Consider the following 72,089-nt stretch of genomic DNA (forward strand, 5'->3'; position numbering starts at 1 on the left):
TTCACGCACAATCCACAATAAAGCAACATTTGGATCGTAGATCCGCCATAAAGTTTCATCTTCTCCGCAATAAAGTATTAGTTTCATGGATTCAGTCAGTTTCAGATGAGACATAGCAGCAACAATGGGCTTCAACAAAATCAAATATTTCAACAGACTCAGACAACATATGGTTCAGTGCTATTTATCCTTTTTGTGAAAGTGAACATTGTGACCACAATCAAATAAGACTTATACAAGTGACAAGAGACACTAAACTTGAGGACTACAGTGGATGTTGGTGTCGAGTCTTGGTTTTCTTTTGATTTCATCTTTTTGGTGACATGTCTTTTAGCTTTTCCGGGATGTCTCTGACTAGAGAATCTATCTCCAGGATGTCTTTGACTAGAAAGGCGAGGATGGGGTATCATCACCTATTTGTATTTGCTGTCTGTGGATTGTCTCTTAGTAATGCTATGACTTGTCCAAGGATATGAGGACACTATGAGTCTAGTGTGAACTGGGGCATTCCTTGTTTGTGACTGTCTTATCTCCATGCAAACAAGTACAATGACTTTCTGGGTCGAACATATGCCTCGATTGTCATAACCTACTTGCCATAATAAAGCTCAATGATGATAACGCACAAGAAGCTCTTTCACGTTCATATCTTCTATCTTCCATCCCCCTTTCTTGATTGACTTCCATCATCCTTCTTGAGTCCGCATAGCCTGCTATCACATGACTGAGTATAATGACACACCAAAAACATTTGCATTTCATGTAGCTGCACTGACATTACCACATATAAGCATTTCACACATACATATAGATATCACAATTGCATCACATCCTGCACACAACACTTGTTAGCAAAATTTACATTTGCATTATCATATTCATCTGCATTACATACATTCACATTTGCGTCATGCATCACATATAAAACATAAAAGAACAAAAATATTGCATTGTATCATATACATATTTGCATCCATATCATAAGCATACATTCTAAGAACATCTCATCACATAGGTACACATGCATATAGCTACCGCAAAAATGAATCATCTCTCATATATAATCAAATGTGTCATGATACAATGATGTCAAAAGAATCATATGGCTACAAAATCACCCGCAGGTGTCTACAATACAACAAAATGGTACAAAACTGATACAGAGGAACTCACTGATCACTCCTGCCAACACTATTGGTAGTGCTAATCCTATCCATGTCATGGTATCCCATGCCACGTGTCCCACCCTCATCTCCAGGCTGGGATCCTGAAACACCCGTCTCAAAGCCTCTCTGTCTCCATCATGATCATATGGAATCAGCTCTCCATCGATCGGTATGTGCAGAATCCTATAAACATCCTCAAGGGTGACTGTCATCTCACCCATCGGCAAATGAAATGTACATGTCTCTGAATGCCATCTCTCACCCAGCGCAGTCAGCAAACCCATGTTTGCCCGAAACTCAGGCACATACAGCACGTGTCTCAATCCCATCTCCTCAATGGCAGCTCTATCCTGAAATGACAACTCTGGTCGCAACCTCTGTGTGGACGGGAATCTCTCCCGTGACTCCAACATAGGCAAATACTCCTGCAGTCAAGCAAATCAGTCATGTTAGTCAGGGTGGCATTCACTGTTCATCACAAAATGCTACTTGCTATCTAAATGCATATGGTTATCTATTCTAGCGACACTCACTGTTCATCACAAAGTGTTACTCACATTTTGCACTCCCTATTCATCACAAAGTGCTGCTCATACTTTGGGTACTCCCTGTTCATCACAAAGTACTCTATCTTGGTGCTCCCTGTTCATCACAAAGTGCCTTGATCTATCATAGTCTTCCTCGAGGACCTGCTTGAGTGTATCCTCTTAGCAGCTTATCCAATCGACAGCGTATGTTCATCACAGAACTGCCGATTTGACCTAGAAGACTAAAACCGTGCATTTTTTTGACATATACGCGCTTTTAACTCGCAAACGCGTTTCTACCTCACAAATGCGCCTATAGACTGCACAAGCGCGCCTAAACAACACAGACGCGCCTGTTTGACATAAACGTGCCTAAATCATTCACAAACGTGACTTTGGCACACAAATGCCCCTTCAGGACGTAGACGCGCCCGCATCAAGCACAAACGCGGCTCCAGCCATAGACGTGCTTGGCACCGACACAGACGCGCCTGTTGGACATAGACGCGCCTGGCACCGACGCAGACGCGGTTGCACGTTTTTGCACTTTTTTGTGCCCTATTCCTAAGCGCATTTATTGCTAACTAGCATGCATTAATGACAAAATTGAATGCATCAAAGTACGAGGAGGTTTGGTGGTACTTACCGGCTCTCCTACCTCTGCTGGCCTCTGAAATCGTCGAACGCGGTCGAATCTATGTACGAAGGCCATCGCTGCTGACTGCTGCTGCTCTTTTTCTTGCTTTGCACTGTGATCTCGTGAAGGTGTAGATGACAATGAGGATGTCTTTTGCCCGTGGTCTATCATATAGCCTACCCTAGCCCTCGCCTTCATTTCCCGAGTCAGTCTTCTTCATCCCGTGGCTCTGTCACTTTATCCGGTCTATCCATTCTAGCCTTTCTTTCTTATCGAGAGATTGTCTGCAATCTTTTCAGACATTTTCATCCAATCTCTCGAGGGGGCATATTATTCCCATCTTGGGGCAACTCTGTATCAGTTCATCTTATCTTCTTTGAAACAACACGACAAGCCGCATTGTCTCAAAGAGGGGCAAAATGTAGACACCCAAAATTGTCCAATCTAATTAAATAAATATTTTATTTATTTAATTATCTAAGCCTAATTCTTCTATTAATTAAATAAATCTTTATTTATTTAATTAATTCGTTTATCCTCTTCTAGCCTTATTTCTCATTTAAATAAATACATTTATTTATTTAAATTATCCCTTTCCTAAATTAAATAAATATTTTTATTTATTTAATTATCCTACTTCTTCTATTAATTAAATAAATATTTATTTATTTAATTAATTCATTAGCCTTTTATACGCATGACACATGTCATTCATCTCTTAATTCATACACTACCTACCTCTTTCATTATTTTGTTATTTCTTTTACCTACCCTCTAATCTTAGCCGACCTCTCTTTTTACACCTCTCAATCTTATCCCTCCATTTCATATTGTGTCTTCTATTTAAGAAGATGCCTCCTTCATTATCAAACCCTAGTCATTCTATGCATTCTAATCAATCATCCTAATGACCTAATCTTGAAGACTTGGCTACACTACGATCCTACTTGCAACCACATTCCGTTCTTTGTTGAGCTCTTGTGCATATAAAAAAATCTGAGAGCAAATATATCAAGCAAGATCAATGGAGATAGGAAGAATGGAGATCAAAACCCTATTGGGCATGTGATGGTATAATCTTTGTGATTTCATTTGATTTGCATTGTCTTAGGTAATCTTCATATGTTATGGTGGATCTTTGTTGATTGTTAGGCTAGGGTTTGGTGGTTGAATTCATTTAGCCTTTCAATATTGTTATTATTGTTATCCATTTTCACCGTACACAGTTATCATTGTTAAAGATAATCCACCTTCAAAGCCAATCAATGTTATTACGAGAAGCAAAGAAAAGGTTACCTTTCTAGGTATAACAAAAGACTCAACATCCACTTCACAACAATACAATTTAGTAGAGCAATTACAAAGAATACGTACTCAAATATAATTTCTGGAACTTCTCAAAGTTTCACCTATCCATAAGGAAATTTTGGAAAAATCTTTAGTGGAAACAATAGTTTCAAAAGACTTGGATATAGATCAGTTCCAAAACATGGTGGGACACCTTATCACTCCTCATTGCTTATCATTTTCTGAAAATGATGACGTGTCCTTACAACATCCTCAGAATGCTCCCTTACATGTTGATGTCACCATTAATCAAACACGTGTCAAACGCGTACTCATAGATGGTGGAGTCGGCTTAAACATTTGTGCATTAAGTTTGATAAAAGCTTTGGGATATTCAGCAAATGTAGTGGATCTAAAGAAGAAAATAACCATTAAGGCTTATGCTGAAGTAGAATGTTCTTCTAAAGGAACTGTGATGTTACCAATCAAAATAGGACCTATGGAAAGGAATACATTGTGTCAGGTTTTAGATTTGAACCTCTCTTACAACATTCTTCTGGGAAGGCCATGGATTCACAATATGGAAGCAGTTCCTTCTACGTATCATCAATGTGTAAAACTCCCTCATGAAGGAAAAGAGATCACTATAATTGCAGATTCTAGTTAATATTGCAATAATTTTAAGCCAGCCCAAGATACAAGAGTTCCACATAACAGAGAATCAGTAAATCCTACCAAAGAAATTCAAGAAAAGTTATGGGAAACCTTTGAGAAAAAGCTCAAATTAAATGATGAAGGAATGGGAAAATATTCTTTGCATAATTTTCCACTTTCCTCTATTTCATATGGAAAGCCCACAAATATCTGATCAAAGACCTCCAAGAGATCAAAAGATATGTTTAACAAAAAATTTCTTAGAGTTGGAACTCTTGATGAAGAAACCAAAGACAAAGACATTCTTGGTTGGTTATTTAAGGATGAAAATGAAACTATAGCAATAGCTGAAGAAGTTAATATTCCCATAAAATAATATAGCAAAGGTTATGAAATCATGCAAATAATGGGATATGAAGGAAAAGGACCAACTGGTAAACAACATCAAGGTATTTCAGAACCAATTTTTCCCAACTCACAATCTAAAGAAGATAGTTAGGACTTGGATATCTAAAGTCAAATCAAAAGCACCATAATTATCAACAATCAAAGTGGAGAAAGAAATCAGTCTCTAAAGAAGAAAATTGGCAAGAAAAGCTACATCAAGCAGCATAAATAGTAACCAATAAAAAAAAGAAACAAGAAGAACATAAAAAGTAAGAAGAAGAGATTACCATCAAAGGAAAAGAAGAATCTTGTCAACAAGTTCAAGAAATATGATCAAATGTAGAATCTGAACAAGATATTCCAGAAGCAGTAAAAATAGAGATGATAGAAATCAAGGAACTTTTTACACCATACAACATTCCTGTATGGTATAGTGGGGTAGTCCTAGACCATGGTTCAGAGACAGATTCAAATGAGTATGAATAGGGTCCAAATGTCTTATCTTGTACATCAACTAAAGAAAACAATGAAGAACAAACAACTATTAGAGAGGAAGACTTGTCTATTACAAAACAAAAGATGGAGTTAGAAAGAAGATGAGAAGAACTTAGAATTCAAAGAAAAGAGGCATATACAAAACAACAAACGAAAGGGAATGACAAAGACAAAGAAGTAACACCACAAGAAGTACAAAGAAAGACAGATCAAGCATCTGGAAATATCAGTTTTTTATCAAATAAGGAACAAGATGTATCAAGATGTGGCAGAACCATATAAGAATTAAGAAATAGTCAAGTAGGATTGACTATTAGTCCAGAAGAAGTTGAGTTTGAAAGAGGACAAAATCTAGCAAAAGAATCCTCTTTATCATGCACACAAGTATGTCAACTTCAAAATACAAAGGAAGTCATTGAAAATAATCAAGAAGGAATTTGCAGTATTAAAGACGTGTGTGTTGATACAATCCATTCGTTTAAGGGACAAACATCAGCTGAAGAACCATTTGAGTGTGAACTACAAAATACTAATACTGATTTTGTTAGAACTAATTGGAAGACACTTGGGAGAGACAATTCTCAAAATCATTCGATCTATGACATTACCTACTCTATACCAAATTATGATCATTATGTCATTAACTTTGAAGCACCTAACGATGACAATGATTATGACTTACCCCTTCTTCATCCTGAACTAATTGATTGGGATAATTTAAAAAACCCTGAATTAGATGTCTTTTCCAATGATCATGACTAAGACGTGTATCTTAATGCTATCGAACCCATAACACCTAAGATATCTTCTATTGCAGAATCAAGTAACCTTTCTTGTAGTTAGGAGAATGCCAAACTTTCCAGTTGCAAAATTTAAATAAAACAAGGAAAGAGACCTACTGTTGAAAACCATTTCATGGCAACACTAGATCAATCAAAAGGGAAAATAAAGGACGTATATGATGGTGAAAACCTCTTTGAGGTGCTAGAAGATGGAAAGTTTGACATTCTTCCTACATATTTTGAAGAGAGATCTGCTATCCTAATAGAACCAACAGAAGAGAGTAAATGATACATGGAATTCTTTAAACAAAGATAAATAAATTTTGCTTGGTCCTATGTAAACATGCCAAGACTAAATCCAGAACTTATCATGCATCATCTTAATGTGGATTTAAAAGAAAAAAAAGTTAATAAAAAGCTAGGAAAGATGCATCCACACATTTCTCTTCTTCTAAAAAACGATCTTAAGAAACTATTAGATGTGGGTTTCATAAGACCTGTTGCTTATCCAGAATGGATTTCAAGTATTGTACCAGTGTTAAAGCCAGATAAAAGCATAAGAGTCTATACAGATTTTAGAGATCTAAATAAAGCATGTCCCAAAGATGATTTCTTGCTACCAAATATTGATATAATTGTGGACTTATCAGTAGGACATGAGATGTTTTCATTAATGGATGGCTTTTCAGGATATAATCAAATAAGAATTTCACCTAAAGATCAAGAAAAGACAACATTCACCTGTGCATGGGGAACTTATTGTTGGAAGATTATGCCATTTGGGCTTAAGAATGCAGGACCAACTTATCAAAGGGCTATGATGACAATTTTCCATGATATGATACATACATTTATGGAAGATTATGTAGATGATATACTTGCAAAATCTCATACAAGACAAGAACATTTGAATATCGTAAGCAAGATTTTTGACAGGCTAGAAAGATATTAGTTGAGATTAAATCCAAAGAAATGTGCATTTGGAGTAACCTCTGCAAAACTTCTTGGGTACATTATATCAGCTCTTGGAATTGAAGTAGATCCTAAAAAGGTCAGAACCATCATTGAAATGGAGTCACCTAGGAACATAAGTCAATTGAGATATTTACAAGGAAGATTGCAATCAATCGAGAGATTTGTCTCTCAACTAGTAGATAGATGTTGTCCATTCACCCATCTTCTACATAAGAATATTCCATTCAAATAGGATCAGAAATGTGAAGAATCTTTTTTGCAAATCAAAGAATATCTCATGAAACCTCCAATACTGGTATCGCCAACCAAAGGGAGACCATTGTTGCTCTATATCTTAGCAACAAATGTATCATTAGGAGCTCTCCTAGCACAACATGATGAAGAAGGAAAATAAAGAGCAGTGTATTATATTAGTAGAACACTTGCTGGCTATGAACTGATTTATTCCTCAATAAAGAAGAAATGTCTAGCAGTTGTGTTTGCAACTCAGAAGCTGCGATATTATATATTGACTCATTCCATGAAACTAATAGCAAAGATAGATCCACTAAAGCATTTTTGAGAAAGTCAACCTTGAGAGGAAGACTAGCCAAATGGGTTATGATATTGAGTGAATTTGATATAGAGTATGTTGATCGAAAAGCTATCAAAGGATAGGTCATTGTTGATCAATTGACTGAAGCTCCTTTACAAAATAACATACCATTGCACATTGAATTTCCTGATGCAGACATTTTGATAGTAAGTACAAAATTTTGGGAATTGTACTTTGATGGTTCTTACACACAATATGGATCAAGCATAGGAATGTTTTTCATCAGACCTCATGGACACACAATTCCAAAATCATATAGACTGCGGTTTCCATGCACCAACAATACTGTAGAATATGAAGCATTGACTATTGGGCTTAAAATGGCCATTGAATGGAATGTCAAAGAGTTACATGTCTATGGTGACTCATAGCTTATCATCAACCAAATAAATGATGATTATCAAACTAAGGATGATAAGGTCATGCCATACAAATAGCTGGTAGAGGAGTTTAAAGAATACTTTAAAGAAATATCATTCACCCAAATTCCAAGAAATGAGAATAAAGCAGCAGATTCAATGGCTACAATAGCATCTCTCATGCAAAATTAGGAGAATCAACATCGTTACGAATTTATCATGGAAGATATCTTGACCCCTACCATTCAATCCTAGCATACCTACCAAATTTGTCATATATCAGGAACCAGTCAATCCTTATATAGTCAAACTTATCAGTACTTAAAAGAGAATATCCTTCCTCTTGACCTATCCTGCAATTAGAAAAGGAATTTTATCCATCAGTCCTCTCGCTATATTATTATTACAGATATCCTATATAGGCAAGGTCTAGATGGTACTTTATTGAGATTTCTTAAACAAGAAGAATCTGAGAAAGTTCTTAACAAAGTTCATGTAGGTATTTATGGCACACACTCAAGTTGCTTAACACTAGCTAAGAAAATTCTTCGTATGGGTTACTATTAGCCTACTATGGAGAGAGATTCATTCACATATGCTAAGAAATGCAAACAATGTCAGATCCATGGGAATCTCATTCATGCACCAACACAAGAATTATTTCCTATAACAGTATCATGGCCATTTTCTCAATGGGGCCTTGATTTGGTAGGAAAGATAAATCCCTCATCTTCTAATGGACATAAGTTCATTATGATTGCTACATAATATTTCACTAAATGCATTGAAGCAGTACCTCTAACAACAGTGACAGGAAAAAAAATTTCATCATTCATTTTGAATTATATAATCTGTCGCTATGGAGTTCCTATTATCATTGATAATGGAAGACCATTTAAGAATCAAGATGTGAAGGAGCTATGTGAACAATTTCATATCCAACATAGGTTTTCTACTCCATATTATCCATAGGGAAATGGTCAGTATGAGGCATCAAATAAAACTATCTTGAAAATTTTAAAGGAAACAATCAATGAAGCTTGAAAATATTGGCACATTTAGCTGAATCCTTCTCTTTGGGCATACCGAACCAACATCCACACTCCAATGGGGGGAACTCTGTGTTGTTTGGTCTATGGATTAGAAGCTATATTACCTATAGAAGTAGAGATACCTTCTCTACGAGTATCCTTGAAAGGTCTTATACCAGAAGAAGAGCAACGAGTCTCTTGACTCCGGGAACTTGAACCGATTCAGGAACGTTGCCAAAATGCAATAGACCAATTGAAAGTATATCAAAAAAGAATGGCAAGAAGTTATAACCACAGAGTCAAGCAACACATTTTTCAGATTGGAGATATAGTTCTAAGGGAGAATCCAATAAATCTGCAAGACCAAGAAAAGAAGGGAAAATTTGAACTAAATTGGCTAGGACCTTTTGTCATAGTAGCAACATATGGATCAGGAGCATACAAGTTATCTACCCTTGAAGGTGATTGGTTTGATTAACCTATCAATTCTATTCATCTCAATAAATTTTGTGCTTGAGATATCAAGTCCTGGAAAAAATCAATAAAAAGCATATAAAGCCCTAAAGAAATCAGTAAAAATCAGAAAAGTAGAAAATCCCTAAAAAGCATAAAACAATGAAAAAAAACAAAAAAAATCAAAATGTGCAATAAAAACAAGTGGTGAAAACCTGGTAAATAGGTGCTCTCTAAAAAGTGAGTTCTTCCATCTATGAGATCTCTTTGCACACTTATCCACTCCATCATATCCTAGCTTATTCATTTCATCTTTTGCATTCATTGCTCTGAACCATTAGAAAGAAATATGTATCTTACCAACAATTATCAATCTTTGAAATACTTGTCATAGTCACTGTCTTAGATTTTATCAGAATCAATCAATCTACATTTGTATCCCACCATGGTTTAGATCTTGATCAATTCATACATCCATAATAAATTTTTACTTCCACTGGGGGCAAAATCCTAATTCCTTTTGCTAAGGTGATCTTTTGAATCTTTGAAAATCCAAAACATTCGAAAAACTTAGAAAAACTAAAAACACCTAGGGTTTTGAAACAGATAACGAGTAACAAAGCAATGAAGATCAAGGCGTCTTATAAAAACTGAATCGTGAAACTCAGAAACTGAAGAATCAACCAGCAAGTAATAACAAATTATCAAAGATCATTCATCAAGATAATTATATCAGTTAATGACCATAAGAACATGTGAATGATATACAAGATTTAGTGTTTATATCTTGATTTTATTGCTAATCATGTACTCTATGCGACTCAAGGATGTCCATGACTAGAGAAGCTATGATGAGGCATGATTATTTTATTTTATTGTTGTTTGTTTTATATCTTATTAAGGTATGTACTTGCCTCAGGATATGGTTGGCAAAAGATCAAGGAGAACGTTCCAATACATGCATGAAAGGAGATAATCCTTGTCTATTCTGCAAGCAATACTCAAGTCATCTTCACTCATTATATCATGTTGCTTGTATTAACTTTCTATATCAAAATCCATGTAAGAAATACTCAAGTCATCTTGGATCATTATGTCAAGTTGCTTGTATTTTCTTACAACATTTTAAAGCTCAATGATGAAATCAAACATTGTTACAAGGCAAGCATATGAAGAATGGTAGTATAATTTTAGTTAGATCATTTTAGATTAGTTCATTATTTGTTTGTATTATAAGAATTCATTGTTAGCTGCATTAGAAGCATCTTATTTCATTCAAAAATCAACGATCAATGAATAAATATTGAGTATACTTGGACAAACAAAAAAATAATTTGCATTTGATCATTATAGGTGCATTCAATTTTAGTATCATTTAAAAAATTGCATTAGTTTGCATTCAATTAAGTACATTTCATTAATCATATAGTAATCATCATTATTATTTGCATTAAGATAATTCTCATTTTAGTTACATTTAAGATCATTTAGTTGCATCTTTGCACTTAGATTCATTCATCATTATTTTCATATAAAATAAAACATTTGCATTTTCACATCATTTTCATTTGTATCCATCAAAATAACAGATCAACAACATTTATCATTGCATCATCATATAGATCATAATCATAAGGATAAAATAAAAAAAGATCATAACATCATCCATCTAATCACTGCATCCATATAACATACATATATAGATCATCATCATATATAACATCATGCATAATAAAAGATCATCATATGGAGTCCATGTCTGCATATAGATCATCATAAAAACAATAAAAGTCCAAGTATACAATGATATCAGATAAAAAATATAAGTGCCTCAAAGTCAAGTCACAACTGTCCTATACCACTAACACCTTACTCTGTCTGCCTCTATGGCTGTGGACAAGAAGATCCTCCAGATGCCTGTCTCCCATGATCACAACTCCTATGAGGAGGCCCCATGACTCCACCACTGATAGTATCCATCAACATAGTGGTATGATAGCTACCTTCTCTCTATCTCTCTCCAAATAAATCCTCATACAGTCATCGCCAATGACAAGTGCTCTAATAGTATCAGCTGAGAGAGTGCCTGATCCAACCTATTGGATATGATCAAGAAGGCCTTAGTGCTCTAATAGTATCAGCTAAGAGAGTGCCTGATCCAACCTATTGGATAAGATCAATAAGGCCTTGAGTATCCTGCTGTCTCCTAGCAACTATGTCTCTCTCTGTCATGAGTGTCAGTACCCATTCTCTAAGATGATAAATCTGTTCTCTAAGACTATAAATGGTCTCCTACTCTAGCAAATCTTGTTGTGGCACATGAACCCCAATACCCTCATCTCCACTTCCCTATCCACCTACTAGGATCTCAGTCCAAGTAGCTCTTAGAACCCATCATCTAATAAGTGGAACATGATCCTCTAGATCCTCATCCTATCCACCATGAGCTGCAATAACCCTAGGGTCTTGCTAAATCTGACCAAAATCAATGCCTCTCCCGCAACCCCCATTTAGTCTAGTCATCCCGCCTCCTCTTGTCAATGGAAACCCTCTCGATGATCTTATCCCTGCCCTGCTAGTATCCCTCCCAATCCGTCCACCATCTCTCCTACCCATAGGAAGCGTTCTCCCAATCTTGCCAATTGCTCCAAATGGTCCTCCACATACTCTCAATCGACCTCCTCTCCATCCAGGTCTCCTACTGCCACCACCTCCATCTCCACCCTCATAACCACCTCCCCAAGCCTCTTGAGGAGCTCTAAGCTCTCGTGTCTATCTCCATCTCCTGAAAACTAGATCATCTGAATCATCATCCTCATCTCTTGAGCTGGGAGGAGGATCTACTAGATCAGTAATATGAGGAAATGGATGTGCTAGTATGTACTGAACATAATCTGCAGTAACCCCAGGATCAAGAATGCATAATCTCATATCCTAAGCCACCCTAGGAGTAGAAAGAAACTCTGTATGAGAAATATCAAATGAAAAAGAAGGTCCCCAATCTCACGTATCTCTGTACTATTAAGCATATATCGTGACACTAGTAGGCATAGGCTGAATGATATCAAAATGTCTAGGAATGCAACTCATCAACTGTCTCTCAACAATGTATGGAGTCTGACCAATGAGATATCTACTCTGCATAATAAATGGTAAAGTCTATGCATCATCCATCCATGACTCACAAATAACATATGGTCTCCAAGTAGCATTATCCACTGAATCAAGAACCCAATACCAATACTCCATCTTACCCAACTTATGCTGAGTAAGGATACCTGCATACAGATAAACATATGGCTGCCTATCTCCGAGAACTCTATGATGGATAGGTCGAGTGATAGCAATGTGCTCTGAGCACCAGATCTACAAAAGTGTACATCCTGTTGATAGCCTACCACTCTCATCATAAAAAAACCTGATGAAGATCATGATATAAATAAGCAAGCATACAAACACCCCATGCATATCGAGTCTAATGTTACATCATGCTCTAAAGAATCTCACCCCAACCAATAGAAAAACCTCGAGATCTTGTATCTGGACAAATAAATCCCCCAATCAAACCTACAAGAATCGCAGGGAGATTCTCGTAATACATAATCATATCCTCCCATTGGATCTCTCCTCTCAGGATGCTCGCATCGCCAAATATGGCTCTACAAGCCTCTGTCCCTACATGATCCTAAAAATAATACTAAACTAGCTCGCTAGTCACTAGGATATGAAGAATCATATACACATCCTCAAGGGTAACACTAATCTCACCCGTGGGTAGGTGGAAAGTGTTATCCCACCTCACCAAGGAAATTTTCTTCACAAGTTGACAAGGATGAAAATGAAATTAAAATTAACCTTGGTTAATTTTATATTTTCTATTTGAAAGGGTAATTAATGCTTTTCAATAGAGCAATTTAATTTGTTTTTTACAAATGAATTTAATTGACGGAACTTTTCAATTATCATGAGATCAATCGTTCAAACTAAATTTTTCAACAATTTCATGATCAATCTCCCGAGGGGGCACACAATCATGATTTTTATCTCCATCAAGCATAGTATAGAGACTTGATTTAATCTGTGAAACAATGTTGTCATGACTTCATTTCAAAGAGGGGCAAAATGTATACACATAAAAATAGCTATGAGTGATTAAATAAATATTTCATATTTATTTTTCAATTAAATAGTTAATTTGAAAAGATTGATTTATTTAATTCATTTTCATGTCTTTCTATTAATTCATTTAATTGAAATATTTTATTAATTAATTTATCTATCCTATTACTCTAATTAATTAAATATCAAAATGTATTCCACAAGTGTGTGATTGAAAGTGAGATTAGGGCATGTTTTCTTAGTGTCACTTTTTCCCCCACACAGTTGGAATGGTCACAACAAAGATACAACAACAACTTACAGCCAAAATTCTCACTACAACATGAAAGATTGAAATGAAAAGGATTGCATCTACAAACACATGTGATTGGTTCAAAGGTTAAGCACAAATCATTATTCACAAACCTTACCATAGATCTGATGAAGGAAAACTATAACATTGCAATACTATTTGCACTGATTCTATACCAACTATCTTCACTCTTCACAAGTCACACTTCACACTCTGCTTCTCTTCTATCTTCACTACTACTCACTTTCAAATGCACACACACCTTCTCTTATCTACCATCATCTATATTCTATATATCTCACAAATATATATACCGAAGGACACATACACTAAGATAATGTATCGGCCTAGCTCAACATGTTATTCAATAAGGATTTAAGCATAAATAACCATGTTGGCCTTCGCAATATCTTTACATGCTTCCATTTTCACAATTCATTTGCCAATGTAAATACCAAGATTACCAGAATGGGACAGGGTCATTCAGACCCATAGAAGCTAACCCATTATCACAAAATTCAAGTACAATATTTCTAAACTCTAAAGATATAGATTCCACGAATACCAAGAATAATGTAACATGAAACTTGAAGAGATACAACTCACATGACCAAAATAGTTGATAGCCGAACACGTGATTGATACTGAGGCCAATATGAACACACTCAAAATTCTGAAACACATAACTAACAAAGAACTTCATTAGATCGACCATACCTTGTTGCATCACATCCAATAGCTATACAATAATTCACATCACTTGATCATAACATAAAAATGCACATATCGATTGCATACAACATCCAAACCAAACTGGGTAATATTGAATTTCACATACTATTTAGTCCAAAACTAGATAACTGGTTTGACATTAATGACAACAATATTGAAACAATTCTAACAACAAAATACCAAAAAGAAATCCCAACACTTTGTATCATCTCCAAGTAGGAAACATAAGGCACATTTACAAACAATAGCACATGTACGACATAACATAGATAGGACACATAAAATAACTAATATAAAAAAAGAGGAATGTGACAATGGATTTAGTCTCTTTCTTACCTTGCATTAACAAAGAAATAAGGGTCATCAAAAGAGAACTTAACCAAATACAAAAATATATCAAGTAAAAAATTATGGGGGAAGCACATTAAAAGGAAGAAAACACAGAAAAGATAATCCAAGGCATGAATGAACCTAGTCAAACAAATCACTTGTGTTCCAATCTTGCTTAATATCATCTAGGGATGATGGACAAGATGCAAGAGGAGAAAAATTGAGCAAGGTATATGGAACTATTGAAAGTTATAGATAAGGACCATTCTCTAATGATGAATCATTTTGTTTGCTACTAAAAAATAGGGTTAATGCTTTTGAAAAATGTGAAGATAAATCATGATTAATTTCAATAATATAATATATATCTTTAGAATCATTCGCATCATCAAAATTAGAATGAACAAAATCATTATCATCATTCATATCATCATCTAAATAAGTTAAAATAGGTTTTTTAACACAAAAATAAGTTGAACCATCATATTTCTTCACCATTTTTAAATTTGGTGATTTAAGTTGAACTTAATCCTTAGGGTTAGGCGAAGGCTAGACAATGGGGACCAACTCAACATTTTGTGTCTTCAGGGATGAAATGGTTTAGGAAGGAATCTCATCAGACTTATCTCAATGTCTTCATCAATGTCCTCTTCCACAATGATTTTTTTTAGTTCTAGTCAAGGCTTATGAAGGTTGAGGATCAAGTGAAATAGGCTTCTTTTCTTCCCTTATAGGGGGAGGAACAAAATAAACTCTAATAGGTTGAGATACATGATGATGCCAAACACTTTCCTTTATAGGATGTAGGAGGTGGGATTGTAGCATATATAGGAGGAATAAAAGGAGTAGGAAGAATACCACGTTCATTATGAGGAGGAGGAATATCCATGGGTGTAGGGTCTCTAGGCTTACTCAAGGCCAGATCATCTCATTTTTCAATTTTTGATAGGTTAAGAAAAGGATGTTAGTTCAAGGTTTTAAAGGTTTAGGTTGTTTAGGCCAAAAGTGATCAAGTTTGAAATTTCCATGCTTCACTGTGGGTTGGTAAAGGATATAATTAATCATTATAATAGTGTCATTATGAGGTAATTTCAAACATTTATGCATTATAGAAGGTATAGTTGATTTGATTTATGGGAATTTAGAGGGAAATAGATGTTTTATTGCTTTAGATGATGTTTGGAGTAGTAGTGTAGAAGGTGACATTATACAATGGCTTGGTCTTCCAACTGGCAATAATAAGTAGTGTAAAATTGTAGTTACTACCATAAGTAGAGATGTTGTTGCATACATTAGAGCTCAAATCCATGAGATGCAAAATATATTAAAGGAGGGTAGTTGGAAGCTATTTTGCCTCTTTTCCTTCCCTCGTAGAAGGAAAATAGGTTGCCTGAGCACCCAAAGAGCCTAGATCATCACAATTATTGACAAATGTGTGGGGCTTCCACTGACTATTAAGAAAATTGTAGCATCCATGAAAAGTAATTTTGTCTTAGAGGAGTGGGAGTCAAAACTAAGGAAATTAAAAGATTTGGTAGGGGCAGAGGATTACATGATGAAAATTCTCAAATTGGGTTTCAATCTCTTCCTTCTCACCTCAAACCTTTTTTTTCTTATTTTTCCTTCTTTCCAGAGGACACAAAGATAGTTTTTAGAAAGAGTTATAACACCCATGATATATCCAATAATATTTTATATATTTTTGGACAGATAAAGATTTTATTCTACAATAAAAAGAGCAAGAATGATGGGACATTTGGTTGAATTACATACATCAACTTGTAAATCTATGTTTGATGGAAGTAGACACAATTAATATATGTTACATTGTGCATGAATAGTTGCATGATTTGGTTATTACTATATGTAAAGAACACATATGTCAATTTTATCTTCCCTTAAAAGAAGAAAGCTACCACGAGTTCCTATTAGTTAAGAAAGGTATAACTAATGATGCAGTTTCAGAGAGATCTCTTCATCATTAAGAATTTCTTTGCATTCTTTCACTATTTGAGAATTCAAATATTTATAGTATTCTAGAACACTTGTTTCATCATTTGAGACTACTCCAAGTTATAGACTTAAGTAAGACTACCATCGCTGCATTGCCAAAATATGTTGAGAAATTAAAGCTTTTGCAGGTTTTGAATTTGTCTGAAAAAAAGGTCATGAAGTTTCTATATTATCTTAGAAGACTCAAATCTCTTCAATTTCTTGATTTTTTTGGATGTAGAAGAATACAATGTGTACCTAAATGGATTGGTGAGCTTAAGTCTCTTTCCCATCTTGATGTAAGAGGCAACTTTAAAGAGATTTATAGTCCTATGCCCAAGGGGATATCAATGTTGTTGAATCTGAGGACACTGAGATCATATGAAATCCCACTCTTTACTAAAGAGAATAATTTCTTATGTGTTTGACATTGGCAACTTGATCAATCTCAAGGAAATAAATTTTTCTTTAGGAGATGTAGGTGGGTTGTGAAGTGCAAAAGATCGTATCCTTGAGAGACTAGTGAAAATGAGAATTCGTGGAGTAGCTAATAATATTTATCCATCAAGGGTGATATTCGTGCAACATTCCCAAAGAAAAAGAATGTCATGAAAAATCTTGAATAACTTACTCTTAAGAATTTCTTTGTTCCAGGTTAGATACGTGGTATGGTATAATAGTTGTATACAATATTATTTTCATTTATTGCAGTGCGTATAATAACTATTCGATACAATGTTGTCAATGATGCCAAATATGTAGTCAGTGTTTGAAAGATTGTAATTACCATCATGTTATATTAGAGAATTTGAGTTAAGGAGAGAAATAATAAATTATGCTTGATATCTAATTTTTTTTATCATTATATTTTGATTGTAGTTGTTCTTGACTCTCTAGAATATGTGCTATTGTATAGAAGTATCTATGGTAGGTTTGTGATGTTTGTTTCTCAGAAATAGTATGTTTTCTCAATTACACAATCATTATGCTTAGCTCTGCACTCTACAATAGTTGAGATTTATGGCTTGTTGCTTTGAAGTGAAATAAAAATAGTTATGAATTATCATATTTCAAAATTTAAGTAGATTTGGTCAAGTGGATAGAGAGTTAGAGATGATAGAGTGTTCACAATATTAGCTAGTTAACCATGCTAATGTTTTGAATGTATACACTAAAGGATTATAACTTGTGCTAGCTAGAGAAAGCGTATCAAGATAATTTTGAAACAATTCAGTCTATGTTGGGTAACACATAGTGTTTTCCCACTTCTAGTATAGCATGTTGGATTTTGAACTTAGTCAATAACATGTTTCATGAGGATTTAATTAAATAATGATTGATACAACCAGCTTATAGATATTTTAAAATGTGTTCTAGGTTAATAGGAAATGGTAATCATTAATGTGAAGCATATATATCATGGATTATATTTATTTCAATGTGTGTGTGGGTGTTTGAGAATGCATGACGAAATTTGATAGATGAAAAAAGTTGTACAAACTATCTATTAAATATGCTAACTCAATTGTAGGTCTAATGCATAGTGTGAGAGATTTATGAAGAAGCTCATGTATTAGAAAAATTTCAAGGGTTTAGTCTTGTAGGTTGGTGCCTATTGAAAATTGTAAGTTCCTATATTATATCTTCTTTTCGGCTATATTTGGGTAGTAGATCCAAGCAGTTACTCTCACTATGGTTTTTTCTTTCTTGGTTTCCACATAAATCTAGTGTTCTCTTGAATATATGTGTGTTTATTTTTATCATTTAGATAGTTTCTTTATTAAATTAAAATTTATAAATTTTTCTAATGACAAATTAAATTTGAAGCTATTTTTGTGAATACTAATTCACTCCTCCCTCTTAGTATGTCATGTGCCTAACATTTGGTATCGAAGCTAAGTTCCTTTGGAGGAGTTTTTGGGATCTCATAGCCATAAACCATTGATTTCTAGATATTAAACCCTAAAGCCATCTAATAATGTTCCATCTTAACTCTCCAAAATGATGTTATATCAAAAAATTTAGTTGGAAGAAGTAAAAATGAGAAATGATGTCATAACAAAAAATTTAAATGAAACCTCGTTATCCATATTCATAAAATCATGAGAGTGGAGGGGCAACGCTCATTGAAATCAAGAATTCCTAACTAAAAAAATGATTGTCAAGAGAAAGCTACACAAAAAAATTGAATAGATATAGCATAATTTTATATTTTTTAATATAAAACTAATTCACTTAAATATATTTTGTTATAATGACAAAAATTTTAATAAAGGAATTCATAATATTTTAAAATAATAAAAAATAAATCATAGTAAAGGTTTTTTTTCTCTCATGGCAATAATGTGTCGGAATAACCATAATAAAAATCACATGAAAACGTAGAATTGTGTATCCTAAATAGTTTAGCAATTCCTTTGGCTGCATGTTATGCCATTTATGGGTATCAAAGATTGCTATATTGACTCTAGACAAAAAAAATTAATTATTCAAATAGTTTCGAGAGTTACTTTGTAATGGCATTGAATGTGGCTTCAAAAAAGTATTTGTGAATAATAAATTATTTATTTATTTTAAATAAATATGTGATGCAAGAGCATCCTCGGTTCACAACAATCTTGCATCAACCAAAAATATTTTCCTTTCTGTTTTGTTTGCAGTTTTAGTTGTCTCTCTGTGTGTCTTGGTTTTGGCTCACCGGATCCTGTGGAGTTGGATTCTACTTGAAGACTTGATCATCTTTCTTGTTTGCAAACCACATATCACTTGGATCAAATTCTGACAAGATATCACTATCGGTTTCCATGACAATTTCTTGTTACCGATTGTTCCTTTCTTATCGATTGCCTAAGAGCTATTATGGTGATCTACTAGAACCCATTCTGAAGCTTGCAGAGCCTTGGACGTTGATCTCGATGTTTCTTCGCATGTGGCCAACCTTCTATGTTTCATCCTTTGGATTTTTTGAAGGAATCTCTTGGTGGAGGCCGACCTTGTTCATTTTGCATGTTAGGTCTTCTTCTTTGAGTTTTGATTCCTTTTGGGCTGATTGGATCCTTTAGATTGATATATATTTATAATCATGCTTTATAATGCAATCAATTAGAATCAATCAGAGTATCAGATAGATAGACTGTTCCTAGAAGATTGGTCTTTTATTCCAAGGTCCCAATCGTGACCTATCCTACCAGGCCTATGTATTGATATGTTGTAACTCAGTTATTACCAGTTAGATGTAATCAAATTGTATGCAATAAACTATCTATTTTGTATTGCCTCCATCATATCTGTGTGTTTCCGTTGTGTTTAGTCTTGTTGACCAGTCTGGACTAATCACCTTGAGGTCCCTCCTCACCGGTGACTGCTTCAAGTGGTATCAGAGCGAAGTTTCACTCTCGAGGTTGTGTGTCCTTAATTTTGTTGTAGGGTGGTAGATTACGGATCCAACCTACAATTGCAATTGCAGAGGACTAGTGTGAATCTATGGCGCAAAGAGGAACTAGGAATGGTGGAGTGCGTGGGAATGCAGACCCTATTGTGATGGACATTTTATGAGGAAGAGCAGCCCGGTTAGAAGCCGTGGAGATAGCCCAGAGAAGAGGCTGACATATTGAAGATGTAAGTTAAGATGAAGGAGAAGAAGCCTCGATAGAAAAAGTAAACCTACCAACAATTGATCTGGATGAAGAAAGGTTTTTAAGGGTTTTTGAGTAGGGCGAACGCTAAACCTCATTTTACCCCACCAGAATATGATGGGAAGTTAGATTCAGATTAATTGATGGATTGGATCTTGGAGATGGATAAGTATTTTGATTTTAAAAATATTGTAGAAGAGAGGAAGGTGAAGTATGCCTTTACCTGGTTGAAAGGTCATGCATCTCTTTGGTGGGAGCATTTACAAGTTGATAGACAAAGAAGAGGTAAAGAAAAGATTAAGACATGATATCAAATGATTTCTAAGTTAAAATCAAAGTTTGTCCTGACAAATTATCAAGTGGATTTGTTTCGAAAGTTGCAGAACCTGAGACAGAAGGAATCTAGTGTGAAGGAGTACATCGAAGCATTTTACAAATTGAACATTAGATCTAGATATGTTGATGATGAAGCTGAACAAATTGTAAGATATTTGAACAGATTGTGGATGTCTATACAAGATGAACTCATTATAATCATATTGGAGAGTGTTGAAGATTCTTACCAATATGCACTAAAGGTTGAAGAGAAATTGAATCAAAAACATGAGCACAAACTAAGAGGTAGAGGTGGAAGGTTTATCGGAGGAAGATTTCAAGGAGGAAGAGGATATATTGGAGGAAGAGGAACCAGTACATATCAAAACAAGGAAAAGGAAGTGAGAAAAGAAGGTAATTCATATCGGATGGATGATAGAAATTTCTACTGGAGGAGAGAACCGGATGGTTATAGGAATGAGAACTTTGGAAGATAAGACAAGAGGACATTTAGAGGAACCTTCTTTAAGTATGGAGGAGAAGGACACCATACATTCGAATGTAAGAAGACAAAGGATACTGGAAGAGTAGCAGTGGTGGAAGAAAACCCCACCAGATCAGATAATAAACCTAAAGATGGAGAATTGTTGATGATGAGGAGAGATTTATGTCATACCAGATGAGATGAACCCTTGCAGAGGAAGAACCTGTTCAAGACCAGATGTAAGGTATTCAGTAAGTGTTGTAAAGTTGTTATTGATAGTGGTAGTTCAGATAATCTTGTTTCAGAAGAGATGGTGAATAAGTTGAAATTGGAGTGGTTGAAACACCCCAAGCCTTATCAGATAGCATGGATTCAAGATGAAAATAAGATGTTAGTAAGTGATCAGTGTTTGGTAAAATTGAAAATTGGGAATTATCATGATGAAGTTTTGTGTGATATTATACCTATGGATATTTGTCATGTTTAATTGGGAAGACCTTGGCAGTTTGATAGATAGACAATACATGATGGGAGGAAGAACATACACTATTATAGCCAATGGGATGAAGCAAACCTTGTTACCTTTGGAGGAACCTTTGAAGAATGAAGTCTGTACAAATACCAGAATCTATTTAGTAAATGGAAGGAAATTCATGGATGGACTGAGACATGAGAATGTGTGTTTTGCCTTAACTCCTAAGAATACTGAGAGACAAGAACTAAAAGGAGAACACCCGACAGAGATAAGAGAGTTGCTAATAGAATATGAGGACAACATTTTAGATAATCTACCTACTGGATTGCCACATGTTAGAAGTATTAGTCATTGCATGGACTTGGTTCTCGGAGCTAGTTTGCCTAAGAAAGCTGCACACCAATTGACACTGACAGAGAATGAAGAACCGAATAAACAAGTGCAGGAGCTATTGAAGAAAGGTTTGATCAGGAGAGTCTGAGCCCTTGTGTAGTACCAGAAGTATTAGCACATAAGAAGAATGAAGAATGGAGGATGTGTATCGATTAAAGAGTAATAAACAAGATCATAGTGAAATATCAGTTTCCTTTGCCTAGGATGGATGACATAATCGACTATTTGAGTGGAGAAAAATACTTTACAAATATAGATTTAAAGAGTGGATATCATCATATTAGGATCACATAAGGTGATGAGTGGAAGAGAGAATTTATGACAAATGAAGGACTATATGAATGGTTGGTGATGCCTTTTCGATTGACTAATGCACCAAGTACTTTCATGTGGCTGATGAATGAGGTATTAAAGAAATTCTTGGGTAAGTTTTTAATTGTGTATTTGGATGATATTCTAATTTTTAGTACAACAAAAGAGGAGCATTTGTTGTAGTTATGACAAGTTTTACAGAGGTTGAGAGAAGAAAAGTTGTTGATCAATATCAATAAGTGTACTTTCATGAATGATGAGTTAGTCTATTTAGGATTTGTAATATCTAAGGATATTTTGAAGATGGACCCTAAGAAAGTGAATGCCATTGTTCAGTGTCCTACACCAAAAAGCATTGGAGAGGTAAGATCATTTCATGGATTGGCTAGTTTTTACCAGAAGTTTATCAGAAATTTTAGTTCATCTTGTAACCCTATGAGTGAGACCATGAAAGGAGATCCGAAGGAATTCAAGTGTACCACTGGAGAAAACAAATTTTTTGAATTGTTGAAGCAAAAAGTGACTGAGCAACCTTTGTTAGCTTTATCGGATTTCAATAAGGTATTTCAAGTGGATTGTGATGCAACTGGAACAACAATAGGAGTAGTTTTGAGTCAAGAAGGGCGAGAAGTAGCATATTTAAGTGAGAAATTGAATGATGACCAAAAGAGATATTCAGTGTATGATTAGAAATTTTATGCCATAATTAAAGACTTGAAGAAATGGAGACACTACTTGTTGCCTAAGGAGTTTGTGTTATATACATATCATCAAGACTTGCAATATTTGAATAGTCCGAGTAAGTTGAATCAAAGACATATGAGATGGGTAGAATTCTTGCAGAGTTACACCTTTTTGTTGAAGTATAGAAGTGGGAAATCTGACAAAGTTGTTGATGCATTGAGTAGGAGAAGGAATTTTCTCATAGAAATGAGAGTGACAGTATTAGGTTTTGAAGATTTGAAGACCTTGTATGATGAAGATGTGGATTTTGTAGAAACTTGGAAAGAATGTAGAGAACTGGTTATGGTTGATAGGAGCAAATGGTTGGATTATTTCATTCAGGATGGTATGTTATTTAGGGGAGTTCAATTGTGCATACCTAAGAGTTCTATGAGAGACAACCTAATAAAAGAGAAACATAGTGGAGGTTTAGCTGGACATTTTAGCATTGATAAAATAGTTGCATTGGTGAGTAAGAAGTACTTCTGGCCTCTGATTCATAAGGATGTTAAGATATATGTGCAGACTTGTATATTTTTTCAAGTTGCAAAAGGTAATAGTCAGAATGTGGGATTATATAAACCTTTGACAGTATCGGTAAGACCTTGGGAAGATATAAGCATGGATTTCCTAAGACACCAAGAGGGAATGATTCTATATTTGTGGTAGTGGATAGATTTTGAAAGATGGCTCATTTCACACCTTGTAAGAAGACATCAGATGCATTGCATGTAGCAGACCTATTTTTCAAGGAAATGGTGAGATTGCATGGATTACCTAAGAGCATAATTTCAGACATAGGCACTAAGTTTGTTGGCTATTTTTGGAGAACACTTTGGAAGAAGATGAAGACAAGTTTGATGTTCAATTCTACTTTGCATCCACAAACTCATGGACAGACATAAGTTGTTAACTAGAGTCTGGGATTTGATCCTTGCACAATTAGAGTTTGCCTATAGCAATTCAGTTAGTAGAATTATCAGAATTTTTTTTTTTGAGATTGTAATTGGAGTGCATCCTAGAGGAATAGCATAATTGAGAAAAATTAGCAGTGAAGACCGGAAGAGTTCAAAAGTAGAAGATTTTGCAGATCATGTGGCAGGATTGCATATTCAGGCTAAACAATATTTCGAAGACAAGAACAACAAATATAAAGAGAAGGCATATGAGAAGAGGAGACATAAGGAATTTGAATTTGGTGATGAAGTGATGGTATAGTTGAGAAAAGAGAGATTTCTGATTGGAACTTATAACAAGTTGCAGATGAAGATGTTTGGACCCTGTAAGATTTTGAGGAAGTTCAGTTTTGGAAATGCATATGAAGTGGAGCTGCTCGATAGTCTAAGTATTTCAACTATATTAAACATTGCAGATATTCATGAATACCATGAATAAGAATTAAGTGAGGATAGTGTTGCAGACCTTGAGAAACAATTGCCTTAGAAGGAACAAGATCAAATTGAAGAGATTTTGGATAGTAGGATTGGGCGTATTACTCGGAACATTCAGTATAAAGAATATCTTGTGAAGTGGAAGAGAAGACCAGTTGAAGATTCATCTTGGAATTCTCAAGCAGAGGTAGACTGCCTTGGTTTCCCTTTGACCCTAGCAAAGTGAGAGGCTCACTTGTTTCATTAACCTCGGATGTTTGATGTAGGATCATCCCCAATTCACAGCAATCTTGCATCAACCAAAAATATTTTCCTTTTTATTTGGTTTGCAGTTTTAGTTGTCTTTCTATGTGTTCCATTTTGGGCTCATCGGATCCTGTGGAGTTGGATTCTACTTGAAGACTTGATCATCTTTATTGCTTTCAAATTGCATCTCATTTGGATCACTTTCCGATGAGATATCGCTATCGGTTTCCATGACATTTTCTTTTACCAATTGCCTGAGACCTATTATGGTGATCTGCCAGAACCCATTCCAAAGCTTGTCAAGCCTTGGACATTGATCTCGATGTTTCTTGGTGTGTGGTTGACCTTCTATGTTTCATCCTTTGGATTTTTTGGAGGAATCTCTTGGTAGAGGCCGACCTTGATCATTTTGCACGTTAGGTCTTGTTCTTCGGGTTTTGATCCCTTTTGGGCCGACTGGATCCTTTGGATCGATATATATATATATATATATATATATATATGATCATGATTTAGAATGCAATCAATTAGAATCAACCAGAGTATTAGATAGATATATTTTTCCTAGAATGTAGATCTTTCATTTCAAGGTCCCGGTTGTGACTTATTCTACCAGGCTTGTGTGCTAGTATGTTGTAACCCGATTGTTACCAGTTGGATATAATCAAGTTTCATGCAATAAAACTATCTTTTTTGCATTGCCTCCATCACATATGTGTGCTTCCATTGTGTTTACTCTTGCTGATTAGATTGGACTGATCTCCTTGAGGTCCCTCCTCACCGATAACTACTTCAATATGATAAATTTAATCAAACATTTATTTTTTAAGGAAAATTAATTAGTTAATTATCAAATTGAATAATTTAGTTGATTTAAATATATTTAATTATATTTTGTATTTCATCTTTCATGTAGGGATAAATAAAATGAAAAATATTATTAGAGTGCATGATTTTTAAAATATTTTAATTAAGGATAAATGTAAAGAGAAATTTATAAAAATATCTGTAAGAGAGTAAAATTACAAGAATTATAATAATTATTTGAAAAAGAAGGAATGTAGTAAGATATATAGAAGACTTTAAATGTTGTAATAGTTAACAAGATACAAAAACTATTGCAATGGTAAAAAGTGGATTCCTTGATTTTATTAACAAGATATTGCATGAAGGTTTGAATTTATTACTAGGGTATGTGCAGGATCATGGTGTGCCAAAACAGGCCCTTAAGTGGCAATGAAATTTCAGAAAATCAGAGTTCTGCAACTTGAAATGAAAATTTGAATAAGTTGTGAACATTATTTTTAAAATATGTAAGAAGAGAATATATAGAAAATTGAATGTAGTTTCTAAGCTACTAGTTGTTTTTTGGAAAAAAAAAATCCTATTTGATGAAAATTTCAAATTTCAATGCAGTGGTACTAAAATTTCAGGAAACAAATAAGAAGTAGACGTATGCCTGACCACCCTAATCACAATCAAATCTTAATATTTTTTTATAATATTTATAATATAAGTATTAGACTCATGTCCGGATGTGAAACATATTTTTTTAAATTTATTATAAATTAAATAATTATTTATGAATTTTTTACTACAGCTTTTTAGAAATTTAGAAACTCCTACGTCTAACCACCTTAACTTGGTCAAAACCTTATGAAATTTAAATTTTTTTAATTTTTCCCTATAGTAGATGAAGCATAGGATATGATGCATGTTTCGGTTTCAAAAAATGTTATACCATTTGAAAGTTATGAGTGTTTTTCAGTTAGTATATCAATCACGACTATTGTCAAAATTCAATTAGAAAATAAATAATAATTATTTATTAAAGTCGAAATAAAACAAGCCTTATATTGTTGGAAAGCTGGTAACGTCCTTAAAAAACCCTTTTCATTTTATCAATTTTGGTTACAAAAAAAGTCATTAGCCACCAGTGTAAAGTCTGGAAAATCAAGGAATACTGAAAAACACGTTTTTTCAGTTGACTTTCAAGGCTTGTCACTTCCAAACCAAATACCAAATCATTCCTGAGCCAAAATTTGAAATTTGAAAATTTGACTACGAAAATCGGATATCGAGTTTTATCCGATATCCGATTTTAGTACAAAAATTTGTGGTCCCCAAACAATTTCCCATTGCCACCATTTATTTGGTAAACTCCCACATGGCAAAAATCCAATATCCGATTAAATCGGATATCGGATTTTATTAGTCATATTTTAGAGAGGGGGGGTGAGAAGTAGACGGATAGAGAGAGAGAGAGACACCATATTACCCCTAACAACACCATAGGACCCCTCAAGACACCAAATCATGTCGTTAGGGATCATATGGTGTCTTAAGGGGTCATATGGTGTCCGATGAACCCTTATGACCTCTTAGGACACCATATGACCCCTAATGACACCATATTGGGTTGCTTTGGGTCATATTGTGTCCTAAGGGGTCCTATGGTGTCCCAAGACACCATATGACCCCTAGGGGCACCGTATGACCCCTAACGACACCATAGGACCCCTTAAGACACCAAATCATGTTGTTAGGGGTCATATTGTGTCTAACGAGGTCATAGCACATAATATGACCCCTAACGACATGATTTAGTGTTTTAAGGGGTCCTATGGTGTCGTTAGGGGTCGTATGGTGTCCATAGGGGCCATATGGTGTCCCATGAACCCTTATGACCTCTTAGGACACCATATGACCCCTAATGACACCATATTGGGTCCCTTTGGGTCTTATTGTAGGGAAAAGTGGTCATATTGTGTCATAAGGGGTTCTATGGTGTCCCAAGGCACCATATGACCCCTAGGGACACCGTATGACCCCTAACAACACCATAGGACCCCTTAAGACACCAAATCATGTTGTTAGGGGTCATATTGTGTCTAACGAGGTCATAGCACATAATATGACCCCTAACGACATGATTTAGTGTTTTAAGGGGTCCTATGGTGTTGTTAGGGGTCGTATGGTGTCCATAGGGATCATATGGTGTCCCATGAAAACTTATGACCTCTTAGGACACCATATGACCCCTAATGACACCATATTGGGTCGCTTTGGGTCATATTATAGGGAAAAGGGGTCATATTGTGTCATAAGGGGTCCTATGGTGTCCCAAGACACCATATGATCCCTATGGACACCGTATGACCCCTAACGACACCATAGGACCCCTTAAGACACCAATTCATGTCATTAGGGGTCATATTGTGTCTTACGGGGTCGTAGGACACAATATGACTCCTAACAACATGATTTAGTGTCAAGGGGTCCTACGGTTTCGTTAGGGGTAGTATGGTGTCCATAGGGGTCATATGGTGTCCCATGAACCCTTATGACCTCTTCGGACACTATATGACCCCTAATGACACCATATTGGGTCACTTTGGCTCATATTGTAGGGAAAAGGGGTCATATTGTGTCATAAGGGATTCTATGGTGACCTAAGATACCATATCACACCTATGGACATCGTATGACCCCTAATGATACCATAGGACCCCTCAAGAAACCAAATCATATCATTAGGGGTCATATTGTGTCTTATGGGGTTGTAGGACACAATATGACCCCTAACAACATGATTTGGTGTCTTAAGGGATCCTATGGTGTTGTTAGGGGTCATAGGGTGTCTCAAGGGGTCATATTGTGTCCCATGAACCCTTATGACTTCTTAGGACACCATATGACCCCTAATGACACCATATTGGGTTGCTTTGGCTCATATTGTGTCCTAAGGGGTCCTATGGTGTCCCAAGACACCATATGACCCCTATGGACACCATATGACCCCTAATGACACAATAGGACACCTTAAGACACCAAAATCATCTAGTTAGGGGTCATATTGTGTCTTACAGGGTTGTAGGACATAATATGACCCCTAACGACATGATTTAGTGTCTTAAGGGGTCCTATGGTGTCGTTAGGGATCATATGGTGTCCATAGGGGTCATATGGTGTCCCATGAACCCTTATGACCTCTTAGGACACCATATGACCCCTAATGACACCATATTGGGTCACTTTGGGTCATATTGTGTCCTAAGGGGTCATATTGTGTCCTAAGGGGTCCTATGGTGTCCCAAGACACCATATGATCCCTATGGAAACCATATGACCCCTAACGACACCATAGGACCCCTTAAGACATCAAATCATGTCATTAGGGGTTATATTATGTCTTACAGGGTCGTAGGACACAATATGACCCCTAACGACATGATTTGGTGTCTTAAGGGGCCCTATAGTGTTGTTAGGGGTCATAGGGTGTCCATAGGGGTCATAAGGGGTCGTCTCTCCCTCTCATCCTCTCTCTCCTTCTCTCTCTCTCTCTCTCTCCCTCCCTCTCCCCCTCTCCCCCCCTCCTCTCTCTCTCTCTCACTTTCCTCCTCTCTCTCTTTCTCCCTCTCTCCCTCTCCTTCTCTCTCTCTCTCTCTAAAATATGACTAATAAAATCTAATATCTAATTTAATCAGATATCAGATTTCTATAATGTGCAGATTACTAAATAAATGGTGGCAACAAGAATTTTTTTGGGGACCACAAATTTTTGTATTAAAATCAGATATCTGATTTTTGTACAAAAAATAGAGAAAAAAAGGGTTTGTGGGTCATTCTGCAGATTCCAACGGCCCATTGTTTGCATATTCTATTTTTTATCAAGGATCATGGGTTTTCAGACAGCTAGAGACAAATTTGTTCTTTTGGGAGATTCTTATAGTGATAACTTACATTGTCAATCACGAAGGAGAATGTGTGGAGGGAAATGGAGAGTAGTAGTTGTCAGAAGTCTAAATACAAAAGAAAACTTTCAAATGACCAAATTGAAGTGTATAGAGAAAGAGATAGAGAATGTCATAGGAGGAGAAGGCAAGGTATGTTAAATATTGCTAATGTTACTTCAACTGAAGAGGAAATTGAATTTGAAAATGTGCCACAAGTTATTGAAAATGAAAATGTAGATTTTGAAATGGAAAATATTGAAAATTTTGAAAATGTTGAAAGTGATAATGAAAATGCTCAACATGTGGAAAATTTTGACATAGGAGGTGAAAATGTGGAAAAATTTAACGTTGAAGGTGGAATTGCTCAACCAAGTGAACCATATGTAACACCTAATTACTTTAGAAATGAAGACCCTCTCATGGATGAAAGACAAATTCCAAATCCAAGACCTTCAAGAACCCCAAAATGGTTATTTGAAATCGATGAGAATATTATTACGAATCTTGAAGGCAAGAGGTCAACAAGAACCGTTCGGTTGTAGGCTACACAAATTTTCAACCAAAATTTTAGCAATAAGACATTGACTGAGAAATGCCAACTCTTTGTTCATTTTCTAAAGATGATAAAGATGAGACCATTGCGAAACAAATTGAAGATTTGTATGAACAAGAAGATGGAGAGAAATTCTATTATTGCAAAATATCTATTTGATGCTCTCAATTCTATTTGAAAGAATACCAAAGAAATAGATAAGAGAGCTGCTCAAACAGTGATTACAACCTCCTTAGTAAGCTATCAATTGAGGAAGGCTCGTCAAACAAGACAAACTTGTGTTGATTTTTACATAAACCAGAAAACTTTGGATAGAGTACTTGCATGAAGACAAAGACTTGACGATCCACTTCAACAAGATACATGGGCATTTGGTGGGAGGCTTCCATGTGTTGATAGAAAGTTGATTGACAATGTGAAGGAAGAGACTCAACAATTTTAGCACTCTAATTCTAGAGTGTCACCCAATGTAAAGGACGTTTTGAAATTAAGAATCGACAACTGAGACTGCACACCGCATCCCAAACATTTCTTGGAATCAAGCCAAACAATGTTGTACAAATTTTTTTGTGAATTACATCCAACTTTGCAAATATCACAAAGGGCCTTTGAATCTTTGAAAGCATTTTATTGTGTTCCTCTTAAGATTCACAATACCTGTTGTTAGAAGTACCATGTGGAGTTTTCAATGTACCATGAACTTTTATGTCATATTCGGTCTATGATGCATACTAATGAGATGTTGCAGGAGTGTGGTGCAATGCTATTTCTGAGATCATCAAGAGACTTGCAAGATCTATTTTTATGCCCTAGAGATGATGGCTGCTATTTCTATAGAAATGATTGTTTGAATGAGAAGTGCTCAGAATGCGGTGTGTTGTCAAAGTTTGTTTCATGTTTTCAGGAGGGTAGTGAACATGAGTTTGGAAATAATTATGTTGAGAAAAAAAGATACAAGACAGTGAAATATACTTTGAAGAGTGGAGGTGAAGGTTCTAGATGCAAATTAGTCTCAAGAGAAGTGACTATTGCTGATTTTATTTTGGATTTTAAGGAAAATGTTTTCTACAAGTATGCAAGGCACACCCATAGGTCTCAGTGGTTGGATCAACAGTTCAGGATGTGTAAGAACTCCTTCCCGATTGCCACTATTATATCGGTGGTTGATTTTGCAGAGAACTATACATTGCAACCACAGAATGAGGTACAGTCTCAGTACTACAATTCAATCCAGATTGCTATTTTTGTTCACATTACATATAGACATGCTCCTGATAGGACAAAAGAGGATAGGAAGTTAACCAAGGAGTATCATTTTTATATGAGTGATGATAGATCACACTCCTCCGAGTATGTGCAACATTCTTTCGAGAATTTTTTTGAGTTCTTGCATGAGAAAGATATTGCAATTGACCGACATATAATATGGTCAGATAACCGTATGGGTCAATTCAAGAATGCCCATATGTTTTATTGGTTGAGTAGAATGCATGTGGAGAGGCGTATACCTCATATTTGGTGTTTTTTTGAGGCAAGGCATGGGAAGGGAGAGCATGATGGAGAAGGTGCATGTTTGAAGAGAGCTCTGGTTAAGGAGCAATTGAGGATTTCAGGTGCAAATTTCTCTGAGGCACATTCTATTGTTGATTGGTGTAGTTCATCATTGCCACATGTAGGTACTCTTGATTCAACAATGAGCATATTCTTTTGGTTGGTTGAGGAGGGAACAGTGGGAGATAGATTGGATTGTGAAACAATAAAAGATTCTTCGAAGATGCATTCATTTCTCATCTCAGATGCAAGTAAATGGACCATTTGGACATGAGCGTTGGCTTGTTTTTGTCAGAGTTATGTTCAATGTGATTGGGATCAGTGTGAGTCAAGTGAGTGGGTTGATACATGGGTTCCCCACTATCTAACTCCTTTATCTCAAACAATATCCTTGTCAAATGATGACATGGAAAGTTCACTTGAGTATGATCGTTTATCAGATCTTGTACAGCCAAGACATGTTTTTGCAGTTGTTGCACCGCAAGGGAATGAAGAGAGATCAAAATATTGGTTGGCACAATGTGTACAGGGAAAACAAAAGCTAACACAAGTAGTGACAGATGAGTGTGTGGCTTCAGGGTACAGTTTTGGACTTGAACCATATTGCATAAATCTCAAGGCTTCAACTTGATTATCATTAAAGGTTTCTGATTGTTTACAAAATATCCCTTCATATCCCTTCATGGATGTCACATGCACAGGGTATGACCCCAAGCATCAGATTGAGTGGGGGGGCAAAATAAGAGCATGCATAGGGTAATAATGCTTAACTGGACATGTTGGAGCCAACGTTTCAATATCACAACGAGAAGAACAAGAAATCAGCCACGCAACAACATTCCATTGAGTGAGACTGATGATTTTTTCACCAACCGAAAAATTTATGCCCGAATAAACCCATAGGGCAACTTGAAAAACCAAGATAGGATTTTGTAGGGACCCCTCTCATGACCCTGTAGGTTCAAACAGATTGTTTGCAGGTGCCATGGATTTTGAGTTAGGGCCCGCCAAAGTTTGAGAATTTTGAGCACTTAGGGCACTCAAGGGACGATGTCAGATCATGTGGGGGGTCAAATAGGAGCATGCGTAGGGTAATAATGCCTAACTGGACATGTCAGAGCCGACGGTTCATCATTGCGATGAGCAGAACAAGAAATTGGCCACACGACAACATTCCATTGAGTAAGACTGATGATTTTTTTGCCAACCAAAAAATTGCTTCCCTAATAAAACTGTAGGGAAACTTAAAAAACTAACATATACTTTTGTACGGACCCCTCTCATGGCCCCATAGGTTCAAATGGATCATTCGCAGGTGCCACGGATTCCGAGTTAGGGCCCGTCAAAGTTTGACAATTTTGAGCACTTAGGGCGCTCAAGGGATGACGTTAGTAGGGTATGACCTCGAGTGTCGGATCGAGTGGGGGGGGAAAATAGGAGCATGCATAGGGTAATAATGCCTAACTAGACATGTTAGAGCAGATGGTTTGTCATCACGATGAGCAGAACGAGAAATTGGCCATGCGACAACATTCGATTGAGTGAGACTGATGATTTTTTTGTCAACCGAAAAATTGCTGCCCTAATAAAACCGTAGGGCAACTTGAAAAAATGAGATAGGATTTTGTAGGGACCCCTCTGATGGCCCCATAGGTTCAAATAGATCATTTGTAGGTGCCACATATTCTGAGTTAGGGCCCATCAAAGTTTGACAATTTTGAGCACTTAGGGCGCTCAAGGGATGATGCCAATAGGGTATGACCCCGAGCATCAGATCGAGTGGGGCGACAAAATAGGAGCATGCATATGGTAATAATTCCTAACTGGACATGTCAAAGTCAACGTTCATCATCACGATGAGCAGAATGAGAAATCATCCATGCGACAACATTCGATTGAGTCAGATTGACGATTTTTTCACCAACAAAAAAATTGCTGCCCTAAAAAAACCATAGGGCAACTTAAAAAAATGAGATAGGCTTTTGTAGGGACCCCTCTCATGGCCTCGTAGGTTCAAATGGATCATTCATAAGTGGCATGGATTCTGAGTTAGGGCCCATCAAAGTTTGACAATTTTGAGCACTTAGGGCGCTCAAGGGATGACGCCGGTAGGGTATGGCCCCGAGCATCAGATCGAGTGGGGGGGTGGAAATAGGAGCATGTGTAGGGTAATAATGCCTAACTAGACATGTTAGAGCCAACGGTTTGTCATCGCAACAAGCAGAACGAGAAATCGGCCACACGACAACATTCGATTGAGTGAGACTGACGATTTTTTTGCCAACAGAAAAATTGCTGCCCTAATAAAACCCCAAGTGTTCGACCAAGGTGGGGGGAAAATAGGACCATGCATAGGGTAATAATGAATTGTATCAAGTATTGTTCATTAAATGAATTGTATTGTATTGTTCATTAAATGAATTGTATTGTTCATTGAATGAATTGTATTGTATTGTTCATTAAATGAATTGTATTGTATTGTTCATTAAATGAATTATATTGTTCATTATAAAAACAATAGTTATGATGAGATGAAATGAATTGTATTGTTCATTAAATAGCCATTATTAGCCATTGTTAATTATTGGAATGAAGATTAAAGATTTCCATGATAACACCATGCACAGATGAGAAACAATTTATATGATCGAATATCAACTTTTGTATATATAAAAAAGTCAAATGATTACAAATGTATGTCCATACACAAATATGGCATAAACGCCAACTAAATCAAAATGTATGTCTAAATACGTGAATGTATGTCCATATACAAAATATACACGCCAACTAGACATGTAAGCATCCCAAAACTATCTATAACAACCTAAGCTGTTGATGGATCATCAAAATCGATCCTCTTCGCTGCACTGCTCGGCTCTGAAGGATCCTCCACAAGAAAAACAAACCACGATTAATATTAGTTATATTTTAAAATTCACATTTGAAAAGTTAACATAAAAATGAACTATAATTGAACTATTCATGTTTACTTCATCTCCATGTTTTCTCTTCAGCTTTGCAGGACTCTTGATGTATGTCTTTGGTAGAGGAGGTATGTTTTGAATATTTTGATACACAACCTACATATGTTCAGAAACATGACATTGATACAAGTTAGCATTTAATTGTCACTGATAATAACAAATTATATCTACTAATCAAATAATAAAATAAACACTTATCTACTCGAGGCATCTCTTCTTCTTCTTCATGTATACTGGGTGTAGTCATCAAGGATGTGAAGCCAAGAGTTCTCTGTATATATACGCAACAAGTATATGAAACTATCAGTCTATGTCTAGACATGTATAATCACTATAAGTTATTTAAACTATTCACTTAATCATATTTGCATTCAATTACCTTTCCCTTGTCTCCAATTGCACTACCAGATCCTAAATCACACTGCACACGCACTCGTGTTGCTTGTGCCCTACAAGAGTAAAATAAGATATACATGAAAGCTACTACATAATCTAATTAATACAAATATAAATGATGAGCATGTATGTACAATAAAATACAAATGACTAGGTGCAATAATATATGTACCGTCAATCTATCAAGGCCAAATGAAATGACCAACAAGGTGCCCTCTTGAATCTGTCTCAACTCATCCTCGATCATCAACTGTTAAATAGACCATGTAAATAAAAATTAGTACTTAATATTATCTAATTTATAAATATTTAATTAAAATATAACATGAATTGTGAAAACACAAATCTTACCAATACATCATCAATGTATGATGACGATGCCTCCTCGACTCTAGCATGTGAGGACTCCCCAGGGTATCCTCCAGTCTGTGTAATAACATCTGGTGAATCATGCATCTCATGCACCTCATAATCTGCACTGCCCACAAGAGGATCAACGGCTTGTCCAACTGGACCCAAGCATACGTGGCCACACATGACACAACTATGGGGCACGCATATGTGTGGAGCCGAGGATGATGTATCACCGACACCTGATGCACCACTACCATCAAGAGTAGGATGAGCTACCGACGCAACTTAAGAAACCAAAAGGCTACTCAAAGAGTGAATAGCCGATATGGTCCGTGAAGCTGCCTCACAAATGATATCAAGATGTTGAATTGCAGGTGGGGGATCAACAATAGGAAGGGGAACGTATGGGCCCTCGACTAATCTGACTGCCCCAAGTCTATTTTGGGGCATACCTAAACCTACACCCTGGAAAGGTTGGATGTCAAAGTAGTTCACATGTTTGTGTAAAACAAACTCAGCATACAATTTTTTTATGAAATAGAAGGGGATATCAAGATTGTTGTTGGGTGGTTTGTCGAAAACCATCCACCAACGATCCCAAAAGTTTTTCACAATCCCATCATTTGTGCACCATTTGATAGAAAGTTTTGTTTTTTGGGGATCTATGGGCTGACTAGTACGGGGATTGACAAACAATGAGGCGATTTTGACTTTGGATATCTCAAGATCCTTGATATCCTTATACGACAAGCCATCTGCATATTTTTCCTTCATAGAATCTCACCACAAAAGGGCAGCATCGTGCTCCTCAGTCATGGTTTCCATACTTTTTATGATCGATGTGAGAGGATCAAACAATGGGTTTAGACGAGGGATCCTATGATATGCTTCTGCAATCCCCCTCAATTCATTCAAATTTTGTGCAATCAAATCTTGAATTGAGGGGGGGTTTGGCAAATGAGGGTTTGGTTGTTGCAATTGTGGTTGGTCAGTGTTTTCATTGTTATCCCCCATTTTTAACCTAATTGAATGTAAGTAATTAAATTTAGTTAACAAATTTAAACAATTAGGTATTTCATTTAAAAAACCTAGTTTTCATGAAAAAACCCATATTTTCAATGAAAACTCAAATAAACATTAACAAAAAATACAAAAAATGAATGAAAATGATTCAAAACGATAAAATTCTTACCTCTAAATCTTTTTTTTTGCAATTTTTTGTCAAAACACCAGATATCAGATGGAGCAGATATCGGATTTTGATGAATTCGCGTGACCCGTGAGTTAAAAATGACTCACAAGACTGTCACTGTCGAAATATAAAAGTCTTAGAAAATCAGATATTCAATTTTATCGGATATCCGATTTCTATACTTAAATTATTTTTAAATAACATATATAATATAATAATATATTATATAATACGTATTGTATTATATTATATATATTATAATATATAATATAATATAATATATAATATAATATAATATAATATTGTATTATATAATATATTATTATATTATAATATAATATAATATAATATAATAATATATTATATAATACGTATTATATAATATATATAGTGTAATATGTAACATATAATATATTTTTTAAATTAAAATTACAAATAAAAATCAGATATCCAATTTGCATAGGTAATTACCAGACCAAGGTGTACTGACACCCAGGCCAAGCAAAAAGTCAACATGGATTTTCGCATTTTTAGGCAAGTGAGGAAGGCTATTTTTTTCACATCGCCACTTTTTGGCCCCCCTTGATCCTGCACTAACCCATTAATGGAGCATTTTTAAAAATCTTTGGGGAAAGGCAAATCTGTGAAAGTGGGGGATTTTTTTTATTTGGAGGGAAATGGTTCCCCTTTCTCTGAGGGTAGTGGGTGGAATACAAATGACTCTGACAATTTCAATGGGGACTAGGAATAAGATAAAGGGAATAAATGTCATAAAAGAAACCCTTAAGGAAGAAAGGCCTCACCTATTTCAGCATTGCAATATAGTTTGTTTGAGGGTGGAGAGGGGACATGAAACAAGAAGAGGAAAGAGAATGATGGGAAAATCAAAGATCCTTCTTCGGACTCATTTCTTAAGGAGGGTAATCAATATTGTATGAGGGTTTCAGAGGAGTCTCACCCTGATCTAGGTAGAGAAGGGAGACCCCCTTTTCCTCGTGACCTTAACCATGAATCCACAATGATAAACCTAGAGAAAGAGAATTTGTCAGACATCCTTGTTGTGGCTAGAAATGTACCTATTGATAATTTCATATTGCATAATTTTTTATTTCATGAGATTAATGAGATAAATATTGCTATCCATGGGGTCAAGAATAATGTGGAAAATCCAAAGGACCCAAATTTGAATTGGTTGGAAAAGGAAGGAAGTAATATGGTGGGATCCCTGCAAAAAACAATTAAGGACATAGAGAACATGAAGGACGATTTTAATGGGATAATTATGAGGCTTGAGACAAACTACAAAAAGGATAAATGATAATTTAATAACACTGGTAAACTTCAACTACACGGTTATCAAGTCTAGTGCAGAGAGTGTAAGTGTTATGATGGAGAAATTTGAGAGGGATCAAGAGGAAAAATATTTCTTCATTGACATTGATGTCATTTATAATGGAAAGTAGGATACACAAGAAGATGGAAGAGGCCCTTGTACTCAAACTAGGGTGAGAAGTATGGAGATGGTGGATTAAACTATGTAAGATGTGAGAGATATGAAAAAGCTATCCATGAACCTTTCTTAACTTGAAGTGGAGGAAACAAAATATTTAAAGAATTTGAATTAGCTTCTTTTTCTTGTTCTTGTTGTGTTGTGTTTTTCTTTGGTTTTGTGTGGGATAAATGCCCATTTATTGATGGTTTATTGATGTATGTCTAATGGGAGCTTCTTGTAAATAGGATTCTAGGTCCATTCAAAACCTGCTTGACCCTTTAATAAAAAACAAGTGGATGCCTTGTATTTTCCTTCTTTTTGGGCCCACTTTAAATTAATTAATGTTTATACAATGAAAATATATATTATGAGATTCATAATAATAGCTGGTATACAATTTAAATCATGATTTTATTTACATTTAGTTTTCTTTGTTTTTTTAAAGAAAAAGGCATAGTGCCCAAAGTATATTAATATAATAAAAAGTTACATAGAATTTAAAAAATAGATGAGATAAATGTCATCCCTCAAAGATTGCAACCAAAAATAATGATTCTTCTTAGTTAGTAACACTATATAGATTGCAGGCTATCCACAAAATATGAAAATAACATATTTTCCACCATTACAACCAAAAAATAGTCCATGACCCAATAGAGAACACATAGAAAATTACCACAAGATGACAACAACCAAAAAAACCTCCTAAGTATTAGTAGTCAAGGGCTTGAAGAAGATTCTTCTAAAGTAGCCATGACAGACGAATTGTGGAAAGAGTTGGGATAGCCATGGGGATCCACCTTCACATGGGTAAATGAAACATAAATAGCATCAAACTATGATAGAGAAAATCAGAACAAAGGCTCACTAATTGTCAATTTGTGAAGACACAACCAACCCTAGAATGCATAAGGATCATCACCCACGAGCCCATTAATAATGGAAATCAAAATAGATATAAAGATCAAAATACTCAAGTAATTAAGATTTCTCACATAAACCACCAATCATCGATGACATATTAAAATATCGTAGTTCTTTAATTCTACAGCAAAGTCATCCCATGAGAGGAGATCTGGATGCACAAAAGTTCTGAATAAAAGTATTGTAATATTTGTTGAACAAGTTAGATCCATTACCATTTAAGAAAAGATAGAGGCTACCTTAGATGGAAGAGCTGAAGGATTATGTAAAGAAGCTAGTTAAGACATAGAAGGGAAACAATGATATCTTCCACAAGCTGGCAAGTAATAGTAAATGTTCTAGATAAATTGAAGGAAATATCTTGAACATAGTCTTGAACCTCAATATATTTTTTGGGGACCACAATCCTTTGCACCATCTTTGAAGAAGACTAAAATCCAAAAAAGCCATCAAAACCATATATAACAAGGTACAAAAAAATGGTAAAATATTAGCAATCTTGTCTGTATTCAAACACTCCTACAACTGCAAGTTTGCAAATCTTGTAACATAAGGGATAGTGCAAATGAAAAAAATAGAACCTCAACACCTATATCTACAAAAATTTCAAACAAAAGTTAGAGAGAAAAATGAGTGCGCTAGGAGGTCCCTTTCAAGTTATGACAATATATGACAAGGGAGAATTAGTAGTTAGAGCACGTGTAGTAGAAAACACATCCAATCTACAATACCAATGGTATCCGAAAAAGATATATCCCATAAGGCAAATGACCTCATATCTTGGAAGAGTTGTCACCACAGTATAGAAAACACTAACATGTCATATGTGTATAGTCCAAAACATATCAAAATATCATTCTCCTGTCATGTTTGTTGGCATTCTATACTATAGTGAGAAATGATGGTGTTGTCATTGATGGCAACCTACTGGCAATCTACTGGCAACCTTCTAGGAACCACCCGACATTTATATGGTAAACCATCGGTAGGCACCGACACCTACAGACACTTCATCGACATCGACAATAATGCACACCAGCACCCCAACCAACAGGGATAAAATTTTGTTTATTGTATTTAATTGTAAAATATTTTGTAAAGACGAAATGGCATATTGTAATAGACTCATATATGTATGAGATCTTGTAAATCATTTTATTAAGAGAGAGGATATAGGAGATGATATAGGAGATGAGATAGGAATGAACGAATAATAAGGAAGATATATGCAAATGCATAGGACAGATTTTGTATAAGGTTTATGGTTATAGTATGAGCTTAAATTGATACCGAACCTAGCATAGTTGATGCTGATTTGAAGCAGTACATTGTATTGGATTTTCATAATCCATTTTATAAGTCAATGAGACTTCTATTTTGTATATTGAGCAGTGAGCTCTAGGCAGTTGGGCTTCCTGCATGAGCAGGCCCCTCATTGTAAGTTTTATTCATTGGCTAGTGAGTGAATATTGTGGGTCACAAATCCCACCAAGGTTTTTCCCACACCGGGTTTCCTCATTAAACATTTTGTGTTATGGTGTGTTTTCTATGTCATTTTTATTGTTCATGTTTACTGCATTAATTCTTATTTACCGGTACACTATTTTGGAATGCAAAATACTTAATAAGGTTAAATATTTTGTCCACCAGTTAGATACCGATTCATCCCCCCCTCTCAATATCTTTGGGACTATCATTAATCCTAACAATTGGTATCAAAGCTTGGTCCTCTATTTTCAAAAGCCTAACAACTTGAGGAATATTCTGACACACGTATAGATGGAGAAATTAAGAAAGCAATTGGAAGGAGCTCTTGTAGACTATGATTCAGAGAAGTTGAAGAATATCAAACTTGAAGATGATCTAAGGACTGCATAGGAATTCATTCAAGGTCTTCAGGAGAATCTTACTATTGCTAGAAATAAGAGAAAAGAACTTCATGAGAAGATGCAAAATGACAATGATGAAAAGGAAACTCTTAATGAGCTTGTAAACAAGATGAGACAAGAAAACATGACTATGAGAAATGAAATGCAAGATATGACTATGAGATTTTGTAAAGACATTGAAGACAGCAAGAAGAATGAAGATGACTTGACTAGCAGACTCAATGATGCTAGAAATGAAAATCTAAGACTCAAACATGAAAATGATATGCTAAAGATAGATATGATTCACATGCAACATGATAAAAATGAACTTATGAGACAGATGGGAATTCTAGAAAATGAGTTGGCTACTGAAAAATCAACACAAAGAGAAATTCAAGAAAAGTTCAGAAGAACTTGATGATACGCTGAAAAGTTATAAACCTAATAGAGATACTAATGGACTTGGATTTGAAGTTGGTAAAAGTTTCGGTACAGCAAACCATCATGATCATAGTAAACTAGTAAGACAACCTAATGCTTACAAATTTAATGGGAAATGCTTTAACTGTAACAAGTTTTGTCATAGATAAAATCAGTGTAGATCTAGAAATAATCAAAAGATTAATGCACCCACCGGTCAATGTTCCAAATGCAACAAAGTTGGTCATAATTCAGAAAACTGTAGAATGAATGTGAGATGTTATGTTTGTGGAAGATTTGGGCACTTATCTAATCAATGCAGAAAATAAACCGATATAGGATATGGAAAGGCTATTCAGAAGAATAATGTGACTTGTTATGCTCGTAACAAAATTGGACACATTACAAAATTTTGTAGAAGTAAGACTTCACTGGAAAAAAATAAAGGACCCAGTTTGAAAGGAAAAGAAAAGGTTGATGAGGTAAAGCAAGAATTTTCAAGACAATGGATTAGAAAGACAAATCAAAATGTTGATGAGACTATTTCTCCACCGGTACAACTGAGTATTACTCCACCGGCAGGAAATTCCTCATCCAACTGAGAAGTAAAACTTTGGGGGTATTGTAGCAAGTTGAACATCATGCAGATTACCCTCGGTTGATGGTGAGAAGATAGATTTTTTCTTTACCGGTAGATGTTTTAAGTTTTCACTTAACCGACAAGCATTTATTGTGGTTGTTGAAAGAAATTTCATTATAAATCATCAGTTTTCCTTCATTTTTGAATCACTGAGCATTCAAACTAGTAGAGAGCATGAAAATCCGAGCGAAGGCATTCAAAGCAAAGAAGTGAAGTGATTTCTTTCAAGAACTCAAACATTATCAGGCAACTTAAGGTATTTTTCAAATGGCTTACTCTTCTGCTCCTGAATTTATTGCAAACCCTACTGTTGTGGAAATTTTAAAACACCCTAGGCCTATTTTCAAAATTATTCCCGAGATAGCTAAGCAAGATGATTCCATAGGCGTATTCTCAAAAATTCCTAAAGGTGTAGCTTATGCTGAAGACCATAGAATTTATATTCACTGCAATATTGAAGAATTAGGTTCTGTGGAAGTATTAAAGATGTTTAATACCATAATTTGTGATGAAAAGGGAAATCTCAAACCTGAGCACAAGGTTATTGAGACAACCGACAAAGAAGTTAACACCCAAGAAGAAACAAAAACAGGTGATACCACTTTTGGATAATTTACTAAATGAAATCAATGAGGATGGTAAATTGGTGTAGCATCCTAAAATTGCGACACTTGCAATTTCGACTGCATTTGGGTCTTCACAATGGCGGCACAACGTTGAACCTGAATGGAGACCCCGAAACCTATTTACGACACCAAAAACTGCATTTTCTGCACCTTGGCTTGATCCCTCCTTACACCCTGCTGTCCCGAGAGGTGGGACCATGGCGCCTAGTGCCCTGGTCCTTCAGGACCATGGCGCCTAGCGCCCTGGTCCCCCAGGACCATGGCGCCCAGCGCCTTGGTCCCTGGCCCTATTTTGGGCCCAACCTCTTTTGGGCATCGGGTCTTTAAGTTTGCAATTCGGGAAATAATGTTTCTTGGTTGGCCTAAGGTCGGGAAAATTAGTCTATCAGCCCTAATTGACAAGTATATAAACTACATTTCCTCTTCCAACAAAAAAGGAGGAGGAAGACATATGTGTGCAAAAGGCGGAAGCGATATTCAAACATTCAAACATTCAAGCATCCAAGCATTCCTTCAAGCAATTGAGCATTCTAAATCTCTATTCAAGGCTAGGTGTTGTATTCAAGACAAGGATTCAACCATTGAAGAGGAGATCACATACAACATACAACATACTACATACATTACACCTTCGCATGTAAGAATATAAACATTCTTACAACAAGGTATCAGTACTTGTTTACATTACAAACATTTACATTTACAGCATTCTCATTTCTTGGTTAATTCCAAAATCGAGGTTTGACCTAAAGGCAAACCCCTAATCCCTAACCCCCCAATCGTCCTCTCTTTTTTGTGTGTAGGTTGTAGGTACGCGACTGTAATTGAAGATCTAGAATCCTTGTGCAGAGACGAACAGATCCCCCTTCGTTTCGCGGATTTTTCGGAGGACCGTGTGCACGCCGGGTGCCATCGTCCCATCAATTTTCATTCAAATTTGCAGGACAGCACCGTCTCGACATTTTACTACTAATTCCAGGTCTGCAACTTCATCCTGTATCCCTATCTCTATTTATAAGTGAATCTTTCCTACTTTACATGCATTCCTAGTTCAATCATTCTATCTACATTCTTTACAAAAGAGGGTATCCTTGATGTCCTAACCCTTGAAACTAATTTAGAATCCAATCTTGCATTGCATGGGATTGGATCTTGTGGGTTTCAACCCCTCTTTTGAATGTAAAGTCTCCCCTAAGTGAAAACCATCAACCCTAGTGACTCTCCCTTCTCTCTCCTTAGAGTTGGGGAGGGGAGAACAACTAGGGTTTGATTTTTCTGCTTTACATTTTGGTGAACCCGATGTGAACATCCTAATTCTGATTATTCATGGTTAGATCTGAAAATTTTGCTCCCTTAATTACATTTCCATGTTTGATCTTTTGCAAATTTTAGAGGTTGATTGCATAAAAACCCTAAAATTTTCTTTTTAGTAATTGAGCTTGTGAAAGGTTTAATTGTTAATGCTTGTTTCAGATTTACCCTTCTATTGCAAATTGTCAATTCATATTTGTGCTTTAACTCTGAAAATTAAGTGGTTAAATGTCAAAACCCTAATTTTTAAAACCTTCTTGATTCAACCTTTGACTGATAATTTCACTAATCAAAACACCTCCAAATCGGCTGTAACTTTGGATTCCGCAACAAAATCACAATATCTCTCATCCCTAAAAATTTGGAAAAACATTGCGAGGACCATGTGCACCCCGAGCACCATCGTCCCCGACATTTTTTCTGAAATTTCGGGAGCTAGATCTTACTGTATTTTTTTGCTAAAATCCATAATTTTGGCTGATTTTATCAATTTTAACACTTTCAAAATTAAAGTCAAAGTTGGTCTAGCGATTGCTTGGATTGAGGCTTCTAATCATTCAAAAATTGTTGAAATTAAAATTCATATCAAAATTGTGTTCCTTACTGTACTAAATCTAAAAAGTGTGTTAGCATTCATTCGAAATTTCAGTGCTTTATTCAAATTTTTACAATTTGTGACTTTTGAAATTAAGGGTTTAATTGCGGTAACTCTGATTTCCGCTTTCAAATTTGAATTTTACATGAAATCGAGTCAACTTTTAAATTTCAAAGCCTGCATTGCTTTCAGTATTCCTTCTAAAATCAAAAAATTCAAAATTTCAGTTTCCCTCTCTTTTTTTCAAAATTTAAATTTTGCATTTTTCAACAATCTTGGTAGGGTTCAATTGTGAGATTGCAACTTTAATTTGGCCTATCTACAGATCGTAAAATCACTCAATTTTTTCAGATTAGCTTTAAAATCATCATAACTTTCATCCCTGAAAATTTCGAAAAAAGTTGCGAGGACCGTGTGCACTCCATTCACCACAGTCCCCGACATTTTTTTCAAAATTTCGGGAGATTGTCCTGATTGCATTTAACAGCTTAAATCTAGGAGATTGGCTGATTTTATTGAAATTTGCTACCTCTAAAATTCAAAATCTTCTCTCTCTTTAGTGCATGAGTTTTACAACAATAAGCCCTACTTACACTATTCCCGTTAGACGAAGCCTTAGAATTAAGTCCTTCCAAGGTTTAATTACTGAGGAGATGGAACCTAATTTGAATGGCCTTTTTAACGAGGACATGGGTAATTCCTCTAATCCTCTTAATGATGAAGAAGCTCTCCATGAGGTTTCTGTAGAACAACTTTCGAAATTGGATAACCAATTTGATGATTTTCAACAATGGATGTCTCAAGAATACCCCGATAGCAAAGCTCTTTCATTAATTGAGGGTCTAAAACGTATGGTTCAAAGTGATAAGAATGGAATTGATATTTTGTGTGGTATTGCACACATTGTGGATTCGAATGTGATGCCTATGAAGAGTTGTGCCGAAACTTTAGGTTATACACAACCTCCTACTCAAGTTAATCACTCTATTCCTTTGACAACTCCTATTGCTAGTATACCTACTTTTACATCAAACATAATGACTACTTCAATACAAGACATTCCTCCTATGATCACTAGTCATGAGGGCAATCCCTCTTCTTCAATCAACCCTCTTCCTTCATTCAATCCAACTTCTTCATTCATTCCTTCAATAAGTGTTCCTATTATATCTCCACAAATGAACATGACACAAGGGGGCAATTCATTTAACCATTCCATTCCTCCTTGTAGTGTTCCTCCTTTCCAATCATCTCCTATGACTAACTATCATAGTGTCCCACCACCTTACTCTCAATAAATACCTTCTTTCAATAACATAATACCTCCATCACAATCTAACATGTCTAATATGAACTCTTCGACTGAAGCGACCATTAACAATCTTGCACAAATTGTCTCTTCTTTACAGCAGCAAATTGCCTCTATGAATCAATCTAAGTTTAGTGTGCCCACATTTGATGTCGCGAGCCCACTTTCTCTTGACATTGTTCGAGCTATCCCCCCTAAACATGTTGAAATCCCGCATTTGGAGCTTTATAATGGTAAGGGTGATCCTCTAACACATGTTAAGACCTTTCAAACAATATGTACTGATTTTGCTTATGACCAAAGGTTGCTTGCAAAACTGTTTACTAGAACATTAAGAGATAAAGCCCTACAATGGTATTGCTCGTTGCCTTCATATTCTATTACTTCTTTCGAACAACTTGCAAATGCTTTTATTCAAAAATTTCAAAACAATATAAGTCCTAAAGTTACTTTGATTGATTTAATGCATTGTAAACAAGGTGTTAAAGAAAAAGTGACTGATTTCATTGGTAGATATAAGCATTTGTATGCTCAAATTTCTTTTCTAGTACCTGACAATGATATTCAAAGAATCTTTATTTCTAATTTACAAAAAGATATTAGAGAAAAACTTTTGTTTTCTGAGTTTACTTCTTTCCAACAGTTGTGCGCAACTCTTCACAATTATCAACTGACTGTGAGTCAAATGGAACAAGCAAATCCTATGGCTCCGAGTGATAAGGGTGATAGTAGTCAACAACCATTTGGGAAGTTTAAACCGAATAGAGACTCCATTAAATTCAATGAAAACATCATCAACAACAATGTGAATGCAGCATCAGATGTGCCTCCTATTTCTAAGTTTTTCAAGAAAGAAAGAAAGTTTACTCCTTTGAATGAATCATTGCATAGTATTATGAATAAGTTATTGGAACAAAATGTGCTTACTCTTCCTCCTATAAAGCAAATAGATCCAGCAAAGATTAATTCACCCTATTTTGATAACAAAACTTTTTGTCAATTTCATCGTCATCCTGGGCATGATACTGAAAAATGTTTTGCTTTAAAGGGTAAAATTCAAGATTTGATTGATAATAATACTATCTTTGTTTCTGGTGTGAATGATAAAGGAAACACATCTGTAGCTCCTCCTAACCAAAATCTTCAGATTTTTTCTGATCCATTACCTTCTCATACCTCTAATGTGGTTGAGACTAATGATTCCTCTTTCTCGCCTGATAGTCTTGTGTTTATGACTCCGAATGTGATTAACTTTGTGGAGCAGCAAAAAATCCCTAAAGAACCTTCCATCACATTTGATTCTAGTGAAACTATCAGGGCACCTGATGGTCCTTTATATATAGTTGCAAAAGTAAAAAATACACCTTGTCGTGGAGTGCTTATTGATCCTTCTTGTATGGTTAATGTCATTACTGAAGAATTTCTTTTTACTTTGCAATTGAATCAAGTGATCTATGATGAAACAAATGTGGTTGTGAAATTATTTGATGCATTTTCTTCTCCTACAATTGGTTCTATTACATTACCTATTGAGGTCCATAACAAATGCCTTGATATGAGCTTTGCTATTATTCCATCATCCGAACAATTTCGTGTGAAGCTAGGCTATCCTTGGCTATCTTCCATGAAAGCTATTGCTTCTCCTATTCACAAGTGTTTGAAATTTCCCCATAATGATGAAGTTGTTACTGTCAATCATAGTCTCTTTAAACCAGCTGAAAGAACTTCTAGTGTTCCTATTGATTACTTTTGGCCTAAACAATTCCAATCTCTTCCTCCGCGAAGTGATCATCTTTTTAAATCTTATCAAAAGTGGAAAAAAGATATGATCCTATCTCTAAGTGAACCTAGAACACCCAAACTTGATATTCCTATCATTCTTGAGAAGGAAGTTCTTCCTTTGAAAGATAAAACTAATGTCTTTCCTGAAGAAGATTCCTAACCCATCCCTATGAATGTGATTATGCCTATGACTAATAAACTTCCTAAAAGTAGACCTATCCCTCCTCGTCATGATGGACTTGATCTCCTTCCTAAACCAAATATTCCTCCCTTATATGGAGCAGTTCCTCCTCCTTCCTCTTATGGAGAGAAGAAACCTTCCTCTTCTCTTATTATTCAACCTAAGAGACCACAACCTAAACACCCAAGTGATAAGGATGAGAACATTCCTCCTCCTCAATCTTTTCAACTTCCTACTAATACTAGATGAAATCATTCTACACAAGAATGCCAACGAAAGAGTCATCTTAGAGCTTAGGTAGCTACTTCTCAAACTTTGCAATCCCCAAAAACACCTTTAGCAGTATTATTCCATTTTCTCCTCAGCCGACGATTGAGCCGAAATCTCCTAAACATAAGATGCATGATGGTCTTGATCCTGTGCGAGTTAAAGATCCTATTTTTATAAATCTTGATGATGATATAGATGAAAATGTTATTCATGATGAAAATGTTACTCCTCTCCATTTTGATAGTGAATATGAATATGTTGATGTTGATAACCATTTATCTAACGAATTTTCTAAAGCACTTATCCTAGCTCCTAGACAAGAACAACGTGGCTTGGAACATGAACATAGCCCTTGTTTGGATCTTGTGATAGCTCCATCTATTGTGTTGGATGTTCCTCCTCTAGCATGTTTCCTGCCTTCCCGAAATATTGATCAGCAAGATCGGGGGGTGGATGACGTGCTAGACTAGTTCATTAGCATAGCAGACTCTCTCCTCCTCTCTTGATCTCTTTTGTTACTTCTTCTATGTGTTATTCTCATCCTTCTATTTGTTGTCCTTAGTGTTGTCTACTTGAGGATGATGCAAAACATTGAGATCTCTTTTGGTCTCTCTCATGTTGACTCAAAAGACACATGTGTTCCCTTCTTCTAGGTGACCTTCCTTGATTGGGGAATGAAGAACAATTATGCATACATACATATGATATACATGAATTATCATACAGTATACTGACCCCGAGGAAAGCGAAGTCACCTTGTGCTTTGTGTTTTGTGTCTATTATCCTTGGGCTTATCTCACACTTGGGGGCTAAATCCTTGTGATAACGTGCTCCTTTCTCATTTCTTATATGTCTCACTACCTTAAAGCAATCACCCCCGGTGAGGCATGTGCGATCGCTTTAACGTAGGGGGGCATACATCCCATTCATATCTTTTCAAGATACTTGAAAATTTCTTGACAAATTTAGCTTTGCCTTGAAAATTTTTGATATCTTTCTGGCATGACTCATAGTGAGGGAACCTTACTATTGATAGTCATGGTTCTCCCTCATGATCTTCCCTTTTACTTTTTCAATCGAAGTTGTAAGATCCTTAGTCCACTAGGGGCTTGGTGTATCTTGCCTCCTTGATGTGGTGAAAGTCTCTCAATGTTGTTTCCTTGTACTTTACCAGAAGTATGAGCGTACGCTTATACTCCCGCTAAAGTGGGGGCTAAATGTAGCATCCTAAAATTGTGACACTTGCAATTTCGACTGCATTAGGGTCTTCACGATGGCGGCACAACGTTGAACCTGAATGGAGACCCCGAAACCTGTTTACGACACCAAAAACTGCATTTTCTGCACCTTGGCCTGATCCCTCCTTGCACCCTGCTATCCTGGGAGGTGGGACCATGGCGCCCAGCGCCCTGGTCCCTGGCCCTATTTTGGGCCCGACCTCTTTTGGGCATCGGGTCTTTAAGTTTGCAATTCGGAAAATAATGTTTCCTGGTCAGCCTAAGGTCGGGAAAATCAGTCTATCAACCCTAATTGACAAGTATATAAACTACATTTCCTCTTCCAAACAAAAAGGAGGAGGAAGACATATGTGTGCAAAAGGCAGAAGCAATATTCAAACATTCAAACATTCAAGCATCCAAGCATTCCTTCAAGCAATTGAGCATTCTAAGTCTCCATTCAAGGCTAGGTGTTGCATTCAAGACAAGGATTCAACCATTGAAGAGGAGATCACATACAACATACAACATACTACATATATTACACCTTCGCATGTAAGAATACAAACATTCTTACAACAAGTTATCAGTACTTGTTTACATTACAAACATTTACATTTACAGCATTCTCATTTCTTGGTTAATTCCAAAACTGGGGTTTGACCTAAAGGCAAACCCCTAATCCCTAACCCCCCAATCATCCTCTCTTTTCTGTGTGTAGGTTGCAGGTAGGCGGCTGTAATTGAAGATCTAGAATCCTTGTGCAGAGATGAACAGATCCCCCTTCGTTTCGCAGATTTTTCGGAGGACCGTGTGCACGCCGGGCGCCATCGTCCCGTCAACTTTTGCTCAAATTTGTAGGACAGCACCATCTCGACATTTTACTACTAATTCCAGGTCCGCAGCTTCATCCCGTATCCCTATCTCTATTTATAAGTGAATATTTCCTACTTTACATGCATTTCTAGTTCAATCATTCTATCTACATTCTTTACAAAAGAGGGTATCCTTGATGTCTTAACCCTTGAAACTCATTTAGAATCCAATCTTGCATTGCATGGGATTGGATCTTGTGGGTTTCAACCCCTCTTTTGAATGTAAAGTCTCCCCTAAGTGAAAACCATCAACCCTAGTGACTCTCCCTTCTCTCTCCTTGGAGTTGGGGAGGGGAGAACAACTAGGGTTCGATTTTTCCACTTTACAATTGGCTAATGTGAGCAAGTTGTATAACACATTCACTGATTCTAAAAAGGAAAGTGTTGAAAACAATATTATTCTACATCTAGACATCTACAAGAAAGTGCTAATTTAAGTTTTAGATGATTTACCAAATGATCTATATAGAAGGCTAGATGCAAAAAGGATTGCAGTAATGGAGTTGGACAAGAAACTTAAGGTTGAAAAACTTCTAGCTATACATCTAGTTAACTCGAAAGAGGAGATTGATGAATTAATTTGTGCAGCCAACAGATCAGTTTTTGGTAGTGGACACCGACAAGTGAGCTTAATGGCTGGTAGAATTAATGAAATTGCAGAGGAAACAACTGATAAATGGGATATCTTTTTTGTAGAAAAGGAAAAACAAGAAGAATTAAACTGACCTAAGAAAACATTCAAAGTATATCAGAAGGATAATGACAAAGGGAAAGGTAAAGTTGGTTGAATACCAAACATCAAAATAACTGACAACTTACCACCACCCTTGGATACTACATCGATACATATTGATGATACACCCGCTATTGAAAATGTGGACATAACACATGATGACACTAACCCTGAATCAGAAATTCTATTTACCATGAATGTTGATACTTAGGAAGTGACCATTGTTGTGGACAAGGACAACACAGAAGTATAGAATGATATTACTGGTAGTGGAAACATTGCTGAGCAATCGAAAGAAAATGTTGAGTTTGGAATACAAACAGAGAAAGAAGAGCAAACAGAGCATATGGAGCAACCTTTGGACAGCGGAATGAATACTGGTAGTGTAGATGCTAGAACTAAGAAATCGACAGAGACAAAGATATCGACAGCTGATAACACAAAGAAACCAACAGAGAAAATGACAGAGACATAGGTACACATTGAGATAGTAAAATCGGTAATCACTAAGAAACCCAAACCACTACAAGTTGAAACACAAACTCAGACTGATCCACCAGAGGTTAATAAAGGAAAATTGGTTGCTAACACTAGAAGCACTAAAATAATAAAGGCAGCTAGTCAGACATTCAAATTCAAACCTACTAATGTGATAGAGGTACTTCTGGACTCAATTTAGAAGATAACTGACTGTAATGCATTGGCCTACAAGGAAATTGATGATACGATACCTAACCTTAAGATGATTGCACCAAAATGCAATGTAGATCATGTAAAGGATTCTTTAGGATAGTTAGACACATCTAAATTTATTGCTCGAAATGTAATAACAATGGATAAGGTAAATGAGGATACATTCAAAGAGAAAATGGAAAAAGAAAAGTAAAAATTCTTTGAGGAGAAAATAAAGAAGTGCATTGAACATATTAACACACTTTTACCGGCACTGAATACAACAATTTTGGAGTATAAGGAACTGTACAGAGAAACATGCAAGCCACATCTGTTGACCCAGGACATTGAAAAGGAAATAAGTAGAGTGCAAAAGGAAATTGATGACATAGTTGATAACATCATTGGTTCATCCAAACCTATATCAGTTATTGAGAAAGAAATAGCAGGATTTGAGGAAAAGTTGGAGAAATTTGAGAAGGAAAAAGAAAGGATCAATGCAGATGCCTGACAGCTGAAGTATAAACTTTGTCCTAAACTGGATAACCTTATCTCTCTGAGAAATGAGATCTCTAAGACATTAATTCAAGAAGAAAGATCACTAGAGGAGCATATACATCATCTCACCAACATGATACAATGAACTAAGGCAACCATAAATGACAGCAATAGATTCATGCAGAGTTTAAATTTGGTTTTGGCTGATATATTTCAGATTGTAACCAACCGGTTACAAATCTTAAGGTGAAATTTTGCACTCGTTTGACAATTTTTGACAACCTTTGTCATTAATGTCAAAGGGGGAGTAGTAGATAGAGAAAAATGGCTATTCAAAGGAGATCATCTGCTCAGGGGGAGCACATATTTTTGGTAAATTTTTGGACTTCACTTTTTGGAAACAATTTTTGGATTTTTCTCATGAGTGTTGCCATCAATGCCAAAAGGGGAGATTGTTGGAATTCTACACTCTAGTGAGAAATGATGGCATTGTCATTGATGGCAACCTACTAGAAATCTACTAGCAACCTTTTGGAAACCACCCAACATTCATCTAGTAAACTATCGACAGGCACCGACACTGACAGACACTTCATCGATAGCGGAAACAATGCATACCGACACCCCAGCCGACAAGGATAAACTTTTGTTTATTGTATTTAATTGTAAAATATTTTGTAAAGCCGATATGGCATATTGTAATAGACTCATATATGTATGAGTTCTTGTAAATTAATTTTAATAAGAAAGAGGATATAGGAAATGATATAGGAGATGAGATAGGAATGAGCACATAATAAGGAAGATATATGCTAATGAATAGGACAGATTTTGTATAAGGTTTATGGTTATAGTATGAGCTTAAATCGGTACTGAACCTAGCATAGTTGATGCTGATTTGAAGCAGTACATTGTATTGGATTTTCATAATCCATTTTATAAGTCAATGAGACTTCTATTTTGTATATTGAGCAGTGAGCTCTAGGCAGTTGGGCTTCCTGCATGAGCAGGCCCCTCATTGTAAGTAATATTTATTCATTGGCCAGTGAGTGAATATTGTGGGTCACAAATCCCACCAAGGTTTTTCCCACACCGGGTTTCCTCATTAAACATTTTGTTTTATGGTGTGTTTTCTATGTTGTTTTTATTTTTCTTGCTTACTGCATTAATTCTTATTTACTGATACACTGTTTTGGAATGCAAAATACTTAATAAGGTTAAATATCCTATCCATCGGTTAGATACTAATTCACCCCCCCCCTCTCAGTATCTTTGGGACTATCATTAATCCTAACAATGTCAACAAATGATCTCACTCAGTATAGTTAATATTCTAAATAATAGCTCAATTTTCTAATTGATTAGTAATATCATTATGCTCATTATAACAATGAGCCACTTCAAATAGATCAAAAGATTTTACTAATTTAAGATCTTGTTACAAAAAATAGGTCAACTATCACCTTGGTGTAGATCACTAAGATATAGCTGTAATGACAACCATTGAATCTCCTTCAATACATAGATCATGTATCCTACATTTGATTGCTAGTGAAAGGCGCATAAGAAGAGCTAAGAATTTTGTAACAATATTATTGCATGAGGTATGTATCTATACATTGTATTAATTGTGTTACCCTAGTGAACTCTAAGAACAACTCCAACCCTCAAAACTCTTGGATTTCCTTTAGAGGCACCATCAAGTTCAATTTTATCTAATTTGATGGAGTTGGTTTCCAAAGGACTTTTGACCCATCTACTTTTGGAAACATTTTAAATGAACCTTGAGCCAAAGAAGACCTGAGATAAGACCGAGTTTTGAGGATAAAATCATCCCAAGAAGATAATACTCTATGTGTATTCAGATTTTTATCTAAAAAAATCATTTCCACCTCAGAAATGGACTGCTCATTTTGAACAGAACCTAATGCAAAACAAGCTTCTTACTATTGAATATTCTACTATTTCTTTCCAACCATATGTTCCAAACTACAATTGATGGATAAATCTTTGATAGACAAGAAAAAGTGGAAGTACTACAAAGAATTGGCCAATTTTGAAAGTAATTGAATTTTATCCTTTTCTCACAAACTTTTAGTCCTGTGATTTATGCAAATGATAGTTTAATTCTATTATTTAGCAAACTGAACCAAAAACCATAGTTTATAAATTTAAATTAAGAGTCAAATTTATCATTCCTATTAGTTGTTTCTTTATAAATCAAAAATATTTTTTTTTTTTACTTACCACCTTTAGTGTACTAACTTGTATGTTTGCATCATAAGTCTAGGAACATTAAAACAAGAAAATCATTATTACATAATCTAGGAAATATCTTACATTCTTTCTAATTGCCTTCAATAGTTTCTAAATTTCATTGACCCAATATCATAGGTTTTTTTTATGAAGGAGAGAAGCATTTATTATCATTAGAGAAACCTTGAATACACACAATTAAGTTTTTGCACAAAATAAAATATATACACCAAGTCAATCTAGGAGAAAACACAGAAAAAATATAGAGCTCAAATCTACATAGGGTAAATTAGATATGTAGTTGTCTAGTTTAAATTTATAATTACATGATTCAATATAGAAATGAAAGTGATCCACAATAACAAATATTGAATATAAAACCTAAGGCATTTGTCGTTAATCCTAGTTTTCTTTTATATCAATTAATGATATACATTCATTTGATAATATATCTACATATAATTTGTTGGAATAAAGGGAACACTAAGAGGGGGGTTGAATCAGTGTTCATCAAAATTGAATTTAATAATCTGGTCATACAACCACATTATGCAAATGAAGTAATGAAAATTAAGAATTAGAAATCCAAGATCATCAACACCATAACACCAAGATGTTTACGTGGAAACCCAGTTAAGGGAAAAACCACAGTGGGATTGAGACCCACAATATTATAATACTATGATCAGGAGTATAATAATATTACAAGAGGGGAATGTAGATACATTTAGGCACACTGCTTAGAGCTCACTACTCAATTACAAAAGAGGGCTACAACCCAAAGCAAAGATCATTGCCTTACAAGTGACTACAAATAAGAACAAGAATGTTTGAATTAAATAGCAACATCTACAAATGCTAGAAAGCAGTTTTGGTTATTCACAAAATGTCTTCTGCCACTGTTTTGTCTCTTTTATTTGTTCTACTCTGCTCTGTTACATACCGGAGCATAGATATCTCAACTATGCATGTGAAATCACTCACATTGGATCATACACACTTTCAACATCACCAATAACAACCCAAATGATCATATTAATCAGACTAATATATCTGCACCATCAAATTAGATCAATTCCATGCTGGCCTAAAAACTGCATAACACGCAACATGAAATGTATAAACAAGTCAACTTAAACCGATCTAAAAACAACTAAGTGGACCAAAACAAGATGTCCACATGCTTCCCATATGTTGGCTCATCAATCTCGGACATGCAAACAACAATCAAGATTACTCTACATGATCCAAACAACAAATCTTTACATGCTATTACACGAAAATATTATTATATTGAAAAAAGGGTCTACAAAATCTTCTAACCAACACCAAACTTAACACCAGAGGTCAGAATCAACAAAAAGGTGAATTGCATATCCACAATACATCTCCCAGATCCAAAAGGCTAAATATTTAACCAAAGTAATCCACTAACCACTAAACTGCACACTGTCGGATACAATATTCTTCTTACTTGACCTCACTGAAGCTCAATCAATCTTTTAGAATGAGGGAATCATGAACTACAGATTGGATATCTAACTCACTTGATGGCAGTTGCCATTAAAGACAACAACTACTCATCTTATGCCAACAATCTCCCCCTTTGACATCGATGGCAACACTTAGTGAAAAATGACTAAGTGTCAGATCAAAACTAAAATCAAAGTTATGAACTCAAAAGAATCAAAGAGTCAAGAATATCCCCCTAAGATCAACATTTTTCACTCATCTATTCTCCCCCTTTGACATCAATGACAAAGGTAGAGTTCCAGAAAACAAGAATGCTATTTACACGTGCATACATAGTCCATATACATTCAAAAAAATTTGAAGATATCAACATAAGAATTCTTCAATGAGTCCAAGTGACTGTCCTAGCCTTTCTGTAAATTCTCCAATACAGTTATGAAGCCACTAAGAAAGTAAGCTTGTTCCTTTTCTGTCTTCACATCATTTGGATCTCCACTATCCTGAGCATCTTGGGCATCTTTGAAATCACTTTGTATAATCTCCAACTTAGGAGTAATAAGACTCCTAACTTTACTAACTCTCCCAATTTTTTTCTCATGGTCATAGTTTAGGCTCTTGATTTTCTCAAGTGGAGATCTTACCTAATTCTAATGACTACTCAATGATGTTGTCAGGGAATCAACTGACTAAAATATGTGTTCAAGCTCATTCTCATGCACCTTAGATTTTTTCTCAATATCTTTAGTCAACTTGTTCAAATATAGACATGACTTGTACGAATTCCTACCTATGTATAATGCAGCTTGCATGCTCCTCACACATTCTCCTAATGTGGCTTTATCTTTGACAAGCATTCTTTTTAGATTTCAAAGCCTGTTTGCATTAAATTCATTTAAGACTTTTTCTTCAACTTACCTTTCAAAAGACCCAAAATGTTTGTCAATAGAATTAATCAAACTCTTTAATCGCTCAAATGGAGTATTTGAAGTATCCTTTAGCAACATATTATCCCCAACATGGAACTTCAAATGATCTTTGTTGGCTTTGGCTTGTGCAAACAATGCAAGTTGTAGCTTTTGAATTGGGGACAAGGAATCCAAGTTGATAGGAGCTTGAATGAATTCTGGATCATCAGTGACTGTCTTTCCCTTTACTTCCTCTATACTATCTTTTTATTCAGTCTTGATTTCAACCTTGACATCCACTGTTTCTTTTTCTATATTCTTCTCCAGAATAGGAGGATCAACTGCAATAGTCAAAGGATTCTCAACCTTTTCCTTTCCTTCCGCAGTTTTCCCTCTATCCTCCATAACAATTTCTTCTTATACACTGGCCTCTACATGCTCAAAAGTGTCATCTACGGTCTACTCAGCTTGCAGATTGACTTGAGATGTCATGTTCAGTTCTTTCCAATGATGTTCTTCTTGTCCTTTAACCTTATTTACCTCATACCGATTGTTTAACAAAACTTCTATCAAATTATTTTTAGTTTCCTTAGAAATTTCATCAATCTTCCCTAACATGATTTTGTTAACTCTGTGTTTTCTTCTGAATTTGTTCTTTGTTAGTTTCAACAGTCTATCTATCTCCTCTGTAGTAATGACTAAACATAAGTGAACCAACACATATTCCTTCAGTCTTTCATCTTCGCTACTAGCAGTTTATCTTCTGGCATCCAAAATTTCATACAAGCTATTGGGTATAAAATACATTAGTTCAATAAATTCTTTACTATACACATTAAGATATTCTACAGTAGCCTCTTCTAGTGTTCTCTTACTAGAGTCATCAAAATTGTCATACCACTCAAATAGTGGTTTCAAATTATCATTAAAAACTTCATTTACAATCTGCTCTAATGTCATAGGAGGAACAATAGTAAATTTTCCTTGTTTCAAAAGCTTATCAAAATTAGATGCTTTAGGTTTCTTACCAGATCTTGTTCTACCTATAGGCTTCTCCTTTGTGATCTTGGTAACTTTTGTATTTTGAGCATTCACTTCCTTCACAGTTTCATTATATTCAGTTTCTCCTTCATCCATAGTCATGAATTTGACTTTCTTCCTCTTCTTGTCACCACTAGGTAGCTTAATTGAAGATTTAGTTTGGCTTGCCGACTTTGTAGGACCGAAGGAGGGAGCTGTACTTCTGACTTTCCTTATCTTAGGCTTAGATTCTTCTAGTTTTTCTTCCTTCTTTGTAGACTGCTCCTCAGAGAATATTTTCTTCTCTATCTTTCTGGACAACTTCTTGAGTTATTCGCATACTCTCTGCGAAAGCCTCTACTTCCTTCCAAACCTTCTTCTAAATTACCAATTTCTTAAACTGCTGATGAAGTTTTAAACTTTTCTCCTTGTATGTCATGAATCTTTCCACATTAGGGTCCACCATTTTTCTCAACATATGTTGTGCATATAGTTCCAGAATCTATTCTTCGACCTCATAGCCCATAGGCATAATCCATATGGTATAGGGATCTACAACTTCCATAAAAAAATGATTAGTATCTACCATGAAGCGAATAGTATATTTATATTTTTATACAACAGACTTGGGTATCCTCTCCCTATCATGCATTTCCTTCTGAAAGTTCTTGAAATAACCCCATAGATTCTTGCTTTGGACCTTAGAATCACCAGAATTATACAAATGTTCCCAGATTTGAACTCTTAAAGGTCTGTCAAATGCCCATTCTACCAAACCAATACCCGAAACCTCCTTCATAGAGTAGGAAAATAGGCATAGAAGAAGTGTTCCAAATTTGAGAGGATATTTCTTATTTGCTTTGACATTCTTGATATTCTTGATAAGCTCACTCTAGACTAGTTCACAAAGATCATATTTTAAGTTCTCTCTCATCATCTAATATGTAGTATAAATGGTAGTACCGAAAGCAAAATTTTCTCTCCTAGAAAAAAAGATTTTGTATGCAATGACCATCGATGCAAACTTGATGTCGTGTTCCAAAATGTCACTGCTTGTCATCACCCATTTATGAAATTTAGATCTAGTTGTATTAATCACAATTTCATTCTTCACAGATTTCAGAGATGACTGTTCTCTAGTTGCACATAATCTAGTTATGGTCGGAATCACTAACTTGGTGATTTTGTAGGGTTTATCTAACCAAATAAATTCATCATGAACCTGGCTCAAGATATACCAGATCTATTCCTATTCATAAAATATCAAATATCTGACAAATTGGGCCAAACCCTTGTTCTCCAAATATTGAAATTTTGGTTTCAGTACCAAGCTCTTGTTTGCTAGCTAATTATTGTAAAGATTCAATATTTGTGTGCTACTCAATTCCTCAATGGGGCAATGCATATATACCCTAATATCCTCAATATGCAACACTCCATAGGGAATAGATGAAAATGAGCTCTCAGGATCATCTTCCATTGAAATGAATGGATGATTCTTGAAGTTTGGATGTGCACGCTCAATGATTTCCACAACCAAAGGAGTTGTAGTACCAGACAACCATTTTCAAGATTCAACTGAAAAGGATAGTTTCACAATTAAATACCTTTCAGTCAAACTCAAGATCGCACACCAAATTTGGATATCTCTTTGGAATCTCTGCAAGTTCTCCTTTACTATGGTTTTCTTCTCTTCTACTTTGAATGCAAGGTGAGAAATGAATGATTAAATCTTTTATCCTTCGCATACCTAACCGTTTACTACAATAAATACTCTTAGCCCTAATACTTCTGGATACCCTTCATTTCATAAATGTGTTATGTGGACCTATAGATTCTCCTAGAAATGTATCATAGACACTTGCAATCATAATATATACCTCTGTAACCTACCAAAATTAGGAATAGATCTCAGATAGGGGGGTTTGAAAGATTTTCATGAAAGCTTCCCCCATGGCCGAATGCCTTAGCTTAGTTACTAGATGTGGTTCCAACATCTCAATTAGGTTCAGACCCATCTCCTGCATCAGAGTCACTCTTCTTGACCCATTTATTCTTGTACTACTCTCTCATTTCGTCAACTTTCACTTTCCCCTTATCGTCTTATTTGTTCTTGTCTAGCAGAGCATTCTTCACATTCTTGCTTCTACAATTTTTTGCAATTGGATGAGTTTTGTTGCAAGCTTAGCAACTAATGTTTTTTCTCTGATAAGGCCTGAAATTACTTTGATTTTCCTTTGATCTATATTGTTTAGCAATATGTCCAAATCTTCCACAAGCATAGAATCTTGCATTCCTCCTATTTACCATACTTCTGTATTCAACTCACTTCTGACCATATGTATTGTAATTGAAACATTGACCGGTGAATGATGAATTATTCCGATTTGTTATATTTCTACATGGACTTGACATATCACCAAATTTATTGCAAACAAAGCATTTACTATTGAATTTATAAGCATTAGGTTGTCTTACCAGAGGCCTCTTGCTCTTCTGTTGATTACTTTGACCAAAACCAGAGCTTTCTCCTTTTTCAAATCCAAGTGCTCGCATATCACCTTTATTCTTTTGACTTTGTAGAATTTCATCCATCTTAGCTGAGATAACATTGAATTTTTATTTGTACTTGTATATGGTCAAAATGGATAACAATAGTAACAATATTGAAAGGCTAAACGAATTCAACCACAAAACCCTAGCCTAACAACAACAAAGATCCACCATAACATATGAAGATTACATAAGACAATGCAAATAAAATGAAATCACAAAGATTATACCATCACATGTCCAATAGGGTTTGGATCTCCATTCTTCCTATCTCCATTGATCTTGCTTGATATATTTGCTCTCAGATTTTATGTGCACAAGAGCTCAACAAAGAACGGAATGTGGTTGCAAGTAGGATCGTAGTGTAGTCAAGTCATTAAGATGATTGATTAGGGTTTGATAATGAAGGAAGTATCCTCTTATATAGAAGACACTATAAGAAATGGAGGGATAAGATTGAGAGGTGTAAAAGGAGGTAGGCTATGATTTGAGGGTAGGTAAAAGAAATAATAAACTAATGAAAGGGGTAGGTAGTGTATGAATTAAGAGATGAATGACATGTGTCATGGGTAGAAAAGGTTAATGAATTAATTAAATAAATAAAGATTTATATAATTAATAGAAGAAGTGGGATCAATTAAATAAATAAAATATTTATTTAATTTAGGAAGAGGATAATTTAAATAAATAAATGTATTTATTTAAACGAGAAATAAGGCTAGAAGAGGATAAATGAATTAATTAAATAAATAAAGATTTATTTAATTAATAGAAGAATTAAGCTAAAGTAATTAAATAAATATAATATTTATTTAATTAGACATGACAATTTTGGGTGTCAACATTTTGCCCCTCTTTGAGATAATGCGGCTTGTCACGTTGTTTCAAAGAAGATAAGATGAACTGATACATAGTTGCCCCAAGATGGGAATGATATGCCCCCTCGAGAGATTGGATGAAAAATGTCTAAAAAGATTGCAGACAATCTCTCGATAAGAAAGAATGGCCAGAATGGACTGACCAGATAAAGTGACAAAGTCACGGGATAATGAAGATTGACTTGGGAAACGAGGGCTAGGGCAGTCTATAAGATAGACCATGAGGGAAATACATCCTCATTGTCATCTACACCTCCAAGAGATTAGAGTGCAGAGAGAGAAAAGAGCAGCAGTAGTCAGCAGCGATGACCTTTGTTCATAGATTCGACCATGTTCGCCGATTCCAGAGGCCAGCCGACGCAAGAGAGCTGATAAGTACCACAAAACCTCCTTGTACTTTGATGCATTTATTTTTGTCATTAATACATGCTAGGTAATGTAATAAATGTGCGTTTATGTCAGGAAAACACGTTTGTGTCCAAAAATGTGAATTTGTGTCTTCTAGGTCAAATCGGCAGTTCTGTGATGAACATATGCTATCGATTGGATAAGCTACTGAGAAGATACACTCAAGTAGGTCCTCTAGGGAAGACTATGATAGATCAAGGCACTTTGTGATGAACAGTGAGTACCAAGATAGAGTACTTTGTGATGAACAGGGAGTACCAAAATATGAGCAGCACTTTGTGATGAACAGTGAGTGCAAATGTGAGGAGCACTTTGTGATGAACAGGGAGTGCAAAACATGTAGTACTTTGTGATGAGCATGGAGTACCACTAGGATAGAAGCAACACTTTGTGATGAACAGTGAGTGTCACTAGGATAGAAGCAACAGTTTGTGATGAACAGTGAGTGTCACTAGGACTAAGATGATTGATTTGCTTGACTGCAGGAGTATTTGCCTATGCTAGAGTCATGGGAGAGATTCCCATCGACTCAGAGGTTGTGACCTGAGCTGGCATTTGAGGACCAAGATATGATTGAGGCTATGGGTTTGAGACATATTCTGTATGTGCCTGAGTTTTGGGTGAACATGGGACTACTGACTACACTAGCGGAGAGGTGGCACTCCGAGACTTGTACTTTTCATTTACTGATGGGTGAGATGACAGTCACCCTGGAGGATGTATACAGGATTCTGCGGATACCGATCGATGGGGAGTTGATTCTGTATGATCGAGATGGAGACAGGGAGGCCCTGAGATGAGTGTTCCGGGACACAGGACTGGAGATGAGGGCAGGACATGTGGCTTGGGACACCATGACTGCTACAGGGTTAGCACTGCCAGCAGTGATAGGAGGAGCGATCAGTGGGTTCTTGTGTCCTGATAGAGTGACATGAGGGTTGGCTGTGGGTTGGGGAGGTGCATTGGAGACATTGGTGACACAGCACACCAGATATGCCTGGGGACCGTGTGTGCTAGCACACCTGTATTACGAGTTGCATCAGTTTGTGTACCACGAGTCAGTGGGATTGGGCTGCGGGGTCACATTGTTACAGGTGTGGGCCTATGAGCATCTGCCAGTGACAAGACCGATACATTTCAGGGGTAGAGGTCATGGACACAGTTTCATACACTTGTATGACATGATCACTTTGTAGCCACAGATTGGCAGGTTAGAGCACTGGCAGTGGGTGATTGATGACATTGATACGGTTATATGGAGGCCATACCTGGGATGTGAGCAGTGGGAGGACGATGCAGTAGAGCTTCCCTACACCTTTCAGAGTAGGTATCTGATTGGGTGGACACCCTATGTACTGGAGAGGTAGCTAGTGGACAGGGTGGGCAGGCAATTCGGTAGGATCCAGCGGATGCCATGGGGTTCAGGCATGTATGCACGGACTGTCAGGGATCAGGCGTAGTTTGGGCCCCTATTATCATATGATCAAGCTATTACATAGCTTGTAGAGATGATGCCCCTACCATAGGACATGTGGCCAGTGATTGAGGATGCCGACATGGATGTCGAGTACACAACATATTGGGTCAAGCATCCATTCCCACGCCTGACGGATCCAGGAGAGCTACTAGATGGAGATGGTGGTGGGGATGGTGATGATGATGGAGATGATGGGGGTAGAGGTTGATGGAGGAGGAGGGGGGTAGTTGGAGAGAGGAGGGTGGCACCGCGGAGGGAGGGTGGAGAGGATAGGTAGGCTCGGGTGGTGAGGGGTCGCGGTGGATTACCTCTATAGGTGCCAGTAGTACAGGGACAAGGACAGATATAGGGATAGGCACCAGTACAGGCACAGGCATAGGGGTAGGCACCCGTACAGGGGGAGCCATAGGTAGAGCCACAGGGGGCTAAGGTAGAGGAGGATGAGCTGATGGAGCTGAGGGAGATCTGCCAGGGACAGGCAGATGAGATCCAGGACCTAGAGAGGGAGAGGGATAGGCTCAGGAGGCGGCTTAGAGATACTAAGAAGGAGCAGGATTACGCCATTCAGCGCTACACAGAGGCTGAGGCAGCACTGAGGGTTGGAAGGCAGGTGGCAGAGGACACAAGGGCTGGATATGCCTATGTCCTACGGGTAGGGGAGGAGATTGCCTACTGGTGGGATCTCTATTATGGTGCAGTGCTAGCTGATCAGCGAGCGAGGAGCTTCCACAGACCATCACAGACAATGACAGCTACGGGAGGGAGTCAGAGGAGACAAGCATCGAGTGGTGGGGTTATGGGTCCTCCACCACCACTAGATAGAGGGGACAAGAGGGATGATCCTTGGGCGGGTCCTTCAGGGGCTCAGATTCCATCGACGCTAGGCAACTCTAAGGGAGGGAGTTCATCATAGCTGTAGAGGGCTCCCTATGTCTCAGTATTGTACCATTTTTGTATGATGATGTAGACACCTTCTGGTGATTGTAGCCATATGTATTTTGACATCATTGTATCATGACACTTTATATATATATGAGATGATTCTTCCTTGTGGCAACTATATGCATGTGTACCTATGTGATGAGATGTTTCATGATGTATGTTTCTATGTGATGCTTATGATATGGATGCAAATATGTATATGATGCAATGCAATATATTTGTTCTTTTATGTTTTATATGTGTATGCATGATGCAAATGTGAATGTATGTAATGCAGATGAATATGATAATGCAAATGTAAATTGTGCTAACAGGTGTTGTGTGCAGGATGTGATGCAGTTGTGATATCTATATGTATGTATGAAATGCTTATATGTGGTAATGTAGGTGCAACTACATGAAATACAAATGTTTTTGGTGTGTCATTATACTCAGTCATGTGATAGCAGGCTATGCGAACTCGAGAAGGATGATGGAGGTCAATCAAGAAAGGGGGATGAAAGATAGAAGATATGAAATTGAAAGAGCTTCTTGTGTGTTATCATCATTGAGCTTTATTATGGCAAAATAGGTTATGACAATCGAGGCATATGTTCAACCTAGAAAGTCATTGTACCTATTTGCATGGAGATAAGACAGTCACAAACAAGGAATGCCCTAGTTCACACTAGACTCACAGTGTCCTTATATCCTTGGACAAGTCATAGCATTACTAAGAGACAATCCATAGACAGCAAATACAAATAGGTGACGATACCCCATCCTCGCCTTTCTAGTCAAAGACATCTTGGAGATAGAATCTCTAGTCAGAGACATCTTGGAAAAGCTAAAAGACATGTCACCAAAGGATAAAATCAAAAGAAAACCAAGACTCGACACCAACATCCACTATAGTCCTCAAATTTAGTGTCTCTTGTCACTTGTATAAGTCTTATTTGATTTTGGTCACAATGTTTACTTTCACAAAAAGGATAGATAACACTAAACCATAATGTTGTCTGAGTCTGTTGAAAGATTTGATTTGTTGAAGCCCATTGTTGCTGCTGTCTCATCTGAAACTAACTGAATCCATGAAACTGATACTTTATTGCAAAGAAGACGGAACTTGATTACGGATCTGTGATGCAAATGTTGCTTTATTGTGAATTGCGCATAGATAGACTAAAGGAAGCTGGAAGAAACTATACTCCTCGAAACAAGTGATGTTCTTAGTTCCACACCCATCACTAGACGTAGGATTTGCCTTTGCCACAGATAGGATCTGATTTATTATGGATGAAAAGGGAGGTTTATTATGAATGGTGACCCAATCTTGGGTAGATCAATAACAAGCCATGATGGGAATGGGTAAGTTTATTATGAACGAATAGGTTGTGAGTGTGTGCAAAGTGAAAGGATGAAAGTGAATCCTGAAGGAGGGAGGAGCAATTTCTCTAAACATAGCGCTGGTGACCCAGTTTTCAGCATGGTACTTTCCCAAGGTGCCACCAAAGGGGTTTTCACCATTGGACGAAATGTTTTTCTTTAATTTTTTGATTTTTCAATGTTTTTTGTGTCACAAGGCGCCTGTTTGCCAGGTTTTCACCAAGTAACGATTTTTATGTTTAATAATTTTTTTTGTATTTTTGAATTTTTTTGATTTTTTTTTGTAATTTTTGAATTAGGATATTCCAAAGAGCTATGTGTAGAACCTGCGAAGGTGCATGTTGTTGATAGGATCCTCCAAAGGTTCACCTTCTGTAGTTGAGAGCTGATATGCCCCAGATCCATATGCTGCTGTAATGATGTAAGGACCAAGCCAATTTGGTTCAAACTTGCCCTTCTTCTCTCTGTCTTGCTGATTTTTGGGATTTTCTCTAAGAACTAAGTCCCCTACCTCAAATGTGCGAGGCTTGACTTTGTGATTGTAGCTACATCTTTCCTTAACTGAATGATGTGTAGCTTGAGTGTCTATCTTCCTTGATGAAGAAATTGAGATAGAATTACTAGTGTGTGGACTACACAGGCCCGTATGTGTGTCACCTAAAGAAGTTTGGGCATCCCTGATAACAAAGTCCTTCAAGTAAGCTCCTTTAAAGGTCCATGATGTATTGCCAGAAGGGAATGGATGTCTAGAACAAGTGGATGAGTGATGAAGGCTTATGATTGCGAAAAGAAGTGAAAGTATCATGACATGATGGAGACTTAGGATCAACAAGTATTCTTTTTGGCTTGAAATTGTGGAACTTTTGCCCCCAGTTATTTTGATATTAGGGAAGATCAACTCTTGCTCTATTTTCTTCGTAGAACTTTTATCCTTGACCTTGATTTTTGAAGAGTCCAATAGCTTTTGATTTTGATTTGGACTAAAGGACTTCTCTTTATTTTTGACTTTTAGATTTTTCTTTTCAAAGCTTGATTCTTGATCCCCAATGAGTAAGGGCTTTTGTAATTCTTGTTGATCCAAGTTTGGGAGAGGAATGGAAAGGGAATGAGTGGATGAAATGGTAAAGCTATGTGAGTTTTCAAGAGGGCTGGCAATACACTCAATAGATTCTTTGCTGGAACCACTCTTAGGACTATTGATATCAAGAGGTGCTTGCACCACTAGAGGAGATTTGCACTCAAACTTAGTAGCCACAACACTAGGTGGTTCACACCCAATTCCTTGGCATTGCAAATTGTTTGTAGTTTGTTCTTGTCGACTGAATGTCTTAGCAGATAGTGGGAGTTGATCAACATGAAAGATTTACTCACCACATCCCATGTCTTTAAACTTGAAGTTTTCTTTGTTCTCTGCTTGTTTTGATGTAGAAGCTTTCAAGGATTCTGGATCCACATATGCTAATGAAGGAATAGCTTCTCGATTGACTGGGATTGTTATTTCTTATCTAGGTCATAGATTGATGCAATATATGAATGGATTTGGGTCAGCTTTGACGGTCACTTCAACTCCATTGTGAGGAAACTTAATGCATCAATGATATGTAGATGGGACTGCGCTCATTTCATGAATCCAAGGATGTCCGAGCAATGTTTTGTATGTGAGATCAAGATCAAGTACTTGACAAACCACATCCTTTGTAACTGGCCCAACTCTGAGAGGCAAGGTGACTGTGCCTTTGGATGAATGCTCTTCATCATCATATGCCTTGATGGTAATTTTGTTTGTAGAATTCACAGCTTTATCAGAATATCCCAATTGTTTAATAGTGCTCAATGTACAAATGTTTAGACCTGCTCCTCCATCTATCAGGACTTATTTGTTTTGATGTTTGTGTATGAAGGCTTCAATGTGTAATGGTGCATTATGTGGCTAACTTACGAAGGTGTCGTCAGCTTCTGTGAATGTAAGAGAGTGTGGAATGGAAAGGTTTCCCACCATGGCTTGAAACTGGTCTACGTTTAGATCAGTAGGAATGGCAGTGTCTCTAAAGATTTTGTCAAGAATAGCTTTATGTGCGGGTGATATGTGTAAGAGCTCAAGGATGGAGATGAGCACGGGCATCTTCCCTAACTATTCTACAAGGTCGTACTCAGGCTTAGCCGATGAAGAAGTGGTGTTCTTGGCTGGAACACCTTGCAAAGTGAATTTACCTCGATGGGTTGTAACATGACATTAAGAGGTTGGTTCGGAAGAAGATCCAATACCTTATAGGACAATCTTGGGTCTCTGGGTATAATTCTCAGGGATTTTGTCCTTGATGATAATGGTAGAGACATAATTGTCCATCGAAATGTGATTGATAGTTGAATCATAGTTGTAGGATGCTCTGGTATAATTGGTTTGATCCTCTGTGGCTTTAGCTTTTCCCTTGTCATGCTTTGGGAATGGTTCCTTAAACATCTCATGATCTTGATTGGATGAGTGTCCCTCAATCTCAATGTCACCTCTATCAATGAGATCTTGTATGATGTTCTTCAGTCGATGACAATTTCCTGTCTTATGACCCTTGCTCTTATGAAATTCACAATACTCATCATCATTCAACCAATTTGGTTTAACCTTTGGTTCATATGAAGGAAAATCTGGAACTGTGATTACCTTGTTTGCCACTAGCTTTTTGAAAACTGACTCAAGTGGTTCTCCCAATGGGGTGTACTTCCTTCGTGATCTAGAAGTTGTTTGAGTATTCACTTGATAGTTTGTAGAACTTGATCCTGAAAAGATGAATTTGGGTCGCACTGTGTTGGCATCAACAACACCATCATTGACTGTGTTCTTGTTTTTATTCCAAAATCTTGGCTTGTCTTTTCCTTTAAAGTCATCTTTGTTTTCCTTGAATATCTTAATAACTCCTTGTTCAATTAGGACCTTCTATGTTGCTAAGCCTTTTTCAATGACATCCTTGAAGGTGGACAAACAAGCTTTCCTTAGATCATAGCCAATGTCTTTGTTAACATTCTGGGTGAGCATTTATACCATTTGTTTTTGTGGAATTTCACAAGAGCATCTGCTAGCTAGATTCCTCCACCTTTGTAAAAATGATGAAAAAGACTCTCCATCTTTTTTCCTGGTGTTGCACAAAGTAGTGACTGATATCTCTGTCTCTATATTGTAGGAGAAATGTTGGATAAACACCTCTGCTAGGTCACCCCATGACTTAATTCTAGGTGGAAGTTGGGAGAACCATTCCATAGCTTGATCACCTAAGCTTTGAGGGAATAATCTCATCAAATATGTCTCTTCTGAAGCTACCTCAATGCAAGCTGTGAAAAATTGTCTTATGTGTGCCTTAGGATCTCCTTTTCCTCTATACTTATCAAATTTAGGCATCACAAAGTGTGTAGGAAAAGGAGGCATTGGAATGCTCTTATCAAATGGATAAGGACATATGTCTCTCAATGTGTATGTTGGCTTTGGTGTATTTATGTCCTCCATTTTCTTTTGTAAGTCCCTGATTTGTTGCTCCAAATTGCTCTTAGGTGGAGATCGACTTCTTGGACCATACCCTATGCTTGAGGCACCAATTGGAGGAGGAGCATGTTGCATATATGGATGATATTGATCATACACATGTTCATATGGAGGAGGTCTATAGTGATGCTGCATATATGGACCACTTGGTATAGATTCATGTTGAGGAACACCATATCTATTTTGTCCATGTATACCATACTCTACATGCATGTCATGTTCTAATGTGTTGCCCCCAAATTTGACATGGGGTTTCCTTGTGTCCAAATTTTGAGCATGCCTTTGAATATCCAATTGCTTTGGTGGTTGATCCTTAGCATTGGTATGTGATTGAGCATATCTTTCTGCATAAGACTTCCATAATGGTCTGCGAAGGTGAGTATCATATGCTTGACCATGTGTATGTGGGACCTCTGGTTTTTGAAACAAAGATGATGGTGATTCGGGTACCATATGTGGTCCTCTATTGCCTCCACTATTAGGTCTCCTTTGATCCATGTTGGAGTGAGTTTGTTGCAAAGGTCGATTTTCCATTAGTTGAGACATGTCAAAATCATGAGGTATCTTGGCTCCACTTTGTGCCATCATTTGTAGGAAGTATTGTCTATCCCTCCTCATTATTTCCTCAATCAGTAGATTGAAGTGGGGATCCATAATGGATTCTTCCACATCTACTGAATGTACGGAAAAGTTGTCCATTTCATCATTGTGTGTATCATTGTTGTTTGTAGTGTCCATGTTCTCAACATTTGGAATGTTTCTATAGGCATCCATGTTAGGTAATGTGTTATTATCAGTATTGAAAAAGACATCATTGTCATACTCATAGACACTCATGTTTGCGGACTCTTGAGCCTCTTTAGTTTCTCTCCTAGATTTTTGAAGACGGGTTTCAACCATGAACTAGGTATTGACTGAGATGTGTGAGACTAGATGAAAATGGAAAAAGTATGGAAGACCAAGGGTTGGATGGAATGTAAATGAATTTGAGGTGTACTTGCAATGTCCAAAGTGTAAGACCAAGGATGTATGTAGTAGAGTAGGTGTGACTTCCAAAGAGAGGATAGTTTCTCTTGATGAGGTAAGTTGACCTTGACTCTAAGTAAGACCAAGTGAGACCTAAAGGTGATAGACCTTGATGAGGGACCACTTAGCAAAGTGTTGTTGTATGTAGTGTGTTGACAAAGTATAGTGAGGACAAGCAAGTGACCTTTTGACTCAAGTTTAGACAAATGTGAATGTAATGTGAGATGTGAAGCAATGATGGACTATGTGAGACCCAAAGATAGGTTGAATGCTAAATGAAACCTGGAGAAATGACCTAGGAATCTCAAGAATTTTGAAACTGACTGTGTTTGTTTGCTGGACTGTAACAGTTTTTTTTTTTCAATTCTGATCACAGACGCGCCTGTATACTTCACAGATGCGATTTCCTGACGCAGACGTGGTTCTGTTTAACACAGACGCGCTTCTGAGATTTTTGTAAAGTGCACCGTTAATTCTCGAAACACAGATGCTTTTCTACCCTTCACAGACGTGGTTATACAACACAGACGCTATTATGTCAGACACAGACGCGTTTTTGCAAAATTTGTGCAATTTTTTCCAATCTGTGAAGTCATTTTGTTGTGACCAAATTTGACTATTTGACTAGTTTTTGTGACAACAGGACGCAGTGTTGATGAAGACCCAATGTTTGTAAGTGTCTAGACTCCAAAATGACTCAAAAAAAAAGTGTGTTGTTTGATGTAAAAATGTTTTGCATACACTTGAAGACACAAAAGACACAATGTTTTGCTGTTTGGTCTTGAATGTTCTGAATGTTTAACATAAGTCAAGCACAATTCTTATGGCTGGGCAAGACAATAGTTGTTGATCCCACATGGGGTTTTACCCTCGAGGATACGTTATTCAGAGCGGATACTTAGATGCTTGACCTCACTGGCTCCACCCTCGGCACTCACTTCTCAGGTTAGCCAAGCATCAGTCCCCATGAAAACTCCCTGTGGCAAACTTTGTATCTCTACTAAGAACCATATGTGTGTGGGCCACTACCAGAGGTCCGACCTCTGGCCTCAACAACTAGAAGGATTTGGGCTTCTAAAACAAAAAGGTGCTAGTAAGGGCATCCGCTCGTGTGGCCATACATGTGGCACTTTCAACTCTGTAAATACAGAAGGCTCCCAACCGGTAGGGGTTATGCCCTACAACTAATCAAATAAATGTGATGAAACGGGTTTATGGGGAGACATAGTGTTGGTATGAACTAATCAGCACATGTTATCCATAGTTTCACCATGAATATAGTTGTTTATAGTGGTTCGAAAGAGGTGGGTTTTCCTCGCTACCACTTGGGTCGTTCTCTTCTCACTAGTAGTCCTAATGACCACATGGGAAGATAGACCCTCTAAAGATTAAGCAAAAAGAGCCTATTGCTCAAGACACAAAAGACAATGATTCAATTTTAGTGCACCAATTGAAGTGTTTGCTAGTCTATGAAAACAAGGCACACAATAAAAATCCAAAAAAAACCCTTGCCAAGGACCTGTAACAAAGATTTATTAGTAGTTTGGATTGTTTCAAATGATCACCCTTTCCTGCAAGCACATAAGTTAGGTAAATTTTAAATCCAAAAGACTTTGTGAAAATAGGGGCCTTCAACCAAACGATTTTGCTTTCAAGACAAGCTGCACCAATTTCGTTAGCTAGATCTGAAAATGTTAGCTCAAAATAAACTGGATCTGAAACATTAAATGCAAGACAAAATGGCGAAAAATGAGAACCTAAATTTTTATTTTATTTTATTTTATTTTTAAACACAGACGTGATTTTACCTTACATAGACGCGATTCCACCTACACAGATGCGATTCCACAACACCGACACGTTTTAACACCTCACAGACGCGTTTCTGCAAAAAATGCAAAATAGAAAATCCTTCAGAGCACAGACGCGATTAAAATGATCACAGACACGACTAGATCTCATAGACGCGATTAAATTGCCCACAGACGTGATTCCACAACACAGATGCGTTTCTGCAAAAAAAATGCAAAATAGAAAATCCTGCAAGACATAGACGCGATTAAAATGATCACAAACGTGATTAGATCTCACAGATGCAATTAAGGTGCCCACAAATGCGCCTATAATGAAAACCCGCAATTTGGAAAATGAAAATATTGCCAGAAACACTGACGTAGTTCAAAGGTTCACAGACGGGATTCGGGAACACAAACACGATCCTGCAATCTGCAATAAAAAGTGAAATAATGTTGAAGGCGCAGACGCGGTTCCAGATGTCACAG

This window comes from Cryptomeria japonica, chromosome 1, assembly GCF_030272615.1.
Source record: "Cryptomeria japonica chromosome 1, Sugi_1.0, whole genome shotgun sequence".
Lineage (NCBI taxonomy): Eukaryota > Viridiplantae > Streptophyta > Pinopsida > Cupressales > Cupressaceae > Cryptomeria > Cryptomeria japonica.